The 56,126-nt window shown below is 35.5% G+C and overlaps 2 protein-coding genes across 2 annotated transcripts; one reads left to right on the plus strand and one right to left on the minus strand.

Annotated features, from left to right (window-relative positions):
• Positions 1-8,116: 8,116 nt before the first annotated feature.
• LOC123525081 (required for excision 1-B domain-containing protein-like) lies at positions 8,117-15,585 on the plus strand. The gene is made up of 5 exons (XM_045303820.2): positions 8,117-8,205; positions 11,970-12,107; positions 12,381-12,585; positions 13,030-13,115; positions 14,443-15,585. Exons 2-5 carry the CDS (start codon positions 11,971-11,973, stop codon positions 14,564-14,566), a joined length of 552 nt encoding a protein of 183 aa, XP_045159755.2. The 5' UTR covers positions 8,117-8,205; position 11,970; the 3' UTR covers positions 14,567-15,585.
• A 25,060-nt stretch (positions 15,586-40,645) lies between these two features.
• On the minus strand, positions 40,646-49,667 carry LOC123525080 (thiol S-methyltransferase METTL7B-like). Its single transcript, XM_045303819.2, has 2 exons — positions 49,131-49,667; positions 40,646-45,309 (listed from the first exon to the last, which is right to left on the minus strand). Exons 1-2 carry the CDS (start codon positions 49,644-49,646, stop codon positions 45,073-45,075), a joined length of 753 nt encoding a protein of 250 aa, XP_045159754.1. The 5' UTR covers positions 49,647-49,667; the 3' UTR covers positions 40,646-45,072.
• Positions 49,668-56,126: the final 6,459 nt, after the last annotated feature.

The raw sequence follows: 56,126 nt of genomic DNA on the forward strand, positions 1-56,126 counted from the left end.
ATTAATGATAATTCATGTTTTCTGAATGCATGTTTTAGACTGCATCAAGATTAATTCTCGACATGTGAAAACTCTACAAATATTCTGTATATAATCAAAAGAAAGTCTGGTATAGATTAACATCTGCACCAAGATAAAGAAAAAAAACGTATTTGAATAATTTCTGTTATTCTTATTAAAACGCACTGCATCAACAATTTTACATAACTTATTATCATACTGGAAACCAGTCACAAAATGATAACTGCTTCAAATTGAAAAGCTTGAACTTTGAAAATTTCAAACCTAACAGAATCTCATTAGGCCAATAGCCAAAGGAATTCTGTGTCTTTGCGTGTGAATGTTGGGCAATGAGGACTTAATGTAAAAAGTTAATGTTCCAAATTTAATTACAATAGACTTTAGTTATACAATATTTTCAAAACTCACAATAATACAAAAAAATGAAATAAAAAGTAAAAATTAAAAAAAATAATCTGGTCCAGGTGAGGTTCGAACTCACGACCTCCGGATTACAACGCGAACTCGGTAACCACTACACCATTGTGGAGTTATAACGTCGTGAGACAAACATAAGTACATGTATATATAATAAAGTTCAGTAATGGCAGGGTGACAGAAGTCGTTTCAAACTGAAAATATTGTGTTTTATTTCTTTTTTTCTTCGTAGAAAATGTATTTAGCATTAATTTCTTATTATCAAACGCTCATTTGCATTTTTATTCAATATTCAAAGCAGTAAGCGAGACGCTTTTGTCAACCGTAAACAGTAAGCGTCTACTGACGTCTTTACTGATTAATTACTATGTGCATAGTGTACTTGAAAAAATCCGAACAACACCGATTCCAAAAAGTACCACGAATTTTCAACTCGATAGTATACACAGTTAGATCTCTCTATTCATTTTATTTTTCATACGTTTAATCGTAATGCGACGCTGTCGGCGCCGCTTTGCGGCGCCGGTAGCTCTGCTATTATATATTGATATACCACCAAACACTAATTGAAGAAAATAAATGATGAAAATATCAATTTGCGGTATAATAAGAAATAAATAACAAAATATGACTCGGATTACTTATATCAAATGATTCAACTTTGTCAAATCACATTACAAATATTTGTAAAAAAGCTAACTCAACGCTTGGTTTCTTGAGACGTAATCTGAAACATTGCCCGATGGAATGCAGGAAAACAGCTTTCATTGCCTTAGTAAGATCACAACTGGAATATGGTTCGATAGTATGTGACCCATATCTGAAGAAAGATATTGATAAACTGGAAAAAAATTCAACGTCTGGGTGCTCGTTTTATCTTAAATAATTAGAAATCTCAAGAAGAAGGATGTGTAACACAGATGCTTAACACTCTTAAACTCAACTCTTTACAAAATCGTCGTGTTTACAACAGATTGGTGATGCTCTACAAGATAGCAGGGGGTATGGTGCCAGCAGTGGACGCAAATAATTACCTGACAATTAAATAAACCAACCAGACGATCAATAAAGGTGAAATCGTATACAAACTTTACAACATCTAATATACTAGACAGACAGATATCCAATAACTCTCGCTCGTACATAATACCGCATGCTCACACAAATCAATTTAAAAAGTCTTTTTTCGTGGAAACACTTGTGTATTGGAACCACCTAGAGGACAGTGTAGTGCGCGCATCTACAGTCGAGGGTTTTAAGAAAGCCCTCCCAGATCACTTCTAGCCTCTATACCAGAAGTAGTCCTTCTACGTACTCGAACAGATACAGAGAGATACAGAGTCACCGTATGAACGTCTCTAGTTTGGAAAAAATTAATGAAAAACAATTTCAGTAAAATAATTTTGAATTCATGTACACTAACAAAAACATAGTGTATAAAAAAATAGAGAAGTTTAACAGTAAAAAGGCTACAGGTGCAGATACAATTTCAGTTAAACTAATGAAGTATGGAAAACCTTCTCTCTTGCAACCCATTACACATTTAATAAATTATTCAATAGCAACTGGCATATTTCCTGATAGGCTTAAGCAAGCTCAAGTTACCCGCCTATTTAAGAAAAATGATGTTTTAACAAAATCAAATTACAGACCCGTCAGTATTTTACCAGTACCATCCAAAATCTTTGAAGAGGTATTAGCCGAACAACTTACTGCATGATTTGATAACATTTTTGATAACTTTCTTTGTGCATTTAGAAAAGGTCATGGTTGCCAGACAACTCTTCTTAGACTGCTGGAGGACGGAGACAGGCAATTTGACAACAATGAATATGTAGCGGCTATTTTAATGGATTTATCTAAGGCCTTTGACTGCCTCCCCCATGAGATTCTTCTTTCAAAATTAGATTGGAAATATTGTCAGTTTTTCGGCAAAAATAAATAAAGGGGTACCCCAGGGGTACCCCAAGGATCTATATTAGGACCTTTGCTCTTTAACATTTTTATAAATGATATCTTCTACTTTATAGAAAAAAGCACATTATACAATTATACAGACGATAATACCGTATCTTTTCATTCACCAGATTTTGACAATTTAATCCATATTTTACAAATAGAGAGTAATATCCTTATAGACTGGTTTAATTTTAATAAGATGCAAGCAAATCCTGATAAATTCCAATCAATAGCAGTTGGTAAAAAAACTTTTGCAAAAAATCCGGTTTTTAAAATTGGTTCGAGCAGCATAACGTGTGAAGAAACAGTTAAATTATTAGGTGTTGATATTGATTAACTTTAATTTCCATATTGGTAATATTTGTAAAAAAGCAGGTAGGCAATTATATATTCTTCAAAGACTTGGAAATAACATGAACAAGCTTAACAAACTTACAATTTTTCATACATTTATACTTTCAAACTTTAATTTCTGCCCGATGGCATGGCACTTTTGTTCAGAATACAACACTAAAAAATGGAAAAACTGCAAGAAAGGGCATTAAGATTTGTATACAATGACTACTCTTCCAGTTATAAAGATCTCTTAACAAAAGTAAATTTACCTAGCTTACATATTAGAAGAATGAGAATAATGGCAATGGAAACTTACAGAATTTTCAATGAAATTTCACCAGTTGTTCTTTCAGATCTTGTCATAAAAAATCAAGTTTTAACTTCAGGTATTCAAATATTTTACAGGTTCCTAGAGTAAAAACAACAACCTACGGTAAGAACTCTTTTAGGTATGCTGCCCCCGTGCTGTGTAACTCTTTACCAGACGATTACAGAACTGCAACAAGCTTCAATCAGTTCAAGAGGTTGATGTCCTCATGGACAGGAGCTGATTGTAAGTGTGTTGCATGTTCGTAAGGAGGGACACAGCAAAGGGGTTGCTGCCAATATTTTTCAATGTAAATTTTGTGTATGTCCTCCCTTATTTATTTATGAATTGTCTTTCCTTGCTCTTTGTTCTCATTTATTTGCTGATTTGTTTTTGTTTGCTCTGTGCTAATGCAATGTATCATTATTATTTTGCTCTTTTACTTATTTATTTGCTGATTTGTTTTTTGTTTGTTCTTTGCTAATGCAATTTACCATTATTATTTTGTTGATTGATATTGCTTAAATGTGCTTGCCTTTGTTCCCATCACACTTGCATGTACTTGTAGATGTATCATTTAATCAGCTTATAATGCTCCTTGTGTTTGTTTCTATATGTCTATTGCTTAATTGTTTTAATCCTTAAATGTTTTTATAATTTGTACATCTGTGAAGGAGTTGCTGATTAGTTCTCTCCAAATCTGATTTGGGATGATAATATTTTAAAACCATTTTCTAGCAAAACACAGTTGTGTCCTTTTTTCTTTTCAGTGTTTTATACAGATCTTCTTTTTTATGGCAGTTTTTAGACCCTTGGGTCAAGATCAGCAAATCCAGCATAGTTTTAATCATGACCTGCTTGAGTTCTCTCTCTTTTTTACAGCTTCTATATAATATGTTCTTACTGTTTTCATCATGCTGTTATAGTCGGTTCAAAAGCTCTTCAGAGCTTATGTTATAATGTTGCTTTCTTGCCGACTTTAAATAAAACTGATCTTATCTTATCACAATTACTATATAAAGCTTTTATCCTGTTTTAAACCCTACTAATATTTCTCTTTTCCTGCACAACAGCTTATGTATGTACATGTTTTACACTTAGGGCTATAAGGTGTTAGGTTTTGCACCTTTTTATCACGAACTGTCAGGGAGTACTAGGTGGACTGAGTAGCTTGGGAAACCTGGTAGTCTTTCACTTTTTACCTCCCCCACCCTCCAGCCCCCATGGCCAAAATGTATCAGTAATTGAACGAGGCCATTATCGTAAAAGGAGAAGAAGAAGAAGAAATAAACGAAAATGCTGCAGGCTCGGTTTGATTGAGCCTGTTCATGGACGGGAGTTGAAATGAATCAACCCGGGGCTAGAGGGTGTGGGTGGTACCATGCATTTTCACTACCGTTCCTGAACAGGCTCAATCAAACTGAGCCTGCAATATTTTCATTTTTGCCGTGTTGAGCGACCTGCGGAGTTTCCACTTTTTCTTTTTTATCATGTTACTCAAAACTTAATGTGTGAAAAAACAAAGATAAGTATCAAACAGGGAATGCCGCGTTCCGAAAATGCAGCCTCCCCAAAACGAAACCCACAGCATGCAGATGTGCACACTTTCAACACACACACTCACTTACAAAGCAAATACACGATGACAAAACAAACAAATAAAGCAACACAGTGGGCACCGCCTTTGAACGGTCAGTGGCAAAAACACAACTGGGCAGCTTAAACCAGTTTACGGTGCACACCCAACCTCACTTTAACCCCCACCATGTTCCAAAGTCACGGGATAGTGTTAATAAAGTAAACCCCTGCCAGGTGAATCTCTAACACACGCAATGGAAACAAAATAGAAAAAGTGGAAACTCCACAGGTCGCTCAACACAACAAAAATGAAAATGTTGCAGGCTCGGTTTGATTGAGCCTGTTCATGGACGGGTACCCTAGTGGAAATGCATGCTACCGTCCGCGCCCTCTAGCCCCGGGTTGAGCAGAACTCAACATTTACACATGCTAAAAGTACAAAAAAAACAATTTAGAGACATCCGCAGATGTGTTCATACGGCGGTGCACATGGAACCTTCAATGCTACACTAGTGTGTAATTCCATGAAAAGCGGCGTATGGTCCCCAGTTAAAATAATGGGTTTGCCCTAAACGAGAAAACAATGAGCAGAACTAAACAAACTGGAATTTAGAAAGGGGATCTGAGGTTATGGAGCCTGGATATCACAGGAACTGCCAAAAGACAAAATTAAAAAGCAAGCACCTTATCCAAGGGGTGATTAAACATTCCCAAAGCTATGAAAGAGGGAGTATTGGAACCACCCAGGCCGAAATGTTCATGCTGAGAAACTAAACAGTACCAGTAACACGACATAAAAGTCGTGCTGAACGATCTGAGAAGATCGAAATATAACAGCCCTGATTGAATGTACGGGGAGACTTTTTACTCCGCCACACAGCTCAAAACAACGCTGCTGTGATAATAAAATAGAAGAAGTGGAAACTCCACAGGTCGCTCAACACAACAAAAATAAAAATGTTGCAGGCTCGGTTTGATTGAGCCTGTTCATGGACGAGTACCGTAGTGGAAATGCATGCTACCGTCCACGCCCTCTAGCCCCGGGTTGAGCAGAACTCAACATTTACACATGCTAAAAATACAAAAAACAATTTAGAGACATCCGCAGATGTGTTCATACGGCGGTGCACATGGAACCTTCAATGCTACACTAGTGTGTAATTCCATGAAAAGTGGCGTATGGTCCCCAGTTAAAATAATGGGTTTGCCCTAAACGAGAAAACAATGAGCAGAACTAAACAAACTGGAATTTAGAAAGGGGATCTGAGGTTATGGAGCCTGCATATCACAGGAACTGCCAAAGACAAAATTAAAAAGCAAGCACCATATCCAAGGGGTGATTAAACAATACCCGAAGCTATGAAAGCGGGAGTATTGGAACCACCCAGGCCGAAATGTTCATGCTGAGAAACTAAACTGTACCAGTAACACGACATAAAAGTCGTGCTGAACGATCTGAGAAGATCGAAATATAACAGCCCTGATTGAATGTACGGGGGGACTTTTTACGGCCTTTCGGCACAAACAACGCTGCTGTGATAATAAAATAGAAAAAGTGGAAACCCCACAGGTCGCTCAACACAACAAAAATGAAAATGTTGCAGGCTCGGTTTAATTGAGCCTGTTCATGGACGGGTACCGTTGTGGAAGCCATGGCATGTAAAACACATGATAATTATATAAAAAAAAAACAAAGAAAAATATCAAACAGGGAATGCCACGCACCAAAAACGTAGCCTCCTCAAAACGTAACCCCCAGCACGCAGACGCGTGCACCACACACACATACACACACACACACACACACACAAACACACATAAAGCCAACACATAAGGACAAAACGAACAACACACACGCACACAAAGCCAACACATAAGACGAAACGAACAAACAAAGGAAAGCAAACCTTAAGAACCAAAAATGTCTTTGCAGAAGACAGAGCATCAAGAGAAACACCCTTAACGTCCCGACAAAACAGGCGAGAAGACAGAAATCAAAACAGTTCAGTCCGGGTTGGATTTATAAACTGCTTATCACAGAGTCCTCCCCTTTTTCCGTCAGACACAATCAAAGAGGGAAGCATAGTGTTCAACTATAAACTGGTTGAACACTAAACATGCAGTGTGTCTCAAAATAGTTGGATCGTAACCTTTTTTTAATAAAACTTTTTATAATTTTACCAAATGCAGTTGGAAAATTACAGTGAACTAGAAGAAGAAGAAGAAGAAGTTGGAAAATTACCATAACCCAAAATCTTACGAAGTTTGTAAACCACATCCCCATAAAAATCGTGTTTTGAAATACCTTCTCGCTGAAGTGTTTTTAAATTGCTACTGAATTTTAAAACCAAATCAGAATTACGATAGTAAAATTTAGCAAAATATTTACGCAATTTGTGATAACGGTAGCCTTGCTGAAGAAGTTTATTTGTAATACAGATTACGTTGATTGAAATCCTCAACATGACTACACGGTCTGGCAAACTGAATTAATTGAGAAATATATATCCCATAAGATGTAGCCTGTGGTACATCCCCATCCAAATGGGGGAAATTTACAATACTAAAATTAAAATCATCCCTCTTGTCATAAATTTTGGTATGTTGTATTGTCATGTGAATCTTAAGTTGAAGCAGCAGTATCCGAATTGTTAGTTTTATTTAACAGGAGCTCCCGGGGATGAATAGTATACACCAGATAGCGTGATGTATTATTACATGCAGTAATAATATAATCTGCCTTCGTATCTGGAGAAAGGCTCAACATAAAGACTCTTTCATAACAGTATAAAAACAAATCTGCGACAAGGGGTGCACAGCTATTACTTGTCTGAAAACTGCATTCCCAAATCTGACGTATATGTTGTTCAAAAAAAGGAAAGGGCTGTACAAACTTCGTCACAGGTCCATAATACCTTCCCCACGATATTTGGCAATATAAATTACCAGTGTTTAGGTATCTGATAAATTTGCGAAACTATTAAAATCATGTTTATCAAACAGAAAGCAAAATAAAATAAAATAGTTAGTTCTTGGACATATACAGAAGGGTGTTTCTTAGAGTTCTGTCTTAGTCCCTCTGTTGTTAAATGTACTTATAGGTGACACATTTTATTTAACTCAAAAAGGCACCTATCAATGTTAAAATTCTACACTTTTCAGCTGATTTATACACCTTAACTTTAAGTGTGCAATACCCTAAACCACATGACAAAATATTAAGATACCATGACAAAACAAAGTCAGAGCAATATGATATCTTCTTCTCAGGTCAGACTTAAAATTATTACAAAACTGTCTAAGGTATTTAAAAAACACATATCAAAGGTTACTTTACAGTATTTCTAATAAACAATAAATACACAGTCTTATACAATGTAACCACCGTTTTCGTTTTTGCTATTTAATAGTTTACATCAAAGAGCTATAAAAATATTTTATACTTCTTTGTTTACATTCTACTTTACATTCATACCTTTTCTTATCATTGTTAGCTCTTTCCGCGGAAAGGGTCCTTCTTTTCCGCGGAATAAACTTTCCGATATCTGATGTAAACAATAACGTTATTAACTTATTTGCTGTGTCATGTAAGTTTGTAAGCTTGCATGATTATGCGAATAGCTCATTAAAAATTAACAAATACATTAAATGAAAATCTAGCTATTGTATTTGATTCTGATATTGCGAAGCTGTCGCAGCTTTCATGATCTGTTTACAATGATTCGTACTCAAAATTATTCGAACATTATCCTTATTCCAAGAATTCTCACGTTCTTGTGTCAGTTGAGTGAGTGGTTTTGAGATTTGCATATTTTTTTTTTATAATTTGTCATGACAAACTCATTAAAACCTACTCTGCTTTAATATTTGCATGGATCTGTTGTATGCACCCATACTGGTACTGATGATAAACCCTGACAGAAAATGAGGTTTTTTACCTGTAACTTTTTTATTTCTGCAATTTGTAATCAGTGGTCGGTATCAAAATAAAGCTTAACATTTGCTGAAAACTGAACATAATTCAAATTTATATTTAGTTAGCAAACTCACATGAAGTGAGGCCCTGAAAGGTGTTTGTAAAATGGGGACTGTAAGCAGGTTGACTGATGAAAAATTTGGACACTTTGTCATTTACAAAATTTTCTTCGTAGTATTATATTGAAACTTTCCCCAAAAAGCTGCAACAGTCATTCCTGATCAAGTAATGAAAAGTGACCCAATGTCAAGACTTCATGCGGCGACAGTGAGCATGCGCAAAAAAACACTCTCTTCCCCAGTAATTTTGGATAAATATTTTTTATACAAATAAATGTAAGTCATTTATTTATACAGAATATTTACCAATTTTGTTTTTATTTACACCAGTTGGTGTTGTAAATGGAAACTATTAGATGTGTGTTCAATTTTATAAATAACCGATTGCAATCAAATATTTCCAAGGTGGTCGACTTTATCATCTGTCCGGGTTTATCATCAGTACCAGTAGTCTAAATAATGAGACCTCAGGTAGACCGATTTTACATTTTGATATTTTACGTTGTCTACCTAGAGTACTCTGAGGAGGATATCGACCAGTCAAAAAATAAAACAATATTCGACTCTTGAGTACAATTATTTGGACTAGCACCCATAGGAGACATTCATGGGTCATTCTATATTTTTTAAGAAACTCCTGTCCCACAAATTGATGATAAAAATGAATATAAAGCATGATCATTACCTTTAGTAATATACATGTGACAGATATCAGTTGTTTATTTCTTTTATTATATTTCTAATAAAAACTTGCTTTTTATCATGACCAGGGATAAGGAAAACTATGTGTTGCTCAATCATTTATTTTGTTGGGTTTAACGTCGCACCGACACAATTATAGGTCATATGGCGACTTTCCAGCTTTGATGGTGGAGGAAGACCCCAGGTGCCCTTCCGTGCATTATTTCATCACGAGCGGGCACCTGGGTAGAACCACCGACCTTCCGTAAGCCAGCTGGATGGCTTCCTCACATGAAGAATTCAACGCCCCGAGTGAGGCTCGAGCCCACATCGATGAGGGGCAAGTGATTTGAAGTCAGCAACTTTAACCACTCGGCCACGGAGGCCCCGTTGCTCAATTAAGCTTGACTTCAACAAATAAATTTGATGCATACAGGCAACCGTTATTAGCTTATTTCAGTGGACAAATTTGCTTGAAATAAATCTATGAGCTACTTAGAAGTAACATCATAAAAATGACTGGCATAAAATTACAAAAAAAATATTGACTTTCATCTGGCCTTGACTTTTATGTCATTTCCGTAACCCATACATGTGGAATCCCTTAATAATGATATCTGAACAGATATAAGTATTTATTATCATTCAGAGGGGAGTCCTAAAAGAATGTGTGATGTTTTCATTTAAAGAACATTTACTTTTAAAAGAAATAATGGAAAATTTATATTCTGATGGTCAACATGTTTTATTGACTGAAAAATTGTTGAAAAAGACGTTAAACCCAAACACACACACACACAACATGTTTTATTTTTAGGGAGTACACTTTTAGTTTGTCATTACCGTAACGCCTATTTAAGCCAGCTTGCTATATCTAAATTGAAGAGCATAACACAAACTAGTAGATTTTGCGTGCATGGTTCCACACCTTGAATTCAAAATACTTACCAGGTATTAAGACTGAAAAAAGCAGTATTTAAATGTGACAAAAATTAAACAATTTCTCATTTCCATACCTCTCATTTCCATAACCTGGTCGTTACGGAAATGACATTTTGTTACAGAAAACGATTCTGTAATCTATGTTTAATACAACCATTAAAAATATTTTTGGAAACCTTTCTTTAAAACGAAAAATTAACGTCAAATATAGCACCTGTTAACCTCACTATCTCATTTCTGTAAAGCATTTGTAAGCAGATCTGTCATAATCTGGGTAGAAATAATTTTCATTTTATGAAGTCTTTGAACTTGTGGGACACTTTTGTTTGCAGAATAATGTTTTCAATAATGTTGACAGATTCAAGTGCGCTCTAGTTAGAGGATATTGTACATTTTGTACCAATGACAAAAATTTGGAAAATGCAACCAAGAAACATGTTTTAAATAATGTTAAAATGCTATATTTGTACTGAATATTAGTTTTCTAATTAAGAAATAACCATCTGAACATGGCTGAAATAAAATTTTGTACCGGTAAATCATAAAGATACAAAATTTAACATTTTCTATCCCCAAAAGTCCAAAAAATAAAAGGATGACCCACATATATGGCCAAGGAGATTCTTAGTGATTTAAAAATTCTTATCTACCACATTATAAGCAGTCATTATGTGTTGTGACATGGCTGTAAAGGTTTTCCCATATGAATTGGACTCAGAGTTATTATACTTTCTGGTCCTTTAAGATCATGTAGTATCTACATACTGTGAAATCATTAATATTCGTGGGGGACTAATTTTTGTGGTTGAGTGAATCCACGAAATTTAATCCCAATGAACATGTAAAATTCCCATTCATTTCATGTTCAAAACTAGATATCCACGAATTCATATCCCCACAAAATTGCCGTTTTGACCAAAACCACGAAATTTCATGCCCACGAAATTAAACGATTTCACAGTAACATATCTTCCGCTAAAGCTGACGCTATAGAGTGTGAGTGGTGTTACACATAGGGGCCACGCTATCATGAACAGACTTGCAATTGGTCAATCTGAGACTGTTGTTATTTTTGCTTGGTTGTGTTCTATGCTTCCAAAGGATCTTCTTACAGATTTTACTGCATAAGTAAAAAATAGTTGTCTGGGGCAGGGACATAAATAGATATATACATTATATATATTCCTGCCTGAGGATTGCTGCATATATATTAATTGACTCCTAAATCTATATTATCAATATTAAGAATGGGAATCTTTTGAGAGACTAAAATCAACAATATCAGATGATTCTCTGGTCTAAAATTTTACATTTTGTAAGAAAGTAAATTGTGACTGTCCTGGCTCCATGGCAGCTATAATTGGGCAGCTATAATTAGAATAAAGTAGTAGTACATTCCAGTATAGAAGTCAAGAAGGAAGTGAGGGAATTAAATGGCCAGGGCCGCCTGTATCAGGTGTCCAGAGTTCATTAGGATTTCACAATTTTTTTTTTATACCATTCTATATATTTTTTTGTTTACATATTGCTTAAGAAAGTATGGCATTATTAGTTTATACTATTTTATTTTAGCTTGATTGTAATGAAAGTGTCAAGCTTATTTCAACCACTTTTTAGGCCGACATTATTCAAAATGTCTACTAACAAATGAAACTTACAAATATACGTAGAATATATTATCTCTTTTTCATAGAATGGGTGAGCTGAGGTCAGCTGAGGCCAGCAACAGTAGTTCAGGTTCTAATGCTGCTGATGATACACCTAAACAGATGTTGTCAAGGTTCTATGCTCTACAAGAAGAAAGAGTTCAGACTTATAAAATGTTTGAAGAGTGAGTAGTTTGTATCATGATTACAATTTTTTCTACAAAGAACTCGGATGAAAAAATAATTTTGTTAGGTATATCAAACATTTTATTACTTTTATATGCAAATGTGTTCGCATCTTCTCTGCTTACGAGTTTTCAGCAGTGTAACTCCCTTTTGATTCTTCAATACGGTAGATGAAGGGAGGGGTAAATTTTATATGAAAGTGTTTTATGTGGTTCTACTTGTTGAAAATTGTTTGTACTATTGAAACTTACTGGTACTGTATAATATTTCAGGGGATTCCTGGCATACTTGCAAGGTGCTCCTAATTACAATTTTCCGCTGTATAGACAACTAGTTCATGAGATCACAGAGACCTTCAACAAGATCTCTGCAGATATTCTCCACATCAAATCAACATTTGCTGAATGGAATAATTTACTGCCAATATCAGAGATTATAGGCAAGATACAAGATGCAGAGAAAAATAAACTAGAACTTGTGAGTATCTTTCAAGATTTGATAATGCAATTATGCTTCTATTAAAAGATTTTAGTGGAGAAGGCCAGTAGGAATCATCTGCCAATCAGTGTATTTTATACATTACCAGGTATGTCCAGTTGCCACAGTCACATTTTCTTACATATTTCCATCAATAGCGATAATGCTTATATTAGCTTTTATTTTTTCACAGGTTAATATTATCTGGCAAGTTGGCATTTAGATCCCAGGCACTACGAATGCCTGAAGTAACACTCAAAACACAATTTTGTCTTCTTCAACAATTCTGAAAGTTATGCATATCAGTCAAGCTGTTGGTACTATGTAAGCCCAGTGGAATGTTACATAACTCTGGCCTACATTTTGTCAAAGACAGGAAAATTGTTTAGATGAAATTTTACTTATATATTGTATTCAAATGACAATTTCTATGTTGCCTTTCAGACTGCCAAGTTACAGTTATGTCGACAGAAACTTCAGGATGAAAATAGCGAGACAGTTCAGATAGAGTCGGATGAAATAAAACAACAGTTAGTATTTTATTACTTTACTTGCGTCATTTGAAATCATTAAATAAATACATGACCAGCTAATAACCTACATACTTGTAGAGCAAAATCTATTTCGGGTTATTCTGCGTAGCATGCAGTTGTAATTTACGTTTGATGAAAATACTCCTCTGGTTCTCGTCTAACATATTTGAAGTAAGTCGTGTTCGAATCGAAATAATAAGTATCTAAATAAGGTTTATCGTAGAATAATTCTCATTTGTCGTTCTTATGCAAAGACAAAAGAAGAAAAATAGATAAGACAAACAACATACCTGTATTTGTGGATTTGGATAAGTCTTGCACTATATGGCAATATGTGACCATGATGGTAAACAATTGTTCAAAGTTTCAAAGCCATATATCAAATAGTTTAGACAAAATATGGAATGGTATGCGAAACTTAACTAATTTCTATGTCAAAAAAGGGCCATAACTGAGCTAAAGTCCTTTTCCTAATAATGTAGTCTTGCCTAGATATGAAGACTATGGTGGTAAACAAGTGGTCAAAGTTTCAAAGCCATATGACAAACAAGTTAGGCAAAATATGGACTGGTATGAAAAATGTAACTGATTTCGAAGTCCAAAAAGGGCCATAATGCAGCCAAAATAGTTGACAGAGTTATCTGCTCTTGCCTACAGGTGGAGGTCATGACGATAATTAAGTGTTCAAAGTTTCATAGCCACATGTCAAATAGTTTTAACAAAACATTGACTTGTATGAAAACTGAACCAGTTTCCAAGTTCAAAAAGGGCCATAATTCAGCCAAAATAGTTGACAGAGTTATGTACTCTTGCCTACAGATGGAAACCATGATGATAAGCAAGTGGTCAAAGTTTCAAAGCCACATCTCAAAAAGTTTTGACAAAACATTATTGTACGAAAACTGAACCAATTTCCAAGTCCAAAAAGGGCCATAATTCAGCCAAATTACATTTAACATAGTTATGTACTCTCGCCTACAGGTAGAGACTGTTATAATAAACAAGAGTTCAAGGTTTCAAAGCCACATGTCAAATAGTTTTTACAAAACATGGACTTGTACAAATTCTGAACCAATTTTGAAGTCCAAAAAGGGCCATAATTCAGCCAAAATACTTGACAGAGTGTTCCAAGTTTGAAGTAAATATCTTTGATGGTATACAAGATAGTACCATTTCATGAAAACTTTAACTGATGCCGGGGTGAGTAGTATAGCTCTCCATATTCTTCGAATAGGCGAGCTAAATATACATGTATGTTATGCAGGTTTACCAGGTACATCTCAATAAAATCATATATCAGTAACTATCTTTTCTATGTCCATAGACTTAAAGACAATAGAGACTTCCTGGTTGAGCAGATGGAAGAGTTGAAGTTCGAGTCAGAAGACCTTTATTTAGAGGATAATGAGCCAGAGACTGTAGACTCGACCCTTAGTGCAGAGAGATGACAAAAGGTTGCCTACAGTTATGGATATGAAATGGACTGTTCCAGATGTGTTCTTTTCACACTATTAAGTAGCATGTACTTCTGTTACAAGTTCTGGAGTTCTTTAATCATTTAAATTTGTTCTCATGGGCTTACTACAAGTGCTTTAATCAGGCCCTTGATGAATTTGTTCACATTTGTTAAGTGAGTCTTTGGATTGGTCCTGTAGGAATTTATTAAGAGATTTTGGATTATAAGTGTTTCACTTGAGTCCTGGGGAATTTATCAAGAAAGTTTGGATTGTAAGTAATTCACTTGATTCCTGGGGAATTTGTCAAGAAAGTTTGGATTTTAAGTGTTTCACTCGAGTCCTTGAGGAATTTATCAAGAGAGTTTGGATTGTAAGTGTTTCACTTGATTCCTGGGGAATTTGTCAAGAAAGTTTGGATTGTAAGTGTTTCACTTGAGTCCTGAGGAATTTATCAAGAAAGTTTGGATTGTAAGTAATTCACTTGATTCCTGGGGAATGTCAAGAAAGTTTGGATTGTAAGTGTTTCACTTGAGTCCTTGAATTTATCAAAAGATTTTGGATTGCAAGTGTTTCACTCGGGTCCTAAAGGAACTGGTTCACATTTGTTAAGTGTGTTTGGATTGGTTTGGGAGAATCTGGATTGCAAGTGTTTTGCGCGAGTCTTGGAGGAATTTGTTAAAGAGTTTGCATTATAAGTGTTTCACTTAGGTCTTTGATGAATTTGTTCACATTTGTTAAGCATATCTTTCGATTGTTTCTTTACTCAGGTCCTTCAGGAATTTGAGAACAAAAATTTGTTTAAAACAACAAAGTTCAAATATTTTTATTAGACATGTGGCTAGAGCTTTTACCGAAGTTTTATTTATTTGAATGTTACCGTAAGATTGTGATGAAGAACTATAGTGAAAGTTTTGTTCTTAAGTATTTGTTAAAAAGTTGTTTAACATTCCAGTTTATACCAGATTGTGAAACAACATTTGTATACTTAGTTAATAAAGTGTAAAGTATTATGTGAATAAATTATTCTTTGCAATTACACTTAGTCTTAAGTTCAGACTGAAAACTAAAGAAGGTGCACATTCAGTAAACAGTTACATCAAACAAACATTATGAACAGTTTGAACAAATATATGCCATTTAAATAAAATAATCTCAAATGGTGATAATGGTGACTGACAGCATGATCCCTGATGTGTTACAATGGTCATGTGCTATGCAATACCTGACATCTGTGTTATTGTTTGTTAGGTTTAACATTGCAACGACACAATTATAGGTCTTTCCAGCTTTGATGGTGGAGGAATACCCCAGGTGCCCCTCCGTGCATTATTTCATTAAGGGCGGTCACCTGGGTAGAACCACTGACCTTCCGTAAGCAATCTGGATGGCTTCCTCACATGAAGAATTCAACGCAACGAGTGAAGCTTGAACCCACATCGATGAGTGGCAAGTGATTTGAAGTCAGCAACCTAAACCGCTCGGCCACATTAAAGGCCCCCCGATATCTGAGTTACACAATGCCTGTGTTAGATATAGCATTACCCATCATCTAAATTAAGACTTCAGTCAGGAAACTTCATACATGTAGAGGTGGCGATGTGGAGTTTGTGTATCCTTTTTTTTTTGTTGTTACAAAAAAGTGTGGTTGCTATGGCAACAAATAAGTAGAAAAACATGACAAAGAAGTGGCAGAGTGGGATCCTGTGATAACTTGAAAAACTGGACAATTTTTCATGAAACTGATACATCATGCTAAAGCCTAGGTGTTTTCAGATGGCAAGAAATTGCGGAAAATTCACCCCTCATCAGACAGCAAAAAAAAATAAATAAAGACCCGCATACTTTCAAATAGGGTGAACCCTGTATAGACACCAATACAAATGCAACCTTTGTTTTCAAGTTTAGCCTGTGAACTTTCATTTTCTTTACTTCTGGGAAAAGTTGAGGGTCGTCTAATGTCATTTTCTTTGTTGTCAAAAACATACATATGCCTTACGAGATTGTATAGAAATCAGCCATTTGTCCTAAGGACATGAAGATAATGCACTTCTTTTTATTTTGTTGCCATAACAACAAATAGTTCAGATATATGCCTGTGCCCCTGTTTGAAAAACAAGAGTGCCAGACTGTCACAAAATACGACCGTCATCAAACTTGGCCTATTCAAGGGCCATAATCCAAGAGTGTCTGGGGCAATTTGGGTGGTTATCGAACTTGGCCGAGATATTATGCCCACAAACATTGTCAGCAAGTTTGGTGAAGATCGGATGAAAACTGCTCGACTTAGACAGCGGACAAGGCTAATTGGCAGTTTTTAATCCCCCGCCGTGGCAGAGGGATTATAGGAATGGTCTGCGTCCGTCCGTCCCTGCGTCCGTAAACTTTTGCTTAAAACCACTCTAGAGGTCACATTTTTCATGGGATCTTTATGAAAGTTGGTCAGAATGTTCATCTTGATGATATCTAGGTCAAGTTCGAATCTGGGTCACGTGCCGTCAAAAACTAGGTCAGTAGGTCTTAAAATAGAAAAACCTTGTGACCTCTCTAGAGGCCATATATTTCATAAGATCTTCATGAAAATTGGTCAGAATGTTCACCTTGATGATATCTAGGTCAAGTTCGAAACTAGGTCATGTGCCATCAAAAACTAGGTCAGTAGGTCTAAAAATAGAAAAACCTTGTGACCTCTATAGAGGCCATATATTTCACAAGATCTTCATGAAAATTAGTCAGAACATTCAACTTGAGGATATCTAGGTCAAGTTTGAAACTGGGTCATGTGCCATCAAAAACTAGGTCAGTAGGGCTAAAAATAGAAAAACTTTGTGACCTCTCTAGAGGCCATATATTTCATGAGATCTTCATGAAAATTGGTCAGAATGTTCAACTTGATGATATCTAGGTCAACTTTGAAAGTGAGTCACGTGCCTTCAAAAACTAGGTCAGTAGGTCAAATAATAGAAAAACCTTGTGACCTCTCTAGAAGCCATATTTTTCATGGGATCTGTATGAAAGTTGGTCTGAATGTTCGTCTTGATGATATCTAGGTCAAGTTCGAAAGTGGGTCACGTGCCGTCAAAAACTAGGTCAGTAGGTCAAATAATGGAAAAACCTTGTGACCTCTCTAAAGGCCATATTTTTCATGGGATCTGTATGAAAATTGGTCTGAATGTTCATCTTGATGATATCTAGGTAAAGTTCGAAACAGGGTCATGTGCGGTCAAAAACTAGGTCAGTAGGTCTAAAAATAGAAATACCTTGTGACCTCTCTAGAGGCCATACTTGTGAATGGATCTCCATAAAAATTGGTCAGAATGTTCACCTTGATGATATCTAGGTCAAGTTTGAAACTGGGTCACGTGCCATAAAAAACTAGGTCAGTAGGACAAATAATAAAAAAACCTTGTGACCTCTCTAGAGGCCATATTTTTCATGGGATCTGTATGAAAGTTGGTCTGAATGTTCATCTTGATGATATCTAGGTCAAGTTTGAAACTGGATCAACTGCGGACAAAAACTAGGTCAGTAGGTCTAAAATTATTAAAATCTTTTAACCTCTCTAGAGGCCATATTTTGCAATGGATCTTCATGAAAATTGATCTGAATGTTCACCTTGATGATATCTAGGTCAGTTTCGAAACTGGGTCACGTGCGGTCAAAAACTAGGCCAGTAGGTATAAAAATAGAAAAACCTTGTGACCTCTCTAGAGGCCATATTTTTCATGAGATCTTCATGAAAATTAGTGAGAATGTTCACCTTGATGATATCTAGGTATAATTCAAAACAGGGTCACTTACCTTCGAAAACTAGGTCAATAGGTCAAATAATAGATAAACCTTGTGACCTCTCTAGAGACCATATTTTTCAATGGATCTTTATGAAAATTGGTCAGAATTTTTATCTTGATGATATCTAGGTCAAGTTCAAAACTGGGTCACATGAGCTGAAAAACTAGGTCACTATGTCAAATAATAGAAAAAACGACATCATACTCAAAACTGGGTCATGTGGGAAGCGGTGAGCAATTCAGGACCATCATGGTCCTCTTGTTAAATTATTCTTTTTAAGACATTGACCAAATTTTGAAGTCAAAAAAGTACACACCAATGCCAAGAATGTACAAACTAGTGTGTTTTTGTTACATGGCAAGAAAATCATGACAGAAACAAACTGACTTTTCCCTTCATTATACAGTAAGAAAATAACCATGTTGTGAGGTATATACCTTCAAGAAGATTTCTCATGTTACAGTAGTTAGTACTGTAGTCAAGTACAGCATACCAGGTCTGTGAGGTAGAGTAACCCTGAAATCATTGTCACAGTTAATTAGTTAAACAGAAACATGCTAGCAGTGCAGTGTAGCCTTTGTTAACAGTACCTCTGGCTGGAACAAATACCTATATACACAGACAGATATTAACTGTCTCACTGGACAAAATTCTTAGTAAATCAACCTCTTCAAAGCATCAGCCTCTACAACAAACATTTCAATCTTCCCAGTGGCATTCACTTTAGAGCAGTTACATCATATTTCATAACAGTATTATTATTATTATTGAAATGTGAACTTGTTCATTTTCTTTTGGTGTTTATACTTCGAATTTTTTAGGTAAAAGTCTGAAGTACACTTCATGCAGGAAGGATTTGTACATTTCTTTATTTTTTTGGAAGCAAGAACTTGATTTCTGAGTAACTTTTATCTTAACAGCATAGAATAGTTCAGATTACCGGTATTCTGAACAATGAAAATTTGCCAAACTATTCACAATGTTCATTTTTGAAGCTTACATCTTAGTGATTTCTGAGCTGCACCTTGCATGCAGTGTAAAAATATATTCTTTTTCATTTTGAATTAATCCTGGAGCTTTCTAACTTGGATAATTGAAAAGCCTTATTTGAACTTCGTTGCATTACATTTTGTAATACATGAAATAATTACCAAGATAATGCCTCAACAGTGCCTGAATGAGAAGAATTAATAGCTCTCACTGTTATTTGAATACTCTTAAGCAAAACACCATTCTATCATGTTTTATAAAGGCTTTAATGCTCATTATGTTAACTCATTAAGGCCTCACCAAATTAAAAAGTTGTTCATTGGATTTGCCGCTCATATATTTTCAGAACGTTTTTGGCTAATTGCGCTCACCCCATTGGAAAAATCAAAATAGATAATTCCAGTCCTAGATTGTTCTCAGATGGATTTTAATCAAAATAAATACATACTACGCACACATCTTCTATAATAAATCATAACATTATATTTAGTTGCATTAAAGTTGTTTCCCCTTGATGCAGTTACGCCATTTTCTTCAAATGTTTACCAAATTACATGCTACAAAAATTGATTTATTTCATTGAAAAGTGGATGAAGAAAAGCATACTAATTTATTTGATAACATCAATCTACATTATTTTGGTAAGGGTAAATACTTATTGATGCATGTCACTTATCTTTTTTCTGTTTTTTTCTGTCCAAATGATCAGCATTTGCATACGAAAGTTGGTGGGGTAAGGAATTTACATTATCACAGCAGTTGCCACAAGAGTACACAGCAAGTATGCAGCAGGAGTACACAGCATGTACGCCGCAGGACTCGGGCCAGGAGTACACAGCATGTACGCCGCAGGAGTACGCAGCATGTACGCCGCAGGAGTATGCAGCATGTACGCCGCAGGGGTAGTACACCGCAGGCTCATTTGCATGTGAAAAGTGTATGTGCCGCGTATATGCTGTGTACTATTTCCCACATACTAAATTCCTCCAGCGTACATCCTGTGAACTATGTAGTCCACAGCATGTACGCAGCAAGTAGTACGCGGCAGAGCTCATTTGCATGTCAGAAGTGTACTACAAACGTACTATCGGTGTATTTGCGGTGTATATCCTGCGTACTATTTAAAGCCCTTGATTTCAGTACACATCATGTACGCATCATATACGCTGTATGTACACAGCAGGAGTACGCAGCAGGCCTTTTTCTTCTGTAAGGGTTTATAACTTAAAGATACTGACTTTAAACTTGGCATATAGGTACATGGTGATGAGACTTTGTGCGTAGCATTTGAGATGTCACAGTAGGTCAAATGTGAAGGTCACAAACTGAGCTAAAAGATCAAAACTGTGTGTCATATTTCGTGTCCGGAGCATTACTAAATAACCAAGCAATGCACTGACTTCAAACTTGGCATGTAGGTGGATGGCAAAGAGACGATGTGCAGTGTGCATGAACGGGGCTTAGGTCCAAGGTCAAATATTTTTAACTTGGCAGATGAGAGGGGCAGGTCCTCTGTGGCCAAATTTAAATCACTTGCTTTTCACTAATTTGGTTTGAGCCTCATTCCGGGCATTGAAATTTTCATGCATTGAACTGGCTTGAGGAAGGTCAATAGTTGTACCCAGGACTGGTGCTTTGATGAAATAATGCATGGAGGGGTACCTAGGGTCTTTCTCCACCATCAATATGGAAAGTAGCCATATGACCTATAATTGTGTCAGTGGGCTGTTAAACAAAACAAAACAAAACAAAACAAGACAAACCTTGGCAGACTCCTTTTTTGTAGAATTACTATTTTTTATAGTATTTAACTTCCCTTTGTTAATCCCCCGCCGTGGCGGAGGGATTATAGGAATGGTCTGCGTCCATCCGTCCTTCCGTCCGTCCGTCCTTCCGTCCGTAACAAAATCGTGTCCGGTCCATATCTCCTAAACCCCTTGAAGGATTTTCATGAAACTTGGGTCAAATGATCACCTCATCAAGACGATGTGCAGAACCCATGAGTCAGCCTTGTCGGTTCAAGGTCAAGGTCACAACTCAAGGTCAAAGGTTTGAGCCTGCCATTTTGTGTCCGCTCTATATCTCATAAACCCCTTGAAGGAATTTTATAAAACTTGTGTCAAATGATCACCTCATCAAGACGATGTGCAGAACCCATGAGTCAGCCATGCCGGCTCAAGGTCAAGTCACAGCTTAGGGTCAAAGGTTTTGAGCCTTCCATTTTGTGTCCGCTCTATATCTTCTAAACTCCTTGAAGGATTTTCATGAAACTTGGGTCAAATGATCACCTCATCAAGACGATGTGCAGAACTCATGGGTCAGCCTTGTCGGCTCAAGGTCAAGGTCTCAACTCAAGGTCAAAGGTTTGAGCCTTCCATTTTCTGTCCGCTCTATATCTCCTAAACCCCTTGAAGGAATTTTATCAAACTTGGGTCAAATGATCACCTCATCTAGACGATATGTAGAACCCATGAGTCAGTCATGCTGGCTCAAGGTCAAGGTCACAGCTTAGGGTCAAATGTTTGAGCCCTCCATTTCGTGTCCGCTCTATATCTCCTAAACCCCTTGAAGGAATTTTATAAAACTTGGGTAAAATGATTACCTCATCAGAACGATGTGCAGAAATTATGAGTCAACCATGCCAGCTCAAGGTCAAGGTCACAACTAAGGGTCGAAGGTTTGAGCCTTCCATTTTGTGTCCACTCTGTATCTCCTAAACCCCTTGAAGGATTTTCATCAAACTCGGGTCAAATGATCACCTCATCAAGAACTCATGAGTCAGCCATGTCAACTCAAGGTCAAGGTCACAACTGAAGGTCAAAGGTTTCAGCTCTGTATCTCCTAAACCCCTTGAAGGATTTTCATGAAACTTGGGTCAAATGATCACCTCATCAAGACGTTGTGCAGAATTCATGAGTCAGCAATGTCAGTTCAAGGTCAAGGTCACAGCTAAAATCAAAGGTTTACCCTTTCACTATCCATAGCAGTGGCGGGGGATATAGCTGTCTTTCAGACTGCCTTGTTGTTACTATAATCGGCTTATTTTCTAACTTTTTATTATAGGCCATAGAGAACTGTGGTACAACATGGATACTTCAGGTTTTTAGGTGTATTCAGACATATATATCTGTACCTGGTAAGAATTTTGGGGGGACTTGGAATTTTTTGTGGCCTTATATATATATCTTTTAGAATTTTTTGCCTTAATTATCAGTGTTCCATGAATATAATTTGATGCAACATCTTCGTGAAAACTTTTTGTGCTGTTATACCCCACATTCTGTATATTAAACTTAAAACCTTCGTCATTTGACATTGTTCATGTTCATCAGATTCCAAAGCCAAATCAGACAGGCACATTATGTATCAAAGTCAGCAAAAATACAAGAAACAAGAGCTGTCACTATTGGTGACAAATGCCCCCTTAGTAGGCCCAAGAATGCCACAGTTGTATTCACAAACAAGAAGCTGCATTCAATAAATGCTTGATGCCCCCGGTGGCATCCTTGTTGATAGAAAGCAACCTAAGTCCAAAACGAGGTCAAGTTCAAGGTCAAACTGAGGTCAGGTGATCTCTGAAGATGAGGAATGGTCAGAGGTTACTGCATTAGTATCAAGTCATTCTAGTAAGGGGTATTGATGCTAGACGAAACGGTCCCATTTGGTTAACCAAGAGATGGCCAATATAAAGCAACCTAAGTCCAAAATGAGGTCAAGGTCAAGATCAAACTGAGGTCAGGTGATGTCTGAAGATGAGGAATGGTCACAGGTTATATCTGCATTAGTATCAAGTCATTCTAGTAAGGGGTATTGATGCTAGACAAAACAGTCCCATTTGGTTAACCAAGAGATGGCCCATATAAAACAACCTAAGTCCAAAATAAGTTCAAGTTCAAGGTCAAACTGATGTCAGGTGATGTCTGAAGATGAGGAATGGTCACAGGTTACATCTGCATTAGTATCAAGTCATTCTAGTAAGGGGTATTGATGCTAGACAAAACAGTCCCATATGGTTAACCAAGAGATGGCCCATATAAAACAACCTAAGTCCAAAATAAGTTCAAGGTCAAGGTCAAACTGAGGTCAGGTGATGTCTGAAGATGAGGAATGGTCACAGGTTACATCTGCATTAGTATCAAGTCATTCTAGTAAGGGACATTGATGCTAGATGAAACGGTCCCATTTGGTTAACCTCGTACGGATGGACGGACAGACAGGACGATCACTATATGCCTCCCGCATCAGTAGATGCCGGAGGCATAAAAATCACATATCATTTTGTGACCTTGACCTAAGAGACCTGGGTCATAAGTGTGACACATCTTCTCAATATGGTTAACATTTGTGTCAAATTATTTTCAAATCCCTTGATAAATGGCAGAGTTATGGACCAGACAAGAAACACTTTCGACTTCTAAGTGTGACCTTGACCTTGGAGCTAGGGGTCTGGGTCTTGCACGTGACGCCTCATCTCATTAGGCCATCCTTAAAAAATTGTTTGTTTGCAGAAACGCGACCCAGAATTTTTAGTGTGAGTAGGTAGGTAGGTTTTTTTTTTTTTTTTCGTTTTTTTTTTTTTTTTTGTATGCTAATTGTACAACACCTGTATTTTCTTTTTAACCCTCTGGTTTATACACCTTTTGGGTACTAACACTTCTATGTAGAATGCTAATTTGATTGTAACATTATCTGCAAGGGTGGTAGTTTTCACATAGTATGAATACTGATATTAATATCACCTTTTTAATAACAATAAAAACAACAGACAGCCTGACACCAGTCACAGACAGAGCTTATTATCTCCATATGAAACTTAAAAATTTAAGATTATCAATATATTAAACAAAAATAATTGGCCAGACCTTTTGAATGTCCTTGCACTGGCTGGGGTAATAAAAAAATATTACATTCCTTAGGATTCCTACTTCAATGGACAGCATTGAAGTACATAGCAAAATCTTTGATATTTTACCCTGTAGACCTGAGTCTGATTACTAGCACCACACGTCACTCCTTCAAAGCCTATGTATCATGTAATTTTTAGACAATACTTAATTGTTTTACATTGTTTACTCAGGGCTTAAGCTATGCTAATATTTTAGGGAGAAGTCATTTCTTCCTCGGCTAAGATTATGGAGAAGTCGAGAGATTTTAGGGAGAGGTGGAGTGATTTTAGGGAAACGTGGAAAGATTTTTAATAGCGCCAAGACATGCAAGTTGAAAATGGAACTAAATATACTTATTTTTTTTATTATTATTATTATTTCCTGTCTTTGTTTAAGTCTATTGATTTAAAGTAAATAACAAATTCACTGAAAATATCAGTGGTTCTGTTTTCTTAACCTTCAGTGTAAACCTAATTTCTTATCCTTGTGAATCTAATGTGATTAAACTGCAAATTAAAGTTTTTTTTCACTCTTGCAATGATTGCCTTAACCAAGAAAAGCCTAATCTGAATATAAATACAATTAAAAAAAGCCAGGTTAATTCCATATCAGCAAAAAATAAATCAAGCTCCCAGCGCTAATGCACTCAAAGTCAAAACACAAAAAGCCATAAAAGCATTTCACGGTCACTTCTTGAATTAAATACATGTCAATAGCAGTGACATCACTATGACATCACACAGAATACACCTCTTCTTTGATCAGCTACTGTCGGCACACATTAAAAGAAACAGTTGTCAAACAGGTTAAACCCAGTTTCTGATGGCAGGTGTCAAAAATTTGCATGAATTTCAGTTACATTATTTAAGTCACAGAAAGTTTCAGTAATAATAATATGTTTCTAAAGTCCGGGTTTTGAAAAATAGGAAAAAGTGGACTCATGGAAATTTAATTTCACTTAAATAGGAAAATTTAGAAATGTAAACATTATGGATTTCTTTCGCTGGTTTTAGTCATTGCATTGAAAGGATGTTTAACTTTTATAAATAAATTTTCAGGTAAGAATATTTTGTTTGTCTAGTATTTTTGACGTTTATTGTGCTCTTTCCAAGTGACTTGTGCAGTATCACTGCAGTTTTATCCTCGGGGCAGATTAAAAAGATTATGCAACGACAAAAGATCGAAACTAAAATTATTATTTGTTTGCAAAATTTTTTGAGAAATTATGATAGAACAATATCCAAGAATTTATCTATCCCAGATGTTTTACGTGCGAGAAAAATCATTATTTTACAAATCTAAAACTCGGTTAAATACGTCTGCAGTATTGCACAGATAACACTATATACCACGATTTGTCCATGTGGAATTTTCTAAACAACTTTTTGCATGAATTTTTTGTAGTATATCAAGAAATCGGCAGGGCGTTCGATAGACCCGAGGTTCTGGGTTTTCACTCGCACTTATCGAGAAAAACTCGTATTTGACCTGCACAAAAAATGTCCCGTGCGTCGGCTTGACCCGAGGAAATTTTCTTTTATGCGTCTCGAGTTCGAAAGTACTGCCCCTGGTCAATCAAAATCCCGGTGAATTGACCTTACGCCAGATAGCCTGTAGCCACGCCTACCAGTTTTCAGGGGGAACAATTCATGCTAGGCCCGACAAATAAAGGAATCAAATTGCGACGGCAGAAATATTTTGCCGGACATTCTAGTTGATTTCGGGGTACGCTACCTCAATTCACACGTATTTCTAAAGTGAAAAGACAAAACACAAAACACGTTAATAAGTGGATGTTCTGTAGCGAAACATAAATTCTACAAAAAACAACGATACGTTGTTGTTAAAAGCCGGGAACTGCACCCGAGTATGAGGAAAACTAAACAAGGCAGGGGGCCGAGTGGAAAACACGTACAAAAGAGGGAAATCTCTGAAACCATTATAGCTGATTTTGTGGAGTTTTTTTTTAATTGTCCGTTTCTTTTTCATTATAGAAACGTCAAATTTCGATCTCCCGGAAATCATGTAGGGTATGACTATTTTAAGCAGACTAGAACATCGATTTTTATTAATTAAGGTTGAAATCAGACTGTGGATTCTGAATCCTATTTCAAAATAATTAGATAAATTAAATAAGGTAATTTACATGTAAAAATTGTCACTTGTGTTATTTAAGAAACGTGGGATTTCGAAATACCGGAACTCATTTAAGATGCTCATATCATTGTTCAACATTATTCAGATACATAGCATTTAATGTCTAATACTTAGACATGATGTGTTTTAAGTATAAGTAAAGAAAGTTCTCTTATTAGAATTAAAACGTGTAAATGATAAATAAATAAGATATAGTCCATACTCATATTTCAAGACATATACCGGCGCATCGCAGCTTAAAACAATGTTTGAGCCGACCAAATTTCTTTATAAAGTATACAGAATGAATGTATAATTTTTTGTTTAAGAACATATCTTTTTTATACGAAATATGCTATTTTTTCTGGAATTTTAGACGAAGTTTACCCTGTCTATTAAAATGAAATTTAGAACGAAAGCACACACCGAATGCTAAGTCAAAACTTTGAGCGCCTGAAAAATTGTTGATTAGACTCATTAAAAATAATCTTATATTAATCATAGTTTTTTATCATATTTATTATTTGTTGTATTATCACCCAGGTATGACTTAACATACACCAGTGGGAGATTGATGTAAACCTTAAATCATGTTTCCGGTACATTAAGGCATAATATTTACACGTTACCATTCAAATAATATAGAACATCAAATACTTGTGTCTTATCAGTACATACCAGTTACTTTGGTAACTGGTGGAATATCTTTACTATTGAAAAAATAATACTAGGCACTTTTGGTAAATAAGGAAGTTAATTTTCATAGAATTTTACACTGATTTAAATGAAATAATTAAAACGTTATAACACAATGAGTGCTAAGTCGAATTGCTTTGTTTTTAAACACTCTTATAAGATTTTTAAGATCAACTGTTCTTGAGGACGTCCACAGAGCCTGATACATCGTTGACAATATTCGAGGTCTGAGAGTGGATTTGGAAAAGGGAAGCGCTCTAGTATTACACTCTCTTCCCTGTGTCTGATGTAAAGGTGTCGTAACGTCACCTTTTTACCATTTTGGACGATTTTTCGGTGGTATTTATATTCTTTGACGGGCGAGTCCGGCACTAAGTTTGACGGACAAAATGGCGGCTAACAACAAGGCTTATCAGTTCTGTTATCTGATTGGTCAGTTGGAACCTGTCAATCAACACTGGCGTAAGGTCAATTCCAATATTGTTATAAGCGGAAGTATGGCAGTAGGCGGAGCTTGGTATATTAATTAGCTTCTGGCAGATGTCAATCATGCCACGCGCCGACTGACACGTGAGCTTCTCGCGGTTTGTATTTGGTACAATAATGTCAGTCATTGCCAAAGGTATTTATTGATCAATGTGTAAAAGTTAATTGATAAACAATGCATAGAAGAGCAGCCTATTATCGTATTTGTGTCACTTGTTAATTATCGGTATACAGTTAGCGTAACATTCACATATTTTGTTTCTTATCGGTCATATCGATCTTCCATGTAGTTGAACCTCAACGAACACTGCCTAGGAAAACTTAGCGATACAAAGTTACCCAAAAGAAATAACGAAACAGGAAAGAATAAAAACACGGCACCGAAAAAAAAAAATTTCCGAGTTTTGGGTTAAAAAATTGTTTGAGTCGCGGCGATTTTCGTGAGTCGGTCGCGTTACTGCAAACAAACAATTTTTTAAGGATGGCCTTATAAGGAACATTTATAATTGCCAAGTAATTTCAAAATCCCTTCATCAATGCCAGAGGTATGGACCAGACAAGAAACAGACCATTTTAACATTTGACCTCTAAGTGTGACCTTGACCTTGGAGCTAGGGGTCTGGGTCTTGCTCATGACACGTCTCATTATGGTGAACATTTATGCCAAGTAATTTAAAAATCCCTTAATGAATGGCAGAGTTATGGACCGGACACGAAATATAACCTTTGACTTTAAGTGTGACCTTGACCTTGGAGCTAGGGGTCTTGGTCTTGCACATGACATGTGGTCTCATTATGGTAAACATTAATGCCATGTTCTTTCAAAATCCCTTCATGGATGGCAGAGTTATGGACAGGACACAGGAAACAGACCATGCTAACTTTTGACCTCTAAGTGTAACCTTGACCTTGGAGCAAGGGGTCTGTGTCTTGTGCATGACACTTCGTCTCATTAAGGTGAACATTAATTTAATGCAAAGTTGTTTCAAAATCCCTTTAAGGATGGAAGAGTTAAAGCCCGGACAAGAATTTACCAGACACACACACGCACAGACACATGTACGCACGGACAGACGGACAGTGTGATTTTAATGTGCCCACCTTCATGGGCAAAAAAAACCAACACTGAACAATTTCAGGTGTGAAAAAATTGCTTCCTGTATCCTGACATACCCTTAATGTTTGGTGGGACTCTAAATGTTTTTATGGCATTTTTTCTCCATTATGTATCTGAGTCAACCATCTACCAAGACCTGTATGACTGGCATCAGTATTTTCGGTAATTCAAGGGCAATAACTATCCCCAAATTAGACACTTAAAACTGATAAAACAGTGCTCTTTTTCTGACTTGTGATATGAAATTTACTACTCCTCAAAAGTCCGGGGTAAATTTTTGCTTCTTGTAATAGGAATGAAACTTTCTAAGTTTTATTATGATAACCTTTTTACATAAAATTTTGCCTTTGAATTGAATGCTAGCTGTTATGAAACAGACAATAAAGTTTTCTTTTTAATTTTTACAGAGCATGAAGATCTTACAAGCATCTGTACATGAGGGTAATTCCCGTTTTATTGTACGTGGCCGGCATTTCATGATGTTCTTTTTCAATGTTTAAAGGAGATAGTGTTGGCATTTGTTTAAAGATGGGCATTTATTACGGGTTTTATGGTAGCTACTTTTGGTGTGTGTTTTTTTCTTTAAGGTATTACCAATACAATTGCAGTGTCTTTCCATTGAAGTATGTCAGTTTGCACGGTAGTCATCACAAGAATTTTTTCTTTTTTTCTTTGACATCTGCCGTGAAAACTTGTTTAATTTCGCTAAAAAGAGACTGCAATAATTATTGTTATAGGTCTGATTTAAAAACAAATTCATTTGGTTGCAGTTCATACTTCTTAATATTTACAAAATAGCATTTTATTACAGAATATACAGTTACAACAACAATAACAACAACAATTCATAATTATTTACTAAACAACGTATTTTATAAGTTTCAGGTAAAGATGGCTGTACAACACAGTGATTGCTGAAGATATTTATTTATTTATTTATTTATTTATCTATCTATTTTTAGCTCACCTGAGCAATGCTCAGGTGAGTTTTTCTGATCACTCAATGTCCGGCGTCCGTCGTCTGGCGTCTGTCGTCTGTCAACATTTAGCTTGTGTATGCGATAGAGGCTGTATTTTTCAATTAATCTTCATGAATATTGGTCAGAATGATAACCTTGATGAAATCTAGGCCGAGTTCGAAAATGGGTCATCTGGGGTCAGAAACTAGGTCACTAGGTCAAATCAAAGAAAAACTTTGTGTATGCGATAGAGGCTGTATTTTTCAATTGATCTTCATGAATATTGGTCAGATTGATAACCTTGATGAAATCAAGGCCGAGTTCGAAAATGGGTCATCTCGGGTCAAAAACTAGGTCACTAGGTCAAATCAAAGAAAAACCTTGTGTATGCGATAGAGGCTGTATTTTTCAATTGATCTTCATGAAATGAATATTGGTCAGAATGATTGCCTTGATGAAATCTAGGCCAGTTCAAAACGGGTCATCTGGGGTCAAAAACTAGGTCACTAGGTCAAATCAAAGAAAAACCTTGTGTATGTGATAGAGGCTGTATTTTTCAATTATTCTTCATGAATTTTGGTCAGAATCATTACCTTGATGAAATCTAGGCCGAGTTCGAAAATGGGTCATCTGGGGTCAAAAACTAGGTCACTAGGTCAAATCAAGGAAAAACCTTGTGTATGCGATAGAGGCGGTATTTTTCAATTGATCTTCATGAATTTTGGACAGAATGATTACCTTGATGAAATCTAGGCCGAGTTTGAAAATGGGTCATCTGGGGTCAAAAACTAGGTCACTAGGTCAAATCAAGGAAAAACCTTGTGTATGCGATAGAGGCTGTATTTTTCAATTGATCTTCATGAATTTTGGTCAGAATGATTACCTTGATGAAATTTAGACCGAGTTCGAAAACGGGTCATCTCGGGTCAAAAACTAGGTCACTAGGTCAAATCAAAGAAAAACCTTGTGTATGCAATAGAGGCTGTATTTTTCAACTGATCTTCATGAAATTTAGCCAGAATGATAACCTTGATAAAATCTAGGCCGAGTTCGAAAATGGGTCATCTAGGATCAAAAACTAGGTCACTAGGTCAAATCGAAGAAAAACATTGTGTATGCAATAGAGGATGTATTTTTCAATTGATCTTCATGAAATTTGGTCAGAGTGATTGCCTGGATGAAATCTAGGTCGAGTTTAAATATGGGTTATCTGAGGTCAAAAACTAGGTCACTAGGTCAAATTAAAGAAAAATCTTGTGTATGCGATAGAGACTGTTTTTTTCAATTGATTTTTATGAAATTTGGTCAGGATGATTCCCTTAATGAAATCTAGGTCGAATTTGAATATGGGTCATCTGAGGTCAAAAACTAGGTCACTTGGTCAAATCAAAGAAAAAACTTGTGTATGTGATAGAGGCTGTATTTTTCAATTGATCTTCATGAATTTTGGTCAGAATGATTGCCTTGATAAAATCTAGGTAGAGTTTGAACATGGGTCATCTAGGGTCAAAAACTAGGTCATATCTAAGAAAATGCTTGTTTTATCGCAAGAGACCAATTTTTTGGTCCAATCTTAATGAAAATTGGTCAGAATATTTGTTTCCATGAAATCACTAGGTCAAACATGTTTTACACTGTTATGGTGTGTTTCTTAGGTGAGCGACCTAGGGCCATCTTGGCCCTCTTGTTTATTTATTTTTTTATTATGCCCCCCTTTGAAAAAGGAGGGGTATATTGTTTTGCAGATGTTGGTCAGTCGGTCGGTCGGAATGTAGACCAATTTGTTTCCGGATGATAACTCAAGAACTCTTGGGCCTAGGATCATGAAACTTGATAGGGAGGTTGGTCATCACCAGCAGATGACCCCTATTGATTTTGAGGTCTGTATGTCAAAGGTCAAGGTCACAGTGACCCTGAATAGTAAAACGGTTTCCGGATGATAACTCAAGAACGCTTGGGCCTAGGATCATGAAACTTGATAGGGAGGTTGGTAATGACCAGCAGATGACCCCTATTGATTTTGAGGTCAGTATGTTAAAGGTCAAGGTCACAGGGACCCTGAACAGTAAAACGGTTTCCGGATGATAACTCAAGAACACTTGGGCCTAGGATCATGAAAGTTGATAGGGAGGTTGGTAATGACCAGCAGATGGCCCCTATTGATTTTAAGATCAGTATGTTAAAGGTCAAGGTCACAGTGACCCTGAACAGTAAAACGGTTTCCGGATGATAACTCAGGAACGCTTGGGCCTAGGATCATGAAAGTTGATAGGGAGGTTGGTAATGACCAGCAGATGACCCCTATTGATTTTGAGGTCAGTACGTTAAAGGTCAAGGTCACAGTGACCCTGAACAGTAAAACGGTTTCCGGATGATAACTCAAGAACGCTTGGGCCTAGGATCATGAAAGTGTCGGTCGGTCCGTCGGAATGTAGACCAATTTGTTTCCGGATGATAACTCAAGAACGCTTGGGCCTAGGATCATGAAACTTGATAGGGAGGTTGGTCATCACCAGCAGACGACCCCTATTGATTTTGAGGTCTGTATGTCAAAGGTCAAGGTCACAGTGACCCTGAATAGTAAAACGGTTTCCGGATGATAACTCAAGAACACTTGGGCCTAGGATCATGAAACTTGATAGGGAGGTTGGTAATGACCAGCAGATGACCCCTATTGATTTTGAGCTCAGTATGTTAAAGGTCAAGGTCACAGTGACCCTGAACAGTAAAACGGTTTCCGGATGATAACTCAAGAACACTTGGGCCTAGGATCATGAAAGTTGATTGGGAGGTTGGTAATGACCAGCAGATGGCCCCTATTGATTTTAAGATCAGTATGCTAAAGGTCAAGGTCACAGTGACCCTGAACAGTAAAACGGTTTCCAGATGATAACTCAAGAACGCTTGGGCCTAGGATCATGAAAGTTGATAGGGAGGTTGGTAATGACCAGCAGATGATCCCTATTGATTTTGAGGTCAGTATGTTAAAGGTCAAGGTCACAGTGATCCTGAACAGTAAAACGGTTTCCAGATGATAACGAACGCTTAAGCCTAGGATCATGAAAGTTGATAGGGAGGTTGGTAATGACCAGCAGATGACCCCTATTGATTTTGAGGTCAGTATGTTAAAGGTCAAGGTCACAGTGACCCTGAACAGTAAAACGGTTTCGGGATGATAACTCAAGAACGCTTGGGCCTAGGATCATGAAACTTGATAGGGAGGTTGGTAATGACCAGCAGATGACCCCTATTGATTTTGAGGTCAGTATGTCAAAGGTCAAGGTCACAGTGACCAGGAACAGTAAAATGTTTTTCCAGGCAATAACGCAAGAACGCTTGGGCCTAGTGTCATGAAAATTGATAGTTAGGTTGGCCATGACCAGCAGATGACCCCTATTGATTTTGAGGTCATTAGGTCAAAGGTCAAGGTTACATTGGCCAGGAACAGTTAAATGGTTTCTGATCTTCTTGTCCAAAACCATGGGGCCTAGGGCTTTGATGTTTGGTATGTAGCAAAATCTAGTGGTCCTCTACCAAGATTGTTCAGATTATTTCCTTGGGGTCAAATATGGCCCCACCCCTAGGGTCACATGGTTTATATAGACTTATATAGGAAAAAACTTTGAAAACCTCTTGTCCAAAACCACAGGGCCTAGGGCTTTGATATTTTGTATATGACATCATCTAGTGGTCGTCTACTAAGATTATTCAAATTATTCCCCTAGGGTCAAATATGGCTCCGCCCTGGGGGTCACATGGTTTACATATACTTATATAGGGAAAAACTTTGAAAATCTTCTTGTCCAAACCACAAAGACTATGGCTTTGGTAATTTGTAATGTAGCATCATTTATTGGTTCTCTACCAAGTTTGTTCAAGTTATCCCCCTCGGGTCAAATATGGCCCCGCCCCAGAGGTCATATGGTTCATATAGACTTATACAGGGAAAAACTTAGAGTCTTCATGTCCATAACTTACATCATTCAAATTTGGACCACATGTATAGTTTTGAGTGGCAAGATGAACCTTGACATGAGTTGACCTTGATCTTGACCTAGTGACCTACTTTCACATTTCTGTACCTACAGCCTTCAAATTTGGATCACATGCATAGGTTTGTGTACTGAAAAAAACTTTGACCTTGTTATTGACTTAGTGACCTACTTTCACATTTTTGAAGGTACAGGCTTCAAATTTGGACCACATGCATAGATTTTTGTTCCAAAGTAAAATTTGACCTTGATTTTGACCTAGTGACCTACTTTCACATTTCTCAAGCTACAGCCTTCAAATTTGAACCACAAGCATAGGTTTGTGTACTGAAATGAACTTTGATCTTGAGATTGACCTAGTGACCTACTTTCACATTTCTGAAGGTACAGGCTTCAAATTTTGGACCACTTGCATAGTTTTGTGTTCCGAAATGGAATTTGACCTTGATTTTGACCTAGTGACCTGCTTTCACATTTCTCAAGCTAGAGCCTCCAAATTTGAAGCACACGCATAGTTCTGTCTACCGAAATGAACTTTACCTTGAATTTGATCTAGTGACCTGCTTTCACATTTCTCAAGCCACCACTTTCAATTTTGGACCACATACCGATGGCGTAGAGCGAAACTGGTCTATCTGCTTCTATTTCTATATACAGATAGACCAGTTTCGCTCTAAGCCCTCGATATTACATATTGTTTTATACCTAAATGAAATTTGACCTTGATTTTGACCTTGAGCTAGTCTTGAAATTTGAAACATTCAAAAATGGCTCAGTGGATGGCGCCAAGATCAATCTGTAATCTCTTGTTAGGTTAATAGGTTAAAGGTCAAGGTCAGATTAAACCAGAATGGTAGAACTTTTGTTTACAGTGAGCATATAATTTCTGTTCCTTGTGCAATTACTGAATGCATCAAGGGGGGCATTTCGTGTTCGACGAGCTCTTGTTTATTTATTTATTTATTTGTCCATATCCCACATAAGATTTTTTTTCTTTCTAGTCTATTTTTCTCCAGCACAAGGGAGATAACTAGAAGTATCACTGAATAGCTATGGTCAGCAGTTTCCTGCCCTTGATGTTGAAGGCACTGGGTCTAGCTGTCCCTTGCGATTTTCTGACCTTGAAGGTTTTGCTGCCAGGTATTTTAGGTGATCTTTTAGCTGCCGTCGCTTGGATAGTAACCTCCTTTTCACTTTTTCTGGTTGCTTTGCATACTTCTTCTGGTATTCCTCTTCCACCTGTCTTCTGCATGCCACTTTTTGAGGGTGGAGGGATGTCGAGGTTTGCCAGTAGGTATCTGCATCTGGTGTTCCCAAGTGGAGTGTCTTGCAGGCCAGCTGCCAGTCCAAGATTTGGTGCAGCTGGGTTCGGTCCTCGCCTCGGAGATAGTGCCTCTTGATATAGCTTCTTCAGTGGTGTAACATAATTACAGTTTGTACATTTTAGGGAGAACTTCCAATAAATGCCAACTTTTCTCTCCTCGGCCACTATGATATTGGCCTGTTCGCAGTCTAACTCCTCTTGTTGGTGAATCTGGAAGGCCTCATTGAAGGCTTCAGACATCTTTTCACAGTCTACAAGTCGCATGCCTGAACATGATGTTGTATCTTCTTTTTTCAGGGCTGACGTCTCAGTCACTTTCGGTCGTAGCACCCGGACATTTCCAGAGGTTTCCCCTCCATCAGCAGTAGGTCTAGCCACTAGAGAGAATTCTTCTGCAGTCATCCTTGAGGTAGAGGGCTTCTGTTCAGTGTCTCCACAGTTCATGCTACTCAGCTGTAGACCTTTGTTCCATGGGATGCTGCCAGGAGAAAATCTAGAAGACTTTCTATTGTGCTGTCCTTTCATAGTTGAAGTGAATTGTGTAAAAGTAAGTGTTTTTCTGAGGATTACCAAAAATTCGATACCTATTTATATTAAACTTGGCATTCAAAGAATGCGGAAAATGCCTGTCAACAACCCCAGAAATTCTGGATTCACAGAAGTGACACAAAAGTCAAGCTTGTCTCTACTGGAATGTTGTGTATTGGACAGTATACAAGCCTGCCAGAGGCTGGACCAGACAGTGGCACATTTTAGCATGAGATATCTTTGGAACCACAGGTCATAAAATTGTAAATTACCTAAGTAAAAATTTGACAGGTTCAGAATTTTTGTTAATTTTTTTTTTAATTTAAGATATTTAAAAAAAAAGAAAAAAAACTCTTAAAAAAAAAAAAAAAAAAAAAAAATATTAAACTACTGACTTCTGGTGCAATTTGAATACATTTTCAGATAGACATTTATAAACTGAGGCAGAAGTGTGTTAACCGGGGCTTCTGTTCAAAGCATGGGCCTTATGCAACTTTGTTAAATTTTTTGGGCAAACTACGTTTTCTGGACATACCTTAGGTACTGTCGATGATAATGACTTGAAGCTCAAAATACATCTTTATCATCATTATCTGCATGTGTGGAAACAGTCCCCATAACTTTGGTTTGTTCTTTTTTTGTGACAGAATTATGCCACTTTAATACTTTGTTTGAAGCTTTGGACAAGCTTTGATTTCTGGACTTATTTTCAATAATATCAACATCTGCAGGGGTTGAAACAACACCTATAACTATGATTTGCCTATTTGAAAGAATTATGCCCCTTTCATACTTGGTTTTAAGACTTTAGGGCACTCTTGTTTTCTGAACATATACTTGTTACTTTGAAAAATATTAACTTGAAGCTCAAAATATATCTTAACCATCAACAGTCACAAATGTAGAAACAATACCCATAACTTGAATTTCCATTTTTGACAGAATAACGCCCTTTCATACTTGACCTTTAAACCCTATGAGTAGTAGGGTCTTTCTAAATCTTAGTGTATTCCTTTTTAAAATTTACAAAATGAAGGTACTTATCATTGACACAAATCCATTTTACTGTCTATTCACCGAAGAGTGGAACATGCTGTCTTACTGACAGCTCTTGTTGATTATCTCTCTTTGATTTTAAATTACCCTCCCTTTCATGTAAAAAATTTGCTTCAGTGGGGAAATTGGCCATGTCTAACATGGCTTTGTTTCTTAAAGAAAACAAAAACAAACAAACCTGGCACAGAAATTTTATTGTGAGCTGGTATGATCCATCATTCATTTGTCAGCTGCCTAAAGGGCTGAAGGTAGACTGTTGCCTGTTTTTGGTAGTCATCAACAGCTTTGTTTAAAATGCTAGAGGTAACAATTTTGGCCCAACTCGTTCATCTGTATGACATGATGTATGACATGATGAAGTGTTGCATGCAAAAACCGCAAGTATCATTCTTACTTCTAAGGACATGTGCTCAGGTGAGCTGTCGTGATCACCCTGTAGTCGGTGGTCGTGCATTTTGTGTTATCCGTCATCAATAATTTGAGTTTTGACACTCTGTACATCCAGATTTCATGGCAGGTTTGTAACGTGGTCATTCCTAGAGTTTTTTTAGCTCACCTGTCACATAGTGACAAGGTGAGCTTTTGTGATCACCCTTCATCCGTTGTCAGTCCGTCCGTCCGTAACAAAATCGTGTCCGGTCCATATCTCCTAAACCCCTTGAAGGATTTTCATGAAACTTGGGTCAAATGATCACCTCATCAAGACGATGTGCAGAACCCATGAGTCAGCCTTGTCGGTTCAAAGTCAAGGTCACAACTCAAGGTCAAAGGTTTGAGCCTGCCATTTTGTGTCCGCTCTATATCTCCTAAACCCCTTGAAGGAATTTTATAAAACTTGGGTCAAATGATCACCTCATCAAGACGATGTTCAGAACCCATGAGTCAGCCATGCCGGCTCAAGGTCGAGGTCACAACTCAAGGTCAAAGTTTTGAGCCTTCCATTTTGTGTCCGCTCTGTATCTCTTAAACCCCTTGAAGGAATTTTATAAAACTTGGGTCAAATGGTCACCTCATCAAGACGATATGCAGAACCCATGAGTCAGTCATGCTGGCTCAAGGTCAAGGTCACAACTTAGGGTCAAAGGTTTGAGCCTTCCATTTTGTGTCCACTCCATATCTCCTAAACCCCTTGAAGGATTTTCATCAAACTTGGGTCAAACGATCACCTCATCAAGGCGATGTGCAGAACTTATGAGTCAGCCGTGTCGGCTCAAGGTCAAGGTTACAGCTGAAGGTCAAAGGTTTGAGCCTTCCATTTCGTGTCCGCTCTATATCTCCTAAACCCCTTGAAGGAATTTTATAAAACTTGGGTCAAATGATAACCTCATCAGAACGATGTGCAGAAATTATGAGTCAACCATGCCAGCTCAAGGTCAAGGTCACAACTAAGGGTCGAAGGTTTGAGCCTTCCATTTGGTGTCCACTCTGTATCTCCATAACCCCTTGAAGGATTTTCATCAAACTTGGGTCAAATGATCACTTCATCAAGAACTCATGAGTCAGCCATGTCAACTCAATGTCAAGGTCACAACTGAAGGTCAAAGGTTTCAGCTCTGTATCTCCTAAACCCCTTGAAGGATTTTCATGAAACTTTGGTCAAATGATCACCTCATCAAGACGTTGTGCAGAATTCATGAGTCAGCCATGTCAGTTCAAGGTCAAGGTCACAGCTAAAATCAAAGGTTTACCCTTTCACTATCCATAGCAGTGGGATTTAGCTGTCTTTCAGACTGCCTTGTTTAGTAATTCATTCATTGTCGAGCCCGCTTACTGTAAGCTCGATATAGTCGCCACCTTTAGCTGTTTGGTGTAAATGCGTGCGTCCGTCTGTCCGCTTTTGTCCAGACCATAACTTTGACGTGCATGGACCAATCTTGTTTATATTTGGCACGAATGTTTACCTCATTGAGAAGGCGTGTCATGCACAAACCCCATGTTCCTATCTCAAAGGTCAAGGTCACAGTTGGAGGTCAAAGATCAAATTGAAGTTTGTCCTGAGCATTTCTTCTTCATGCATGGTGGGATGTTGATGTATCTTGGCATGAATGTTCACCATTATGAGACGGAGTGTCACGCGGAAGAACCAGGTTCCTAGGTCAAAGGTTAAGGTCACAACAGCTGGCGGCTCGACATTCTGCCCGTGGGCATACTTGTTTATTTTATTTTGTTGGGTTTATCGCACTGACACAATCATAGGTTATATGGCGACTTTCCAGCTTTGATGGTGGAGGAAGACCCCAGGTGCCTCTCTGTGCATTTTGTCATCACGAGCGGGTACCTGGGTAGAACCACCGACCTTAACCACTCGGCCACGGAGGCCCCATTCAAAGTTATTCAAAGGCCATAATCCAAGAGTGTCTGGGGTGATTTGGGTTGTTACTGATCTTCGCCTAGATATTATGCCCACAAACATTGTCAGCAAGTTTGGTGAAGATCGGATGAAGACTTAGAGAGCAGACAAGGCTAAATTCGCAGTTTTTCAAGTAAGTCAAGGGCCATAATCCAAGATTGCCTAAGGCGATTTGAGTGGTTATCTAACTTGGTCGAGATATTATGCCCACAAACATTGTCAGCAAGTTTGGTGAAGATCGGATGAAAACTGTTTGACTAAGAGAACAAATATGCTTTGGACACTGACCCTCCGCCCGCCACGGGTGTTTACATTATACGCCCTAATCTTTCAGAGACGAGAGTATAAAAAGAGAGGACCTTACCAGGATGTTTAAGACTAAGTTGGATGCCACCATCCACCTACACTAATAGTTCACCACTAACCTGTAGTTCCCGACGAGCTGAAAAGGGCATAATTTTGTCAGAACGTGAGCCAGAGTTGCCAAAAACTTGCCATGTGCGGTTATCCCATGATGACAAAATCAAACTTAAGTAATTTGTTAAAGTAGTTTCTGAGAATTATCCTTACATGCTACATTCTCGCAAAATATACATGTTAAAGGGTGTCAATCATATTTAAAGCAATAATATCTGTTTTCATGTATTCTGGGATTATTTATGGAAGAAAAGACCTTAGCTAACAGTAGTACGGTTTGACAACATAAAAGCTAGCTATGTAACTTCTCCTATTAGTCAATCTGATGATGCCGAAAACACAGAAAATCATGAAGTTTGAAAGCATTTGGCCTAGTAGTTTTCAACAGAACCTGCTTATATACAAACTTGCGATGCTGACACAGACAACTATGCCGATAACATGTGAAAAAAAAAAACACTACTATTTGAAAAATTTCAACAGGTCCAACTAAATATAAAATCGGTATCTCTATAAAGACAGTTACAAATAACAACAAAACTGATATAAGTTTAGGAAATCATCAATACAACTGGTCTCACTGCAATCTAAAACCCAGTAATACTTTCAAATAAATTATCACAGAAATACATGATTTAAAATAAAACATTCAGTAAATGTAAAATCATGTAAAATTGGTCATCTAGCTGATGGAATGACATGCCAGCATAAATGTAAAATTTTATGAGTGTATATCAAAATCCCTCATCAAACCCCCTGGCTGAAATGACTAGTGGTCCAAATGAAGAATGTATTGACTTAATGATGGGGAAGTGGCACCATAAAGCTTCAAGCTAGAAACAAGATGGTGGCCAATATGGCAGCAAAAAGAATAAAAACACAAAGTTCAAATTTTAGCTTCTCATCTTTCATAGACTGAATCAAAACTGAGATAGAGTGAAAATGAATAAAGTTAAAATGGGGCATAGTTCATGAAATATTTTAGTCTAAGAGTTATGGACCTTGTGTTATATGCCTGTGATGACATAAGACAAATTTTTAAAGTTTGAACTAATTCCAATAAGTAATCAAATATTGAGTGAAAGTGCCTGAAATTCTAAGTAAAAAGGGGCATAATTCATGAAATAATTGTGCAAGAGTAAAGGCTCTAGTGTCATATGATGTGGGGGATGATTTGGAACAAATCTGTTGAGCTACAATAGAGACAATTTGGAACAAACCTGTTAAGCTACAATAGAGACAGAGTGAAAGTGCATTTAAACATTATTAATACTATAAATATTATTAAGTAAAATGGGGACAATACTCATGGAATTGGTGGGTTATGGTTCTTATATGATTGGCCTTTTCGTTGATGTTAAGGAAGAGTCTAAATCAAATACGTAAGTATTTACAAAGATAAAGTGAAAGTGCATCAAAATACTAACCAAGCTGTGATGCAGACACTGCCCTAAGTAGGACAACTCTCCATATACTTTGTACAGTTAAGCTAAAATTGAACATTGCACAGTTAAGCTAAAATAGATATAATGCCATTATAATGCCAAGTTAAAATGTTTAAGTCAGACTTCCAAGAATTTAAGTCTAACATGATTATCAAGTAAACGATTGATACCTGGTAAAAGAAAACTGTTTCTTATGTTAGTTGAGCTCAAAATAAGAATAGCTCTTACATGGTGCATACATTAAAAATAAAGGAGTGCTATTACAACATTCCTTGTCTACAAATAAATTAAAATCATAAATAAATTACAATAAGAGGGTCATGTTGACCCTGGATCACTCACCTGAGTAATATGAGCTACACGTTTCAAATGTCAAACTGATTCTAAAATATTAAGATAGAAGATCAGTAGGTCACATTTATGGTCACTGAAAGTCAGTTTTAAGATCAGTGTGCTAAACTGTACATGTCATCCAAATTTCAAGGCTGTATCTTAAAAAAACAAGAAAGTAGGTCAGTAGGTCAAGGTCACAGTCAAGTGATCCCTAATCACTTTGGGTCATCAGGTACTTATAATTGAACAGTCTGATAATTTTTGAAGCATTTTTTCCTATATAACTCATATAAGAAGTGACGGGGCCTCTTTTTACCCCATGGGCATAATTTGAACAATCTTGTTAGAGATCCACCAGGCAATGCTACATACCAAATATCAAAGGCCTAGGCCTTGAACTTTCAGACAAGAAGATCTTAAATATTTTTTCCCCCTAAATAAGTCTATGTTAAACTTGGTACCCCCAGGGCAGGGCCTCTTTTCACCCCCAGGGACATAATTAGAACAATTTTGGTAGAGAAACACTAGGAAAGGCAACATACCAAATATCAAAAGCCTAGGCCATGCAGTTTCAGGCAAGAAGATTTTAAAAGTTTTTTTCCTATATAAGTCTATGTAAAACTTGAGACCCCCAGGGTTAGGGCCTCTTTTCACCCCAGGGGCATAATATGAATAATTTTGGTAGAGGACCACTAGCCAATGCAAAATACCAACTATCAAAAGCATAGGCCTTGCAGTTTCAGATAAGATTTTTAAAGTTTTTTCCTATATGACGTTGCGTACGTTGTTGGCGAACATCGGAAATTTTTCAGTTTCGTTCACTTCAATGTTTCATGAAATTCGTTTTAGAAATACGGTTGTTTATCTTCTTTTATCACAAGAAAGGCAAAACAATCTCCCTGTTAGTAAATATGATCGCATTTATGTTTAACAATTAGTAAAAATTTAATTCAACATAGAATCATAGAAAACAACACTAAAACGTCATGTAAGATGTAACAGAATTCACCAATGCGCATTATTTATCGGCTTGGTAAATTCATAAAAAAATTTTTTTTCCCGTCAAATAAGAAGACTCGGTGACGTGTCGTTAACTATTTGATGTCATTGCAGTCATTTGCTGTTCAATACTTCTTGTAACAAACAGGAAGCAAAAGACAGATCCAACTTAAAACGTAAGATTTAATGTCTTCCCTCGACAGGATTTGTTAAAATTTCTGCATTTTCTTTAACTATTGTATGCTTTCTATAATATTTATTTTGAGAAAAAGTACATAAATTCTACTTTTGAAATAGTAAGTTTTTGTCGTATATTGACTTTGATAATGGCGTTTAATATATGTATACTTTAATCTAGCCGCGATGTCACACGTGTCAAAAAATGCAAAAAATAAAATTACTAAGTTGTTACGTGCCGAAATATTTAAAGAAATATGTATTTGTTTACAAAACAGCGACTACAGTCAAAGTACATACAACTGTCTGCAAATTGATATGCATAAGTCTTACGTTGAATATGAATTAAATTTAACACATGAAAATTGCAAAATCTAGCTGAGATATCACAGCCGTGAAATTAATGTAACGTCGACGTTACGTTTGAAAACTAAATAATGTATATGTATTACAATTGTATCTGAACACCGCAATATAATTCACTGTCTGATAAATAATTATATTGAATAAATATTACATAGTACATCTATATCAAATATTTCCTTAAATATCGAAACGACATGATTTATGAAAACTGTAGTCCAACCACCCCAAGTAATCCCTTTAACGTCTTAACCGCTAAAAACGACGATAACGTCAGTTACGTTAATGTACGCCAACAATGAGCGTAACGTCATATAAGTCTATGTAAAACTTGAGACCCCCCGGGGCAGGGCTTCTTTTCACCCAAGGGGCATAATTTGAACAATTTTGGTAAAGGACTACAAGGCAATGTTACATACAAAATATCAAAGGCCTAGGTCTTATGGTATTAGACAAGAAGATTTTTTTTAAAAAATTCCTATATAAGTCCATGTGAAACTTGTGACCCCCAGGGTGGGGCCTCTTTTCATCCCAGTGGCACAACTTGAACAATCTTGAAAGAGGACCATAAGATGATGTCACATGCCAAATATCAAAGCTCTACACCTTGAGGTTTTGGACAAGAAGATTTTAAAGTTTTTCCTTTCGGTTGCCATGGCAACCAGAGTTCTGTATGGAATTCAATTCTTTGAAAAATTTTGAAAGGGGCCACCCAAGGATCATTCCTGTGAAGTTTGGTGTATTTCTGCCCAGTGGTTTTCTAGGAGAAGATGTTTTTAGAAAATGTTGATGGATGGACAACACACGACGGACAGTGAGCAGTCACAAAAGCTCACCATGAGCCTTTGGCTCAGGTGAGCTAAAAAGAAAATATATTATTATCATTTTTTTTTTAAATATGAACAATTGAACAAATGATTAACAACCGGTGTATATTCTTATATACATTGTGAAATCATTTGTGGAGGGGGGTGGGGGGGGAGGCATCATTTTCATTGATTAAATTAAATCCTAATGAACATAGAAATTTTTTATTCATTTATGTTCAAATTTTGAAATCAACAAATTCATTTAAATATTTAAAGTTTTATTTTAAAATTATGTCATATAATGAAAAATTTAAAATCATTAGCCAAGATTTTCCATGTCGCTTTTATAAAAACTTAACACAAAAATTTTAAAATGAAGAAATCCCTGATATTAAGTGTGCAAAATTTGTAGAAAGCTCAGTACCATGTTATACATGGGTTACAATTTTGGAATTGTAATGCAGCATCTTGAACATTGGTGGCACACTAAAGGGCAAGCAGAACTGATTAAACATTCCTGAGAGACACCCATAAAAGGAGACTATACACCAAAAGCGTTTAACCAAGATCCATTTGTACAACTGTATGGAATTTGAAAGCTGTAGGCACTTGATCCTCAGTTATTACCTGAACCATTTTATTCTTGCCCTTTAATTAATTCTAAAATTAATGAGGTTCATCTAATGAGAACAGGCAATAATCCTATGATGTTTGATGTCTTGTATCAAGTTTAAAACAATTACTCAAACTATGGGTTAGGAAATCATGATAAACAAAATTATACAAGTATATACATTACATGTACTATAATGAATTGTTGTATGAAGGCATAAATAAGAATCTTAAAAGAAATGCCAAAATTTTTATAAATACATAAACTTAAAACTGGGGTAAAACTGAGGTAAAGTTTTAAAACATTCATGCCGGACTCCAAGACAACAGGTAATAATTTTCAACAAATTCTCAAAACTATTTGCTTCAACAGCCCGCAGCAACGCCCTGAATAAAAATCTCAAATATAAATAATTAATGTCACAGGAAATAAAACTATGTACAAAATCATAAACAACAAAATCATAAACAACATCTTTCAAGGTCACAAAAGAAGTAACATCTTTCAACGTCATAATAACATAAAGCTATGAAATTCCACAAAAACATAACACAGACAATAGGATAAGTACCTGTGCTTATTATGCATGTAAAACATAACATTACATTTAGCTTATGGAGAAGAATTATTTGTGCTTTTATTTTGATAAATAGACAAAAACATATTTAATTTTTGTTTGCTAAACAAGTGTTTTTCAACATACCAAGGACTGATATGATTCAAAATATTATATGAATAGTACTGAATTTACTAATTTGATTCTAAGATCTCCAACTTATTTTCAAACTTGTCATTAAACTTGCACCTGCTTTTCAAGGATGTCTGAACACTTAACAAGGTAAAAAAACATTCAAAACAGAATAAAGTAATGCTAGCTATGTTTGCTCTGCTACGATATCACTGGAGCTGAAAAAATAGCTTAAACTGTCATACATTTTGTAAAACTAACAATATTTTCAGGAAAGTTTAATGATAAAACATCTGAGGTATGGACCAACTGGAAGCCGTAATTAAGTTTTAAGTAACTTTTTACTACTTAGTGGCACTTCCAAGAATGCAGGGTTTACACCAAAATGGCATCGCTTTAGGGTAGAATTTTTCCATATAAACGTGGGAGAATCCAGCTTCTTTGATGACTTTTTCTGTCTCTCTTTTCACTTCACAACCATCACCAAAAGTCCAGTGAAACGGATTCATGATACACTGTGATATCCAACGCCATGTGTTCTTTTCTGCTCCCACATGCTCCAGAAACACATAGAGTCCACCCTAAAATAAATTTTACATAATGTTTAATAAAAAAACAATACTACATGCTAAATTTTTTAACATAATTTTATGATAATATGGTTTTATTGGTTGAAGATAATGATTGACTGGTGCAGATTATTTACAATTTCATTTCATTGGAATCTGAATGCAAAGGTGCACTTCAAGCTTTTTGGTTCCATAAAAAGCAATTACATTGTAGCAGTTTTATAATTACAGAGTTTTGGTCAGTGTTAGGTGTCTGGGAACCAAACTAAAACAGCTAAACTGCAGACTAGGCATGGGTGGTTACACACCTATAAATTATTAAAGCTCAAAGAATTAATAAATACATGTACATAGAATGGCAAGCGGTTGAAACCTATCATAACCATATTCTGGATACTGCAAGAATTCAATAATGACAGTTTTCACTGAAGGGGATTAATCCACCGTTCCATTTCTGCACTACTTTTATTGATTATTTACGAGTATACCGACTGCTTATCTCTCTACATAATTTCTGTGTAAAAGTTCCTTGTCAGGTTTAACAATCATTTCAATGCACATGATAAAAGAAAATATATCAAATTATATATCTCTGAAAAGCTCAGATCACAAGCTTTCTAATGGTGTATAACTTTAGAAAATCGAAAGAGAAACTATGACACACTGGCAGTTTAAAAATAGCATTTTCTATAGATTTTTAGCATAAAGTAACGTTTATATCTTTCAAACTGTTTAAAGGCACTGACCTCCAGATTTGTGCTAAAAATGATCTTTCTTTCAAATTGAAGTTTTGTCATATCTTACGAAAATTAGAATATGAGTTTTTGTTTCTAAACTATTTTAAAAATGCCAAATCAAGAAAAAAAGATGACCATGTCGGGAGCTGCCGCAATAAAGAAGTTTTCCAGCTCTTGTTACCAATAGAGCTAAGGAGGCTTTAGTGTTTAACACGTGTTAAGGTAGTTCTGCACGTTTGGATCGAATTTTTTTTCTACAATGTAGACTTTGATTAAACTCTGATTTTTCAAAACTTCAGATTATACCTAGAAAATTCAGCAAATAAAAAGGATAGGGTTGTGTGCTTGATTTTTTGCTAGACTGATTTTTCATAATGGGAGTCTGTGGGTACATGTAAATCATCACTTTCAAAACATTTTCGTGAATAGAAATTTTTCTACAATGTAGATTTTGATGAAACTTCTCACAGTTATAACTAAACATATGGCCTATAATGTGGTGAAATAAAATGTATAGGTCCAGGTGCTTATTTTTGAGTAATTTGACCATGATTAAAGTGAACGGAATATTTCACGCTAATTTTAAGACATTATTTTGAATTATTTAACGTGACATAATCATGTTTTGATATCATATATTGACTTTAAAAATATAGTAACAGTACCATTTTAATAAATTTACTCACAGGTTGCCATTAATTCATAAAATGATTTTCATTTCCGTATGCCGAATTCAGGCTTTATACTATGTTTTCCTGATAAATGACGTTACACCATCACTTCTGGTTTATTAAACATGCAGAAATACCTTTAATATAGATATTTATAACTGAGATAGTTTACTCTGAGTAAAGCATTACAAACGCTTTTCAATTTTCATTGTAAAAAGTAGTAAAACCAACTAATTCTCATGAGTTTCATTCTTAAGAAATATAGCATTTATTTCCAGATATCTAAAAATCTTCTTTTTTTGTTGTTGTCGAACGATCTGGAGGCCAGTGCCTTTAACTCTTAAATTTGAATTAAGAAATAATATATCCCAAACTCTGCCTAATTTGTGTTGATTTCTTTCCCAATGCGCCTCTATGCCATCTAAACGTAATAATTATGAAGTCAGAATTTTTTTTAATGAATTGTTGACTAATAACACACAGTTGTCAGCCTTCTTTGTTTAAAAGGAAAATAAACTGTGTTGTGTTAGAATATCTAATATTTCAATCATCTATAATCTCTTTGAATATTTGTGTTTTTAATGAAATAGTCACTGTATTTCTCATTGGTATCATTATAGTAAATTTTAATTAAGCCGGTACAGGGTTGCCTTACCCAACTTGTCAGTGTGTTTCAAGACACTTGATGGTTTAGTCAGAGCAGAATTTCTAGTATATAATGTATGCAAATGGTTTGAATATTATACTGTTTCATGGAAGTGACTTGGACTGTTACAGCAGAGCAGTTTATTGCACATCAAATGTGGGTTTCAACCTTTCTGTGCTGTCAGCACATTGATCTTTAAAAACGTGAGAGGATTTCAAAAGTTTGTTCCCATATTTTTCTCGTTGTTTTAAATACATGGTAAGTCACAGGAAACAGAAGTATTTATAATTCTTTAATCCCGGAAAAAATACGACTGCAAATAATTGATAGCAATTTGTACGCTGTGATCGGAAGCTTTTATTGTTTTTCTAGGGACTGATGAATAAAAAAAATAAACATAATGTTTTCTTTAGTATTTATGACATGGATTGTGCTCATGAACTGTTGAATTTGTTTTACTGCTTGCGTAAATAAATAATAGTGACTACCGGAAATCACTTTCAAAATTACATATTCAAAATTTCAATATGCCTCAAACCCCAGTGAGAGCAAATTATACACAAAATATTTACAAAAATAAACCTAATAAAGGCAAAGTTTTTTATGACAACTAATTGTAACTTTTACCAGCCGTTACCTTATAAATACACTGGTATTACAGTACACAATAGTACATGTATATTGATTACCGGACCTGTACACACCGTGTCTAGAGGTCCGGTTACCGTTATTTATTTACTCAAGCAGTAAAATTAATTCAACAATTTAAGAGCACAATCCATGTCTTAAATACTAAAGAAAACATTAAGTTTATTATTTTAATTCATCAGTCCCAAGAAAAACAAGGATTTGATAAAAAGCTTCCGATTACGGCGTACAAATTGCTATTAATTATTTACCAGTATAGAATTTGTGCTTGTATTTTTCGAGGATTAAAAAATTATAAATACTTCTGTTTCCTGTGACTTACAATGTATTTAAAACAACAAGAAATATAGAAGAACAAGAACAAATTTTTGAAATCATCTCCCATTTTAAGCTCTTGGTAAATTACCGTTCTCAGTATGCATATGTGGACGAACCGGCCGAGAGGGCTAAGACGCTTTCCAACGGAGGTGAAGGCCCTGGGTTCGATTCCTGGCTACTCCCATTGCGGTGTGTCCTTGGGCAAGGCACTTTACCATGATTGCCTCAGTTGACCCAGCTGTAAATGGGTACCATCAAATTGCTGGGGGTAAGGATTAATTGGTTTTAACTGTTCTTAAAATAGGGTCGCGCAAAAGCTCGACAGAGCTTATGTACATTGTTTCACAAAGCGACGGTAAATGAAATTTACCTTTTATATTGATCCGATGTTGCTCATTGCAGAGCTGGAGCAGTCTTCTGCACATACCCGGAAGTGATTATCAATTGGAGCACACGTCAAAAATAATAAAGTAACGCAACTTATTGCTTATGGGTTAGTATCACCATGGTTACAAAATATATACATTTAAGATACTTTTCGTTCAAATTGCTTGGATCTGGTATATACGGTATTATGTCGGAGTCTGTAATTTATTCTGGCGCTCCAGGTCTGTATTGAGTCACAGCCATTGATTACTGGACCTCTAGCTAGCCCTGTACAGTTGTCTAGAGGTCGGGTAACTGGACCTCTAGACTCTGGGTCTAGAGGTTGTGTTATCGCACCCCTAGACACTGCCTTTATATTAATATTAATTTGTAAAGTCTTAAGATTACTAGATTTTAATTTTTCAAAATAAATACAATCATACAAACCTTCTTCAAAACTCTTTTGATTTCTTGTAAGGACATTTCCATGTCTTTTACAGAACACATAACTAGTGTGCACACAACCACATCAAAGCTGTCATTCTCAAGCGGCATATCTTCTGCATAACCATGTAAAATTTCTGCAGATATCACAGTATCATGTTGTTTCAAATTTTTCTTAATGTAGCTAACAAAATGTGGATTTGGATCAAGACAAACTAGTTTAGTATTTGATGGTAGGAATGCTAAATTTGCAGCTGTGCCTGCGCCAACTTCGAGGATCCTCAAGTCTTTGTTTACACTTTCTTGATATTCGTGTACAAACTGGAACACTTTTGTTTTGTATTTTTTCAATCCACGATTCAGTCGAAATGTAATTTTGTTCATGATCCATGCAAAAAATCTCTGAAATGTATGATACCTTATGGTATCTCGAAAGATCCATATTACACCTGAAATTGCGCATAGAGAGCCAATTTTATAAATAAGAAAATCTTGTACGAGTTTGTCTTCGGCCGCCATGTTTTGATCATGTGCCAGATAAAAATAGAATCCCAATTACAGAAATGGACATTTATTTCGCGAAATGGACCAAACATGGCAAAAAGTTAAGATGATACTGGTTCGAGTCGTAAATTCGGCCAGGTCGTAAATATTCGGCCACCCGCTAGAAAGCTTTTTCTCGAGTCAGTTGCTTGAGAACGCATCTGTGTCATCACAAGCACTTGTGTTAGCAACAAAGTCGGCAAAAAACAACAAGTTGAGGTGAGAAGAAAAAAACTTGTCCTTCGATAAAGTTGTGTACTCTAAATAGCAACTATTTTGTCTCACGGGTCGCGTGACGTCATTGCACGCGCTCGTTTGTGCTGAGGCCCGGCAAGGGTTAATTCAAATTTAAACTTTATAACAGAAAAAGAACATGCGCTAATTAGCAAAAAACGCGTTAAAACCAAGAAAATGAATATATTGTTCCTCAAAATTATTGGATTTCCATGTCTAGATCTACGTTGTTTTTTTCACGTTGACGTCATTTCCTTTTAAATTATCCGTTTTGAGGCCGTAAGTCGTTTATGCTTTGCCACGAAACGCGCAGATATAAAAGGTGTTATAATAGCACGTGAGCGAGAGATTCTCTTGACTCTCCTGTTTAAACAGCCCCGAAAAGTGACAAGAACAGCAGTTTTATGCTAGCATGTGTGATAAACAGTGACGTAAAAATTGAACTACGTCATATTGTTGCGAGAAGGATGACAGGCGCTATTTAAATCTCTGTTGGCAAATATTTCCCACGAGGTATGCTATTGAAAATTGATTGCAGTTTGTTGAAAAAATAACAATGTTGGCTGTAGCATCGATTTATTTCCAAGAAAATGTTGAAAATACATCCAACTTAATGTTTAAAAAGTGGCCGAATATTTACAACCCCTAGAAGGTAAAATGTGAAGACTAACTAAACCTGTCTTTTATTTTGAGCGCGGTTGTATCTTTTACCATACTGTAAACGGCCGTTAATGATAACAATCAATGTTGCTTGTATTAAAGCACATATGGTAGAAATTTTGTACAAATCAAATGTAAAACGAAAGAAATATTTATGGAAAACTGCAAAAAGTGGCCGAATTTACGACTCGAACCAGTAAGACAAGTTTTATTTTAAGATATGATAAGTTTTTAAGTCGGCAAGATATATAACAATACAACATAAGCTCTAACTGAGTTTTTTATAAACCGAGCTTATCAAATATGAAATTACTATCAACTCCACTACTGGGTATAGTTAGAGGTACCACCAAAAGAACTTAACCATTTTTAACAAAATGCACAATATATAATTTTTAAGTGCTAATTATTAATAGATCACAGTATAAATCACTTTTTAAGTACAAATATATGCCTAAATAAAATAAAAACAAAATTAGTTCTCAAGCAATCATATCACATAACTCTTACTGACTTTGTATATCTAATCTGTCTAAGCAAGTATACATGTTCTTTGGTTAGTACTATATATAAAATATATTTAGCCAAATTTCTTTCATATAGATACCAATTACTCACAGTGTAAAAGTTATGTACAGACAAAATTAGACATCACCTCTGACCGCCAAGTGTGATCTTTTACATTGAGATTGGGCCTTGATGGTGTATTATATGTGACATGCTTGCACATTGAAGCAAACGTATTTTCTAATCAAAAATGCTCCATGCATGTCAAAAGATGCATTGTGAATAAAATCCGACATGACAAAAATAAAGATGCTATATAACGATATCATCTTATGTGAAAATGAAACACGACAAAAACGAAAATGTTGCAGGCTCGGTTTGATTGAGCCTGTTCATGGACGGTAGTGGAAATGCATGCTACCGCCCACGCCCTCTAGCCCCGGGTTGAGCAGAACTCAACATTTACACATGCTACAAGTACCAAAAATTTTTTTAGAGACATCAACACTTTTAATAACATTTTGTAAATGTAGCCAAAACATAGGCGCAAACTCCATCCCTGTAAATTGAAATCACCCAAGTTTAAATTGTAAAAAAAGTCTAATTTTTCAAAATTTATTATGTTATGTTATTAATAAATGAAAACAGTAAAACTCATTATGTCTGGATTAAGGACTTTAATAGATTAATTAGTACTGTTACAAAAGACAAGCATAAAAAATTCTTTTGTAAGTCTTGTCTTCAGCATTTCACCCAAGAAAGAATTTTAGATAATCATAAAGAAAATTGTTTATCTATTAACGGTGTTCAGGGTGTTAAAATGCCACCTGAAGGTAGTAAAATTGAATTCAAAAATTTTCAAAAACAACTAGCAGCACCCTTTGTAATATATGCTGATTTTGAGGCATTAACAGAAAAGGTGTCCAGCAGTCAACCGAATCCGAATTCTTCCTTTACAGAAGAATATCAGAAGCATGTTGACTGCGGCTATGGGTATAAAGTAGTCTGTTGTTATGACGACAAATATACCAAGCCAACTCAGGTCTATAGAGGACCTGATGCAGTATTTAAATTCATAGCAAAAATGCTCGAGGAAGAAAAAAATTGTAAAGAAGTATTAAGAAATAAGTTTAATAAAGATTTAAGAATGTCTAAAAAAGACGAAATTGTATTTAAAAAGCAGAAATCTTGTCATATATGTCAAAAAGAATATACAAAAGATTCAATAAAAGTCCGGGACCATTGTAATATAACAGGAAAATTCAGAGGAAGCACTCACTCAGAGTGCAATATTAATTTTATTTTAACAAAGAAAATCCCTGTTGTTTTCCATAATTTGAGAGGTTATGACTCTCATTTTATAATGCAACAAATAGGGAAATTCAAAAAAGAAATTAACGTCATTCCAAACAATTTGGAAAAATATATGGCGTTTATGATTAGCGATTTTATATTTATTGATTCGTTTCAATTTATGTCTCAGTCGCTTAATAATTTAGTAAAAAATATTTCTGATTTTAATTATTAAAAGTCAAAGGAGTTTATCCATACGATTATATGGATTCATTTAAAAAATTTAAAGAAACAAAATTACCTTCCAAAAAGGCACTTTATTCTTCATTAAATGAAAATAATATATCTGATGAAGAATATAAACATGCCAAAAATATTTGGAAAAAAAATTAAAATAAAAACAATGGGAGAATACCATGATTTATATCTAAAAACTGATGTCTTACTTTTGACAGACGTCTTTGAAAATTTTAGAAAAATTTGTATGGGGTATTATAAGTTAGACCCCTGTCATTACTTTAGCAGTCCTGGGTTAGCCTGGGATGCTATGTTAAAAATGACTAAAATAAAATTAGATTTAATATCAGATACAGTCGAGTCCACTTAATACGAACTCGCTTGATACGAATTTTCGGCTATAACAAACAAAATCCGGATTCCCCGGCTGAGTCCTTCTATTTCTTTGTAAAATTATTTCGGTAATAGCGAACTCGCTTCATACGAATTTTCGGGAGATACGAACACATTTTGAAAGTCCCAATGAGCTAAAATGTTATAAGTTTCCATTTTTTGATACGAACTAATTTTAGAAGTCGGCGGTTTTTTTTGCTACGCTTGATCTTTTAACAGTTTGAATCTCTACAGTGCTGATATTTAGTCGAAGTGATTATCACCTGTATTCGATAAATACATAATAATGAGATTAATGTATGCAGTTATTTTATTCATTACAATCGAGTCCAAGTAATAATGTCTTTAGCAATTCAGCGATAATTACTTTCATTTGTACACCTCTCCATGAAAATACAATTTCATTGTACGTTTTAGGGCTATATAGTGTTCTTTTAGTATCAAAAATACAACAAAAAATTACCAGTTTTTTTTTTCAAGTAAATGTTTGAAATACCATGTGTAAAGTACCTGTTGCAAAAATGCATTGACATATACACGTTAATGTATTCCTGTGTATCTATATGTGCTAGATCGATATGTGCTATTAACACTTGGTGATTCAATACATTTGTAAATTAGAATTTATTTTTTATACATTTTTACGTGTTTAAGTATGAGTTATTTTATTGTAAACTGAACACACTCAATCAGTTAAAACTACTAATGAGCATCTATTCACTACTGTATTTGATTTATCGGAAGCTATTCACCGGTGATACCGGTGATACTGTCCAACTTGCTCGTGTAAATTACCCGGTAGTCATACATTCGTTAATACGAATTTCGTTTGATACGAGCACATTTCCCAGGTCCCGAAGAGTTCGTATAAAGCGAGTTTGACTGTATATATATGTATCTGTTTATAGAAAAAGGCCTTAGAGGTGGCATTAGTTATATAGCTAATCGCTACAGTAAGGCGAACAATAAACATATGAAAAATTATGATAAAAAAGAAGAAAGTAAATATATCATGTATTTGGACGCCAACAACCTTTATGGTTGGGCCATGAGTCAGTCTTTACCATCTGGTAATTTTAAATGGACATCTGAAAAACAATTTAAGAAATTAATAGCAAAGGGTTAAACCAATTTTGTAGTTGAATGTGATCTTGACTATCCAGAAGAATTACATTCTTTACATAATGACTATCCATTAGCTCCAGAAAAAATTATTATACCAGATCAATGGCTTTCTGACTATAGTAAAAATATTAAAGAAAAATTTGAAATAGGAAAAAGAAATGTAAAGAAGTTGGTTCCGACTTTAATGAAAAAGGAAAAATATATACTTCATTACAGAAACCTAGAACTGTATACTCAGTTGGGTTTAAAAGTAACCAAAATACATAAAATATTAACCTTTGACGAAAGTCCTTGGTTCAAAGAATATATAGATTTTAATACTCAGAAAAGATCTGAGTCAAAGAATTCCTTTGAAAAGGATTTCTTTAAATTAATGAACAACTCTGTATTCGGTAAGACTATGGAAAAGCTGCACAAGAGGGTTAACATTAAATTAACCCATGACGAAAAAATTTTATTGAAACATATTGCCAAACCATCGTTTATAAGTGCAACAAAATTAAATGATAATTTATTTGGAATAAATAGAATAAAAGAAAGTTTGTTATTAAACAGACCTTCTTATGTTGGAATGTGTATATTAGATTTATCTAAATATCTAATGTACGATTTCCATTACAATTATATAAAACAAAAATATGGAGATTCAGCGAAGTTGTTATTCACTGACACTGATTCTCTTTGCTATGAAATAAAAACCAAAGATGCGTATAAAGACTTTTATAAAGATAAAGAATTATTCGATAATAGTGATTATGAAAGTAATTCAAAATTTTATTTCAATGAAAATAAAAAAGTAATTGGAAAATTTAAAGATGAAACTGCCGGCATTCCAATAGTTGAGTTTGTTGGATTACGGAGCAAAATGTATTCTTATTTGTTAGAAAATGAAGCAAATACTTAAAAATGTAAAGGAATTAAAAAAAGCGTTGTCAAAAAGACAATAACGCATAAAAATTATAAAGATACTTTGTTTAACTCGTCACAAAGTATGCATAAATTTAAAGTTATAAAATCAAAAAATCATAACATTTCTAGTTTTGTTATAAATAAAACATCACTATCATGTTATGATGATAAAAGATATATTTTAAATGATGGTATTAATACCAAAGCATTTAAATAAAAAATATATCTTAAAAAATATATTATGAATTAATACTCAAAACATATTTTATGAATTAATACTCAAAAAATAAAAAAAAAATTTTAAACATCTTTTTGATGTATTTTTTAAGCATCTTTTTTGATGTGATTTTTGGTATTTTTAAACATCTTTTTGATATTTTTTAAGCATCTTTTTTGATGTGATTTTTGGTATTTCTAAACATCTTTTTTTTGATGTGATTTTTGGTATTTTTAAACATCTTTTTAAGCATCTTTTTGATATTTTTTAAGCATCTTTATGATGTGATTCTTTATAATTGTTTTAGGAGAAACATAAGTTTCTACTTAAATAATAGAACCATAAATTGTTAATTGAATATTTTTAACATTTAAACCAGTAATAGAAATAACATCATTCATGTTAAATTTATTAGCATAATTAATAGAAATAGATTCATTTTTTCTCTTTGTGTTTGTATCGTAACTTTGAAGAATTACATTTTCTTTGTTTTTTAGTTGTAATTTAGTTTCTCCTTTATCTAATTTAATTGCATCAATAAGAATAATTAAAATAGAATTAAAATTAATTGTTACATTATTACCATTTTGAACTAAACCAGGACTAGCATTTACAGTTTTCCATTGAAATAATCCACTATCAGTATCTTCAGTATAACATGTTAAGAACAATGGAGGTTTTCTTATTATTTGTCTTTCTATTTTACTTACTTTTTCATTTATATTATTGAACATTCCCATTATATTAATTATTCCGGTTAAATAAAAAATACAGTAATTAATTCAAAAGTTTACTTTCTTTATAATTTACATATTCCTCCAATATGTAGAATTTGGCATAACTATCCTTCTTAAGATTAAATGATACTTGTGTAGATGATG

The sequence above is a fragment of the Mercenaria mercenaria genome, chromosome 3 (assembly GCF_021730395.1).
Source record: "Mercenaria mercenaria strain notata chromosome 3, MADL_Memer_1, whole genome shotgun sequence".
Taxonomy (NCBI): domain Eukaryota; kingdom Metazoa; phylum Mollusca; class Bivalvia; order Venerida; family Veneridae; genus Mercenaria; species Mercenaria mercenaria.

Bases quoted from the DNA above. Each gene is read 5' to 3' on its own strand.
- LOC123525081 (XM_045303820.2), top strand. From the start codon at position 11,971: ATGGGTGAGCTGAGGTCAGCTGAGGCCAGCAACAGTAGTTCAGGTTCT. The intron at 12,108-12,380 runs GTGAGTAGTTTG...ATAATATTTCAG, and splicing joins ACTTATAAAATGTTTGAAGA to GGGATTCCTGGCATACTTGC. The intron at 12,586-13,029 runs GTGAGTATCTTT...GTTGCCTTTCAG, and splicing joins AGAAAAATAAACTAGAACTT to ACTGCCAAGTTACAGTTATG.
- LOC123525080 (XM_045303819.2), bottom strand. From the start codon at position 49,646: ATGGCGGCCGAAGACAAACTCGTACAAGATTTTCTTATTTATAAAATT. The intron at 45,310-49,130 runs GTTTGTATGATT...AATTTATTTTAG, and splicing joins TCAAAAGAGTTTTGAAGAAG to GGTGGACTCTATGTGTTTCT.